This window comes from Petromyzon marinus, chromosome 53 (assembly GCF_048934315.1).
Source record: "Petromyzon marinus isolate PM22_M1 ecotype Great Lakes invasive population chromosome 53, UKy_Petmar_22M1.pri1.0, whole genome shotgun sequence".
Taxonomy (NCBI): Eukaryota; Metazoa; Chordata; class Hyperoartia; order Petromyzontiformes; family Petromyzontidae; genus Petromyzon; species Petromyzon marinus.
In genome coordinates, this window is record NC_133719.1 from 4830215 (window position 1) to 4901970 (window position 71756).

Below are 71756 nucleotides of genomic sequence, written 5' to 3' on the forward strand. Positions count from 1 at the left end.
AAAAAACGCATTGTCCCAACAAAATCAGCGGTAAAAGATTTAACAAAAACCCAGCGATAGAAAGCAGAGGGCGCGATGTCTAAACTTATTGTTGCTAATTAAATTAAATGCTTCCGAGGACAAGCGCGTATTTGGAAAGTTCCTACAACATAGTTTTAGTTAGTTGATGATAATAATGTAACACATGGTTAGACCGTATATAATTGGAGGAGGCGGGGAGGGGGGGGCATCTTAACATGAACACCCGGTTAACCTGCGGACAGAGCGGCTCCCGGCCATGAGAATGTGGAATGTACGCACTGGATGCATGACACCCAAAGACAAAAAATCCACAGTATAGCCATAACAGACTGTTGGGGCAAGTGCTGTTAGCGAGCACCTATGAAGGCCGGCACAGCACACGAGGGGGTGGGTCGCCAACACCACGCCTGGCCGCCTTTGTCTCCCTAGTGGCGATGTTTACACACCGCACCAGTTATTCATTTTAGATTGAGTCGACCTAGGAGAGGCCCAGGACCGGTTCAGATAATCGTCACTGGTGTTGGCCGTGAGCGAGAATCAAACCGCTACACTACCGCTACCCACACCGCATCACACCCCACACCAACACGAGAGGAGAGGATGTGTCTAAGAGGATCACCGTGGCGGAGATGGAGCGATGAGTATCTGGTAACGTCCAGGAAAAGGAGCGCATTTCCTGATCCCCACGATCTCGTTCAGTAACTTTAGTCTAGCGGGACCTTTAGTGCATCGGTCAGTCGATTTAAAATCGAATTATGTTGTTATCGTTAAGCTCACGATGCCGTCATTCAATCGCGCGCGCGTGTGTAGGAATCAATTGGTATGCAATGAATCCAGGTGGATGTACCGTTTGTTAAATTTATTTCGCACCGTGCGCAGTCAACCGTGCTAATCGGAGATGCAGGTGACCCCTGCAGCCGCTAGAGGCCGCTATATTCACCACGTTGTTCAAAGAACATCTAAATATATATAAAAATATAGAGTAATATCCCGGTTCACAGATTTCAAAATCTGACGTCTTCTTTGTTCTGGACCACTGAAAACCTCCAATGACAAACATTCACCGCCCAAGTACATGGTTTTTTTTTTGGGTTATATCTACAACTAGCATCATCAGGTGACAGCCAGATTTGTCTGTTACCTGATGATGCTAGTTGTAATTACTGGCGAAACGTCGTACTCAAGATTGTAAATGTTGTGGCTGGGCTCTCCAACACACAACGGGTGTTGCTGTACTAGTGACGAATTGGCCACGTTCTGTTTACGTGACAACCCTTACTAGCTGGCTGTGTCGGATGGTGGCGGGTTTTAACGACACATTAATATTATTTACGCGATCTAACCCAACAAAAACACCTGTATCACGGATCCCGGTTTACGTCGGGGACGCGATCATGAAAGGTGCGACGACGAATATCGAAGCGACGTTCAATCGAAGCGATCGACAGGGTCGTCGTGGGTGGTGGAGGCGAAGGTATGTGACGCGACGGATAACGAGAATGGACGGACAACGACGACTCTGTCAGCGACGTTAAATGTGAGGTGGGGTGGGGGGGGAGTGGTCGAGGCGACGCAAATCAGCTGGCGGTGGTGTTAATAAAGTGACGACGTATTTGCGAAACGACGCAGAAGGGGGAGACGTATCGCCGTATATGTGTGTGGGTGTGATACGTGTTGGCGGAGCGGTGGCGCAGTAGTTACCGCACTGCGCTACGAGCCCCAGCAATCTTAAGTTGTATCCCCGTCCACGGCTAACGTCAGTGGCGAGTGATGCCCGAACGGCTCCTGCGCTTTCCCACTTCATCGCCCCGCACTGACTATAAGTGGTGAAGTATGGTCAAACAATCCGCTTCACCGACACGGCGTGAAGATATCTAAATCAGTCCTGGTCGGGCCTCCGCTAGGTCGACTCAGCCTTAAAATTAGTATCTGGTGTAGTGTAGATTTTTTTTTTTTTAAACTAATTTCTCTCCCCAAAAAAAAATCTGCACCGGAGTAGCTTTTGCGTCGTCTGGTTTTCTGGTTTCCAGCACTGGGGGAGACAAAGGCAGCTTTGTGCGTGTTCTGGTTTCCCTGCCCACGCCACTCCTGGCCTTCAATAGGTGCTCGCTAACAGCACTTCCAAGCAGCGTTGCTGAAGGCTTAACTGGTCAGAATAAGCTACTGTACCGTGATGGATGTGTCCGTGCTGTGCGAACGCAGGGAGCCCCGCGGGTGTTCTGCGCCTGTGCGAGAGCGTGTGAGCAAATTAAAAGCTGTACAGGTGAGAGGTTGGGGGGGTTAGGATGAGGTGAGAGGGAACAGGTGAGGTGAGAGTGACGGACGGTGAGAGTGAGTGTAGTGACAGGCAAGTTGTAGTGGTGAGGGGGGAGTGAGTGAGGTAGGTGAGTTTGGGTTAGGGAAATTAGGTCGGTGATAGGTCAGCGATATCGGTGCGGCGAATGAGACGGGCACATTTGGGGAGACGGGTGAGATTGGTGTGAGAAAGGTGAGTTTGGGATTGTATGATTACCCAGGTGAGCGTGTGGTGAACCAGGTAAGTTGTGGAAAACTTGCGGTGAGACGGGAGAAGTTTATAGCGTGCCAGGTGAGTTGTGGTGGGACAGGTGAAGTTTATAGCGAGCTAGGTGAGTTGTGGTGAGACAGGTGAAGTGTATAGCAAGGTAGGTGAGTTGTGGTGAGACAGGTGAAGTTTATAGCGAGCTAGGTGAGTTGTGGTGAGACAGGTGAAGTTTATAGCAAGCTAGGTGAGTTGTGGTGAGACAGGTGAAGTTTATAGCGAGCTAGGTGAGTTGTGGTGAGACAGGTGAAGTTTATAGCGAGCTAGGTGAGTTGTGGTGAGACAGGTGAAGTTTATAGCGAGCTAGGTGAGTTGTGGTGAGACAGGTGAAGTTTATAGCGAGCTAGGTGAGTTGTGGAGAGACAGGTGAAGTTTATAGCGAGCCAGGTGAGTTGTGGTGAGACAGGTTAAGTGTATAGCGAGCTAGGTGAGTTGTGGTGAGACAGGTGAAGTGTATAGCGAGCTAGGTGAGTTGTGGTGGGACAGGTGAAGTTTATAGCGAGCTAGGTGAGTTGTGGTGAGACAGGTTAAGTGTATAGCGAGCTAGGTGAGTTGTGGTGAGACAGGTTAAGTGTATAGCGAGCTAGGTGAGTTGTGGTGAGACAGGTGAAGTTTATAGCGAGCTAGGTGAGTTGTGGTGAGACAGGTTAAGTGTATAGCAAGCTAGGTGAGTTGTGGTGGGACAGGTTAAGTGTATAGCGAGCTAGGTGAGTTGTGGTGGGACAGGTGAAGTTTATAGCGAGCTAGGTGAGTTGTGGTGGGACAGGTGAAGTGTATAGCAAGCTAGGTGAGTTGTGGTGAGACAGGTGAAGTTTATAGCGAGCCAGGTGAGTTGTGGTGGGACAGGTGAAGTTTATAGCGAGCTAGGTGAGTTGTAGTGAGACAGGTGAAGTTTATAGCGAGCTAGGTGAGTTGTGGTGAGACAGGTTAAGTGTATAGCGAGCTAGGTGAGTTGTGGTGAGACAGGTGAAGTGTATAGCGAGCTAGGTGAGTTGTGGTGGGACAGGTGAAGTTTATAGCGAGCTAGGTGAGTTGTGGTGGGACAGGTGAAGTTTATAGCGAGCTAGGTGAGTTGTGGTGAGACAGGTTAAGTGTATAGCGAGCTAGGTGAGTTGTGGTGGGACAGGTTAAGTGTATAGCGAGCTAGGTGAGTTGTGGTGGGACAGGTGAAGTTTATAGCGAGCTAGGTGAGTTGTGGTGGGACAGGTTAAGTTTATAGCGAGCTAGGTGAGTTGAGGTGAGACAGGTTAAGTGTATAGCGAGCTAGGTGAGTTGTGGTGGGACAGGTTAAGTGTATAGCGAGCTAGGTGAGTTGTGGTGGGACAGGTGAAGTTTATAGCGAGCTAGGTGAGTTGTGGTGGGACAGGTGAAGTTTATAGCGAGCCAGGTGAGTTCGGGCCGGCAGTCTGAGCCAGGTGAGTGAGTTCGGGGTGGGGACCCCACGCGAGGGTGCGGTTGCGCCCGATCAGCTGACGCGATCCGGTCGGACAGGTGTCACCGTTATCCCACCGACTGCGCGTGCGCTCTGGCGCGCACAGGTGAGCGTGCGCGTGCGTGCGTGCGTGCGCGTGCAGGTATATATAGCGACACGGGTTTGAACAAGAGCTCCCTAACGGAATGGTCGCGAGCAAACCAGCACAGCCAGCTCGACGATAACAGGCTTGTGGAGCAGAGCAAGAAGACTGTTACACCAGAGACTGTTATGAACACACCGACTGAGATACACAGAAAGACAGCCGGTCGTGCGCTCACACACGCGTAGACAGAGAATACGCACGCACGCACGCGCGTTACAATCGACTGAGCGTCTGCGTGTTTAGTTTGAGTACAGTTCTTGTATTATTTTTTTTCTTATCCTCCTTCTACTTTCAATCTACGGCGTTGGAGGTGATAGAGAGAGGTCAGTCATGCCCAGAGCCTTCCTCGTCAAGAAACGCTGCCCCAGCCAGGGCAGCCGACAAGCGTGGAGTCAGCTGCGCGATGACGAGCGAGCAGATCACTACATCCCAGGTAACTCACCTGTCTCACTCGCCTGGCTCACTGTGTCTACTGGTATAACTACAGCACAGGTACGCACCTCACCTGTCCCCCTTTACCTGTCTCACCTGCTTCACCTGTGTCAACTATTTGCGTCAAAAGTAACTCACCTGTCTCACTCCACCTGTCTCAGCACAGGTAAACTTACCGGTATCACTCACCTGTTGCACTGGCATATGCTACACCCCAGGTATACTCACTTGCCTCACTCCAATCGTCTCACCTGCCTTACCTGGTTCAATCATCTTTTGGCAGCAATAGCAGTCACCCCCATTACATTAGTTATTAAAAGTAGGGTACGTCATCTGCGCTAATGTGGGACCATTTTAATTTGCGAACGTACATTGTTGTAGAATGTTATCACCGTTTTATTTTATTATTTCCCTTCTACGCGACTTTACCGAAAGAACCAAGAATGTATAACGAATTAAGGATTTGTGTCGCGCTGGATTACGAAAGCACTGGCTGACGATTTGAATAAGCAATTAATGCGAGCGATCGCGTTTTACTACCAGTGGCCATGCATCCAGATGGTCGCGAATTCGCCTGTTATCACTGCGCGGTGTCAGTGAGCTCCTCCGCCGAGTGTTCCACAACACGGAACGCGCATCGTGTGCTCACGTGCGTGCATCTGCTCCGCGCCCGTTTATTCCACCGCATGGATGCGCAGTTGCTGCTGCTGCTGCTGTTGTCGGTGTTGTATGACACGCAGGGCAATTCTCACCATTGCTTTCGTGATTATTCCGGAAAGCGCAATCGACAATAGTCTTTTCACGAAGACAAACAATCCATTCGGAAATCTCGCAACATTGCGAACGCGACCCCTCGCGTCGAACAATACCTCCGCTCAATTCGGCGAGACGTCACCTGTATTTGTGGCGAGATGTTTCTTTATTTATTTGTGTGACTGAGCTCTCTCTCTCTCTCTACTCCTCAAAACTCGGGTTTAATCACGGCGCGACTGAAACCTCGATTCGAACCCAGGCGCTGAGCTGTGGCGCCCCAGCGCTCAGCGGTTTCACATCTGAGCCACGTGGCCACTGCCATTGTAAAGGTTCGAGTCATTTACTCGTCGCCTTTGCCCAGTCGACATCCGTCTCAATAATTGCCGGACAGCGGGAAAAGAACGACGCGATCAATGTCCGCGGGGTGTCCAGGAGATGGCAGCACAGCTACGGATCCTTGAATCTATCCGTGCGGCGCTTCCAGTGTCGCTCCCCTCGTGTGCGTGGTGGCTTTTCTCCGGGGGTTCCCGGTTTTTCTTTCCACACGGAGCAAATCTGGTCATTCATGGAGTTAGCCAAGCATCCCAATGTAGCAGGGCCCTCTTGATAATAAAATAGCAATGCCTTGAGACTCGGGAATACTCTCATGAGTAAATAAAGGTCGTTGTGACCATTACAACAGCACTAGATTATTCTGTACGGGTTGCGCTGCAGCATTTTATTGGCCAAAGCAATGCAAGGTTTTATTTCGAAGTCCTCTTCTTCTGTCACATCTTAAACGGCAGAGGGCGATAGAATCCGAGCCATCGCTGACTTCGCCCCGAAAGTTTGAGGAAGTTTGTTCGCAGGGCACAGCGCCGTGACTTTGCAGGGTCTGTCAGTGGCGTGGCATTTAATTTAAACCAGGTAACACATTCGCAAAAAAACCTAAACAAAAAAGAAAGAGCATTTTTTTGTTTATCTCGATAAAGTCTCGGCTCTAAAGAAATTCGTGATTTCTTCCCCCCCCCCCCAAAAAAAAAATGCCGCACCTCCGATTAGCACGGTTGGCTACGTACGGTGCGAAAGAAGTTCAACATACGTACATTAAATTATGGAGGTGGTGGGGGTAGGGGGATATAATTATATTGTACAGTTATATTCCAGCAGTTGTCAATCCACTAAGTGACCCCAATTCCACGTCGGTCATGGGTGGGGAGGTGTGCGGAGGTGGGCGCACGGGGGTGGGGGGGGGGTTGACCATACTTCACCGTTTTGGTCAGTGCAGGTTGCTAAATGTGGTGGCGTGGTGTCAGGATCGGTTCTAATGTTAGTGGCGCTAACCACTGCGCCACCGCTCTTCCACTCATTCACCCCCCCCCCCACCTCTACAACGCCCGCTTTGGATCAAATTATTCCACCGACAGCATCACTGACCGGAGCGACGTTAGGAATTTCAATCCTCAATCGCATGCAAATCAGCTGACTTTCAAGCCCACATTCATCACGACTCTCGCCTCTTTCAACGTTACGGATTAGACGCTGTTGACACGCAGCGCTGAGCATCGCCGATTACGAAACACCCCCGGCTGGGAGAGACGGCAGCGCACGTTGGAAGCGACACCTCGTCGCTCCGACTCGCTGCGACGTGGCAGCACGCAGTTGCCACATTTGGTGACGTCTCCCTCTCTCTCTAAATATAAATACCGTGCTGTGGATGAGCATTCACACCCACGCAAGAGCGAAAACAGCCACGACTTCTTCAACAATCTTGGCAAATCGCCTGATGAAGCTGGTTGTTGTTGTTGTTGTAATCACCAGGACTAAAATTGTAAATGTGGGATTTTACTCTCCAACACTCCGGGTCTGCTGAAGTCGTAGCCAATTGCCACGTTTTTATTTTGGTGACAAGCCTTACTAATTGGCTGTGTCGGGTAGGTCGTGGGTTAACAACACATTTATATCCATGCGATCTAATCCAAAATAACCTTGATTGTGGACGCAAGAGGCAGTGGAAACCCTTAACCGTGTCACACACACACACACATTCAGACAAGGTAAAGTAACACGTAAAAAGTGCAGCCCTGAAATTTCCTGCCCACGCCACTGCTGGCGGAAAGGGCCTCCCGCTCGAAATGCATCGAGGGCCATTGGAGAGTTTTACCCCTCTCGCATAGAGCACTTTGGCCTACTCTTCCACACTGGCCGGACGTCGTGGAGGAGATTGGCCACACTGCACCCCCACCACACGTGACCTGCTAAACGACTGTTGGACAGAGGCAGGGAGCGGTGTTAGTTGTGGTGGTGGTGGTGGGGCGTGGCTGTTCAGAAACGTGCACCCTTTGCTTCGGTAATTGGGCTAAGGAGTGCAGGCAACGCTGAATCCGCGTGTGGTTAACGTTGCTGCTGCGGGTCAAGTTCAGACACTGTGGGGAGGAAGGGGGGTGGGGTCACCCAACCGGTAACTCACAATGACAAAGATCTCCCGTACAGCCTGTAACAGGCTGTTGGGGCAAGTGCTGTTAGCAAGCACCTATGAAGGCCGCCACGGTACACGAGGTGGCCAGCACCACGCCCGACCGCCTTTGTCTCCCCAGTGACGATGATTTTGCAACACCGCACCAAGTACTCGTGTGAGTCTGAGTCGACCTAGGAGAGGCCCAGAACCCGGTTCGGGCAATCGTCGCTGGTGTTGGCGGCCGTGAGCGTGAAATCGAACCCCCGGGGCGGCTGGGGGTTCGTATGGCAGCGCGCTAACCGCTGCACCACCGCTCCCCCGCGGCCACCTCGCCCACAACGAACACTCCCTTCGATCTTGGCGCTGTGCGGAACGACGCGCGCTTTGATCGTCGACGGTTTCATTGACGCAGCGAGAGCGGGAGAGGGAGAAAGAGAAAATAGTGAAAAAGTGATTTCCTGCGCAGATGAGCATTTTTATCCTGTTGTTGGTTTCGCTCGTCGGGTTTTGCAACAACAACAACAACGACGCCAACGACAAACAGAGGAGTGTTCAAAATCAATCGAAAGATTTGGAAGGTTCATCTTTAATGATTTGACCTTGTAGCGACACGATCGAACCGAAAAGGAAGCCGATTACGAAGCGAATTGTGATCATCTTTAGCAAATTGTATTTTGTTCAGACAGATGAGTCAGTCAGTCAGTCATCCATTCCCCCGCCCCCTCCCCGCACCGCCGATGAGCGCGCTGGGCTACGTACCATGCGAAAGAAGTTCAACACACACAACACACACATACATCCCAACCACGAATTTACATATTAATTATAATGCTAAAAAATTACATTCACCGCTGCCGTTGTAAATAACCTGTGATTATGAGTTGTGCTCTCATTTCACCAGAATTGTACACGCCTCATAGGCATTGCAAATACAAATCGTACGCGATTCAAGTCAAACGCTGACTGGTAGCACATACCAATGTATGCTGAGCAGGTTTGTATACAAACAAATCTCAACACGGGCATGCATACACCTGGCAGGTGTATGTCTAGTTAGGCAGGTGTATGTCTAGTTAGGCAGGTGTATGTCTAGTTAGGCAGGTGTATGTCTAGTTAGGCAGGTGTATGTCTAGTTAGACATGTGTATGTCTAGTTAGGCAGGTATATGTCTAGTTAGACAGGTGTATGTCTAGTTAGGCAGGTATATGTCTAGTTAGACAGGTGTATGTCTAGTTAGGCAGGTATATGTCTAGTTAGGCAGGTGTATGTCTAGTTAGGCAGGTATATGTCTAGTTAGACAGGTGTATGTCTAGTTAGACAGGTGTATGTCTAGTTAGGCAGGTGTATGTCTAGTTAGACAGGTGTATGTCTAGTTAGGCAGGTATATGTCTAGTTAGACAGGTGTATGCCTAGTTAGGCAGGTGTATGTCTAGTTAGGCAGGTGTATGTCTAGTTAGACAGGTGTATGTCTAGTTAGGCATGTATATGTCTAGTTAGACAGGTGTATGTCTAGTTAGACAGGTGTATGTCTAGTTAGGCAGGTATATGTCTAGTTAGACAGGTGTATGTCTAGTTAGGCAGGTGTATGTCTATTTAGACAGGTGTATGTCTAGTTAGGCAGGTGTATGTCTAGTTAGGCAGGTGTATGTCTAGTTAGGCAGGTGTATGTCTAGTTAGGCAGGTGTATGTCTAGTTAGACAGGTGTGTGTCTAGTTAGACAGGTGTATGTCTAGTTAGGCAGGTGTACATCTAATACTAACTAATTTATCATCCTTTACTTAACAAGCTGAAAGCATCTCATCTCCCGCATCAATAAACACAAATCAAACGCCTCTGGTGCCTAACTGTGAACTGGGTCGCACAGCATGAAGCCAGCGGTGGGAATTCCACATTGCTATGGCAGGGGTTGCATCTGTCCATAGTAGGACAACGACTGTTCCAAAGTGGTACTCACTTAATCGACCTTGTGGGCGGGGAGACGATGAGGGGCCCAATGTGGAGTCAGAGGTGAACAGCCATCGATTTGCATATTTGGATTGAAAAGGAAAAGAAAAATGAAACGAAAAGCGGTGACCACTGAAGCAGACGAGAGTGGGGAGGGATGAACGGTGTTGGAATGGGGGGCGGCGGAGGGGCGGGGTGAAGGGGGGCGGGGTGGAGAGGGGGGGGGGGATGTGTCTTGGTGTCCGTTTTTTCGTTTCTTCTAAATAAATATTTGAGATGTTTTCCGGCGATCAACCTAAAAAAATGTAATAATATTCTCACGACGTTTCGGCCACAACACAAGCGGCCTTCATCAGGTGAAGGGACGAGACTGTCTGGAGGACAGCGCTGGAGTGACAGTCTCGTCCCTTCACCTGATGAAGGCCGCTTGTGTTGTGGCCGAAACGTCGTGAGAATATTATTGCGTTATTTTATTTTATCAATTTATTATTTTATTCTCATTCTACGTGGTAAATTTACCGAAAGAACCAAAGAAGATTAATCCTTGCAGTCACGAAAGCTTTAAATCGAAATCTAAAAAATGTATTTCTGAGTTTTTTAAAAAAGGCACTTGCTCGAAGTGCCAGATACCCGGGCCATTGCGCACCTCCGATTAGCACGCTTGGCAACGTACGGTGCGAAAGAAGTTCAACAAACATACACACGTTTACAGAAAGAGCAAGCAGCATCGGTAGCAGCTGTGGCGGCAACAGCAGCTTGAACGGGCGGAGCGATACAGCGGGTTTGCAGCGGCAAGGAAAGATTGAGAGGGGAGCCATGCCTAAGTGTGGCATGCGCTGGATAACGTAAACAGCCACGGACCCCAAACAATACAGACAAAGTTACACTGAGTAAGACAAACTTTGAACTTCGCGCTGAAGTTCACGAGTCCTGCGCCACCGATAGGTCGACTCGGGCTCAATTGAGTACCTAGTGCGGTGTGCGGTGTGTAGTAAACTTCGCCACTGGGGAGACAAAGACGGCCGGGCGTGGTGATGGCCCACCCACCAAATCCCTCGTGTGCCGTGCCCGGCTCGCTAAACAGCACTTGCCCCAACAGTCTGTTTAAAAGGCCACCCCCGAGGGGGGGCTCTTTGCGTGTCTCTGTGTGTGTGTGCGCGTGTCTCTGTGTGTGCGCGTGTCTCTGTGTGTGCGCGCGTGCGTCACGCACGGCACGTGGCTCGCGTGCGCGCGCCCGTCGCCACGGTCGGGCGCGCGCGCACGCGCGTGCGTGCGTGCCGTGTCAGCGGCATTCGAACCCCCTCCCAAGGCCCGCCCGCCCTTTCCAGGAAACTCCTCTTTCCTTTGTCCCACACGCACACGGCGCGTGTGACGGCTGTGATGTTGAACCACCCCCCCCACCACCCACCCCTATGTGCACCTTCGTCGCATCGGGGGTTGGCTTCTTATATAACGCGCACGATTCCACTCTTGAGCAGCGGCCATTCGTGCCCGTATCTCGCGCTCATGTTGGCAACCCAGCGCTACTTATCTGCCCACTCACTCACTCACTCCGCTCTCCTATCTGTCGCCCTCATACCTGCCCGGTTTAATCTGGTGCATCGCCCGCTCCACTCCCAGGATATACACGAATAATGCTGTTGAGGCATTATCTGTCTGGGAGAGGCTTAATAGAGTTTCATACTGGTTTCGGACGGCCCTGTTCGTGCGTGCGTGCGCGCGTGGTACATAAACAAACAAAACAAATTCCACGGTTGTTGTCAGTTACATTTACAACTCGATATATTTGAACAGTTTACGAACGAATGAAATTGCTGGATTTTTTTGTTGTTGCTTATATTCAGAGCTGTCTTATTATTTTACCCAGCAGTGAAAGGCGGAATCTTAATTGACAATGGGTGTTTTTTTTCTTTCTGAAACACATTGTTGATCCATAAAGATAATATGATTTGCTTTTCCCAGAAGTATGGGTAACAACCACGCTCAGTCGATCGGCAAGCTCGCGTGCGGTGTGGTAAACGGTGGGTACTCCCACCTCTTCGGAGACGCACATGGCCGAAGTTGACAATTAGGCCAAATGCCACAGATAGAGAGAGAGAGCTCCCTCGAGTGAAGGCCATTCCGCCAGCAGTGTCGCGTGTAAAGTCAATTGCAGGGCCGCGCCTTCAGCTACCGAAAAGGTATTAAACCCCGACTCTTGGCTCAGAGTAAAACAAAAAAACCCTAAACTTTATTACCGCTAAAAGAGTTACGTTCCAACGCTGGTTATCTTCAACTAGAAACACATCACCACAGAGCGCAAGATAGCATCACTTCCCGCACTGTGTGTTTTTGTTGTTTATGCAACCCCCCTAAGAACCGTGTGTCACACCGCTAAACGCTGTCATGAAGAGCAGCCGGAGGTTGTTAACACATACCGTGGATATGATGTGGAAAACCCTGAGTGCCGTTGAAGTTGTTGAACTTGCGGGGAATTCACTGCCTCCGATGCTCATCTCAGCGTGAAATCACTTTGACTTTGATTTCCATGCAAATATGGGGGGGGGGGTTATAATATTTTTTTTTAAAGTTGTATTGTTTGATTACCTTTTAAAATCAGCACACCGTGAATGGGGTTTTAAATCGGCTGCCCACCACCTACATCGGATTAGAGTTGCAGATCCAAAAGTTTCGGATTTTCGGATGTTTAAAGATAACTTGGGATTGTTTTCGGATTTTACATATTATTGTCCAGTCGCGAAAGATTACGCAATATTTGTAAACGCTTGTGCTTGCCAACAAAAGTGACGTCACCGGATGCAAACGTGGTGGCTAATTTGTCGGCAAGATGCACGGACGTGGCCTCATATCTTCCAGAATCAATCCGCGAAAATCCCACGACGAAAAACATTCGGACCGTGCCTACATTTCGAATACGTCCAGTTGTGCAGTTACACAATTGTGTTTGGTGTTCATCCGAAGAATGGGGACAGCACACACGATTGTCCCCATCGGAGGGAAATAGTTACCAGAATCCCAAGCGTGTTGCGTGGAAATTAAGTGGACTTTACCTCTTAAGATAAACATTAAAAAAATGATATATTTTTTTTAAGTGATTTTTTTTTGTACCTTTCCTATACTTTGCACTTCTGTCGTGTTTTTTTATATTATTTGTTGTTGCGAGGTTCTGAACTGCCCCTACTGAACATCTGTGGGAAAAAAAAATCTGTATAACTCATCGGATTCCTCCAGCGTAAAATAAATATTCAGATGTTCTGTTTAGTCGTCTTTCTCCCCCCGCCGCACCTCCGAATTAGCACGGTTGGCTACGTACGCCGCGAAAGAAGTTCCACACGAACACAACTCACGCGCTCACGCACTCTCACTAACTGTGATCGTTTCTTCCCCGGGCAGAGGCGATGGTGACGAGCGCTCCGACGCCCGTGGCGTGGGGCGCTCCGAGCGGGGGGTCGCCGTCGCACGCTGGGGAGCACGAGGCGCCGACCGTGGAGAGGCCCGTGGGCTCGCAAACGGCCGAGACGGCGCTGCCCATGCACTACGGCAGCAGCGGCGGGGGCGTAGACGTCTGCAGCGGCAGCAGCAGCAGCTGCGGAGGCAGCGGTGGCGCTGGGTCACCGATGAGCGACATCACCAAGGTGCGCGCGCGCGCGTGCGTGTGTGTCTGTGTGTGAGAGAGCGGTGGCGCTGCGGTTTTAGCGCGCTGTGCAACGGACCCGGCGGCACGAGTTCGAGCCCTCGCTCACGGCCAACGCCGGTGACGATTTGTCTGAACCGGTCATGGGACTCCCCTAGATCGACTCGGCCTCAACTAAGTACCCTGGTGCGGTGCTGTGAAATCGTCGTCGCCGGGGAGGCAAAGGCGGTTGGGCGTGGTGCTGGCCACCTCGTGCACCTTAGGTGCATCATAGGTGCTTGCTAACAGCGCTTGCCCCAACAGTCTGTTCGGGCGACACGGGGGATCTTTGTCTTTGCGTGTGCAATGGTTGAAAACAAAAAAAAATGGTAAACAAAACACATGTACGTTGGACTTCATTCGCACCGTACGTCGACAACCGTGCTAAGCGGAGCTGCGGTGGTGGTTGGCGATGGAGGTGGTGATTTAACCCAGGAAGTGTTGAGAACGTTCGGTCCAATTTGGGCTAACGCTTCCAAACGTACGCCAACGTTGGCGTGTATTGCCTGGGTCTTAGGCCAGCGATGCTCTCTCTCTCTCTGCCCTGTAAATGTGCAACGTTGGGACAACGTTGGAATGTGGCTGGAACCGTTGGACCAACGTTGGCCCGACGTTGAAATGTGGTTGGAATTGCTGGACCAACGTTGGACCAACGTTGGCATGTGGTTGGAACCCTTGGACTAACGTTGGCCCAAAGTTGGCACGTGGTTGTAACCGTTGATCCAACGTTAATCCAACGTTGAAAAGTGATTGGAACCGTTAGACTAACGTTGAACCAACGTTCGACCAATTTTGGCATGTGGTTGGAAACATTTGGCCAGCGTTGGTGCAACGTTACCGGGGCAATTATGAGAAAGGTGCACACCAAAAGTACCTTCATGCAACTTTACATATATTCCAAAATGTTAAAGTAAAACCTTTCATTTGGTGATGCTCCATTGACAGTCGTGCTCAGGTACAATTAACAACACGACACATCATATAATCATATAATAGGCGACGTTTTGGGGCAGTGGCCCTTCACAAGACAATGGTCATTGACCGAAACGTCGCCTATTTATCTACTTCTGTCGCTTTTAGGGCCGCAGTGTTATTTTGACGAATGAGTTGAGTCGTTTTTTTTGTTTTTTATGATATATTGGTTGTAAATGTGAAATAGCATTCTCGGCTGTTAGAGGATCTGAAGGGTAAAGCCTCTGATTTGACAGTTGCTGCGTCATGGCCTTGAGCAAACACGCACAGGAATGGAACACGGAAAACCGCAATGTTGTTTATTTATATATACGTTTTTTAAAACATATATAAGTCTAAAATAAAATATTTTCTTCACCTCTAAACATTTCTCTCTTTTCGTTTTGTTGGGTTTTTTTTCTTTAAATGTATGTTTCATGTTCTACGCTATATACATTTATATGTTTATCCCCATTTTAAATTCTGACGGTGCTTTGGGCTTTTAAAGTCTGTTTAAATTATGTTTCTGTTAAATCCTAATGTACGCTTATTATGGTCATTTGTAATTCTTTTATGTTCGTTACACATTTCCATTTTCTGCTTTCCACTATTTAAGCTCGTTTTTCAATACTTAAAAAAAAATCATTCTCGTGTATAAGAGAAACTATTTTTTACAGTTCTACTGTATAATCAGAGGGAAGTCAAAACCAGAAAGTCAACATTTTTTTAAACATCCATAAATTTTGCACACGCAAACAGGTTTTATTATACATACAGTGCATAAAAATAAAGTGCTCTTCATAAATTGTCATTGCTCCAATTATAATCTGCACAGCTGTTCGTGAATCCACTGCTGGGTGGCCCGGCCACAAAACTACGGGGGTTGTTTGACCATACTTCACCACGCTGGTCAATGCGTCTGATTTTAGCCTTGGCTGGGACTTGAACTCCCATTGCCGGGGTGGACGGTCAAGCAACCACCCACGATCCAGGCGGCATGGGAAGGCCTCCATCCAGCAGTGGGTTTATCAAAAAAGTGATGTGCGATAAGTTGTTTTGAATTACTTTATTATCTTACCTAAAGAGCACAAAATGTGCTATAATCTCAACGTGCAATCATTTATAGCTCGCCGGATTCCTCCAGTATAAATACATATTCTGATTTGAAGGTCGAATTCCTCCTTGAGGCAATATGAGCAAAGAGAGTCTCGCGTAGCCCGATGAGAGATTAAAACTTCACACAAATGACGCTGCTGCTGATGCTGCTGCGTTGGCAGCGATGCACAAGCACAGTTAAGAAGAGACAAAAGAGCCACGACACATTCGTCAATAACGCTGCGTGCTTAAATGGGACATATATAATGGCAATTGCCCTTCATATCACATATGTGTTCAAACTAACACAAATCCCTGACCCATGGCCCACACAGAGCTCTGGCTTTACGTCAACTTTCTGACGGGGTTTCCACATTGGCGATAAGATGTTTACTACCTCGCCTGGTATACAGGAGGTCTTCAGTTCGATCCCGACCCTGATGCTTGCTGTCTATTTGGAGTTTGCATGTTCCACCCCGTGGTCACGTGGATTTTTTTTCTCCGGGTCCTGTTTTTTTTTTCCCCGGAACATTTTGAAACGTGCATTGAGAGTATTTAGCTGCTATAAATTTCCACGCGATAAGCCACTTCGTTGAGCTATCATTTGTGGCCAGGTTGCGTCTGAAAAATAACTATATAATTTAGTCGGCCTTACCTTGTAACATAAAAAAATCACAATACGACAATTATCGCTATGCCAGTTTCCCTTAACTTTGTTTTTCAGCATGTTTATTGTTTTAGTTGTGTGCTTTGCTGTATTTTTTATACTTATTCAGGTTACTCAAATGTTATACAGCTGCAGTTCACTCTAATTCAGGCTGCCGTGAATATTTATAATAACTACAATCTATAACACTTCTAAGGCACATTCAATTACGTAATTATATTCACTGAAAATGATCACGTCATATAACCCCCCATTATGTCGACGAGTCCGCAATGCACTTATTTAATGGTGAATAGCTACTGTAAGAAGAAATGTAATTCAGGAATGAAAATAAAATTTATTTTGTCTTTTAAAGACGAGCGGCAATATTTTTTTCCCGCCAACGGACGACACGGAAATGGTTGTAACCTCACGTCCTCCTGACTCTTACCCCCTTGGTTCGCCACGCGCGGGTTTCCACCCCGTTAGATGGAGGACGGCGGCATGGGTCACCTGTCGTGCCACCTGTGCGGCAAGGCATTCCACCTGGTGCGCATGCTCAACCGCCACATGAAGTGCCACAGTGACATCAAGAAGCACGTGTGTAACTTCTGCGGCAAGGGCTTCAACGACACCTTCGACCTGAAGCGCCACGTGCGCACGCACACAGGTGAGGGCGTAGGAGGTCGTGCCCTTTTTGGCAATGCTCACTCACTCCACTAGCCAGCAACACCTACCAATTTTTTTTTTTAAACCAAATAAGACCTATTGAGCCATATAGCTCTTTTTTTTCCGAAGCGTCCTGGCTCTCGCAAATGATAGCTCAATGAAGTGGCAGTTCACTTGTGAATGATGATTCTAAATATGGAGGGGGGAAACCTCAGGGCCAAGCGATAAATAACACGTGACCACGGGGAGAGACACATGGAAGCTCCAAATATGCAGGCGTCAGGGTCGGGATCGAACCCACAACCTCCGGTATAGCTGGTGAGGGTGAGAACATCTCACCACCACAACCCACGCAATGAAAAGCGAACTGAATTGTGAAAATGTTATACCAATATGCCCAAGAAGGCAGTGTGTTTACCCGCCATGATGTATGGTTCACAAAAGTGGACACTGACAACGTGATTCGAACAAAGAAGCGTGGAGACGTTGCGCGCTTAAAGTTACACTGAGAGAAGAGAGATCATATATGCATACTAGAGACGTACATTTGTAAAAGTATAAGCTAAGTTGGCTTGGGCAGACACGTCGCTGGAAGGGAGAGGAACTATGCAGAGATGGCTTTATCATAGAGATGGAGCGATTAAATAAGCTCGTGCGCAGCAGCTAGATGGTGTGTCGCATTGCAAGACCACGACAGATGCCTACAGCTTGGGGAGACTTTCAGCAAGCAGTGGATAAATCACGGCTGATGATGATGGTGGTTTATGATTGGGAGATACGATCAAGTGAGGGTCCCTTTAAAACTGACTTTTTGTTTACTTTTTCTCTTTACATGCTTCGCTTCTTCATGTGGGTGGAGTGGGCGGTAGGAAGAGACAGAGATTGGGGGGGGGGGGGAGGATTGTTTTATATATAGTTAGGTTTGTTATTGAATTAAAACTGGATATATCAGATGAGCAGGGAGTGGTGGCACAGTTTATAGCACACACCGCCACACTATGAACCTGGCATTTGGAGTTTGATTCCCGGCCGTGGCTGACTTTGGTAGCAAGTGATATCCGAACTGGTGCTGAAAAACCTGAACTGGTCCTGAATTTATTTTTACAGATGCGTGTATTAGTGACAACCCCGACCGAGAATTATATAAGATAACCACACACACACACATATTTAATGCTACACAGTTAAAATTAACCCGTGTATGCTTTCTAATCCACGTGTTCCTCTTTTTCTCTTGCCAAATTCATATGGTACCCTTCCTTTTCAAGTTTGGCTTTCCAAACGCACTCCAACCTGTTCTGGACGATATTTTAATTCCACCATTTGCATTCAAGTCTGCCTTCACTAGGCACCCTCAGTACACACAATCCGCCATGTTTCCCAGATAATTTCTAACGACGGATATCTCCACGTTTCACCTTTCGTCACAATGGAATAAAATGACAGTTTTGGAATCGTACAATGTCTGAATGCAAAAACTATCGATGCCAAAATGGTTTACGCTTTCGCTTCCTCCATCTCCCGCGCATGCACGTGCCAGGGGTGCGTCCGTACAAGTGCGAGGCATGCAGCAAGGCGTTCACCCAGCGCTGCTCGCTCGAGTCGCACCTCAAGAAGATCCACGGCGTGTCGCAGCGCTACGCCTACAAGGAGCGGCGCACCAAGCTGTACGTGTGCGAGGAGTGCGGCTTCACGGCGTCCAGCCAGGAGGCCTTCGTCGTGCACCTCCGCGAAAGTCACCCCGACAGCGCACAGCTGCGCAAAGTGACGCGTCGCCCTGCTTGCATCCAGACGGCACTGCAGCCCAGCAACCATTAAATTTAAAACGTATACATACTTGTATATATATATACACAAAACCAACGACGACAACAACAACAACAACAACAAAAAACTATTTTTGCAAACGGTGCAAAAAAAAACGACAAGAAAGAAAATCTGATTTTTTTAGTTCGTGGAGGAGGCCATTTTGTGCGGTGGCCATTTTGTTTGGTGGCCATTTTGTGGCAGCAAGGATATTTTTATTAAGAAACCAGCGCCCTGTCTTTCTCAGAACGTGGCTTCCATAAATAAGGAAATTGTAAGAAGCGTGCTTATCCATAATGTTTTTTTATTATTTTAAAAATATATATATCTTGTGAAAAACACAAAGCACTTATCTTAGGTGGCGGTACCGTGCCTGCTGATTTTGATACAATTGAGAAACTTGGATTCCTCTGAATGCTTTGAAAAGCTCTGCACTCAAAACTCCCAGTACAGTAATGATGTTCTCGTGCCAGGGCAGAGGAATATTTTACATGAAGAATTGAAGCGATAAAAACTCATATACATAACAATTAAACAAAAATATAATTCCCAAGCAGGGTGTTTCACACTCCAATACTTGGGTGAATACAATAACGTGAATTCAAACAATTTAATATCTTCTGGAGGAAACAAACTGAGCAATATATTTGATGCATTTACTTCAAAGGTATGTTCGAACATAACAGGTTTGATATTACGTTGTGTAACGTTAAATCAGCGAAAAGCGATTCTGCTTTTAAAAACACACAACACAAACTTCCTTGTAAAACAAAAAAAACCCGACCATTCCAGCAACTCATATTTAAACAAATCCTTCACGTGGGTGGGGGAATCTTTACATCCACATTAGCCTGCATTGATACCCAGTATTTCGGGCATTATGCTACTGATAATAGTGGTAACAAAAAATGCACACGCGCACACGCGCGGCTTAAAACTCATTCGGCCAAGAACAGCAACGGGCGGACGCGTGCGATTTGACCTCTTGTCTCTCGCCAGTGGGTGCAGCCACACACTTTTGACCAAACAAAATACTTCACGACTCCTTTTTTTTTTCATTATTACAGAAGCGTATCGGCACGCGCAGCGGTAAGCGCACGGAGATATGAGCCCAGCTGCCAGAGTGTGATCCCTGGCAACAGATAACAATCAGTGGCGAGTGGTGTCTTAACCGGTCCAAGGCGCAACCCCCCCCCCACCGCCTTATCAACCAGCACTGACCAGCGTGGTGAAATATGGTCAAACAACCTTGGGTTGTCACCTTTGAGGTACCAAAAAAACAGGACATTGTGGCAAGAAGACTTTCACAATGCAGAAAGAGGGGATAAGTAGATGTAAGTGAATCGTTTTGATTGAGTGGTGTATGATTATTATTACACAATTGACAAAAAACGGGACTTTTAATGTCACCGGAAGACTTACAGATTTCCCAGGAACAGGAGCTACTACGAAAATAGGATGATCCTATTAAAACCAGGACAGGAGGCAAGGCAATCGTCCAGCTTTTGATTTAAAGAAGGGCGGTAAATAATTTTATTTCTAAAGCGGACTAACAGAGTGATTGATGGATATCTCTGAAGAACATTTATGAGCTATTGCCAACATTTTACAAATGTTTGAGGCCAAAGTTTTCTTCTTCTTTTTTTAAGGGAAAGAAAAATGTGCTTGATCATCACCGCCTAGATGCCTTCGCGTTACTTTGCGGACATAAATCTATTAAACTGACAGCGTCAACTGCATCGCTAATACATCTGAAGGAATGCAGAGTTGCAGACTTGAAAAAATTAAATCGCACCGAGTAAAGAGTTTGACAAAGCTTCAGGCCACAGCCTTCTGGGGGTGACACCACACCCACTGTAGTCATAAAAAAAAAATGTTGCTCAGTTTTTTTTCCTAATTTTTTTTATACCAGGTCTCCAAAGGCAACGGTAAAAAATATTAAGAAACTGGTTTTGGTTCCAGTCAAACGGGGCTCGGGTGCGCGACTGTTGAAAGGCACCTTGAGCTGCGGTTCACGTTGTGTAATGTTCAATTTATTTGACAACCGTTCTGATGAGTTTTATTTTTTTACAAACACTGTAATGGGTGCTTCTGCGCAAAGGTTTATCATCAGCGCACGTCGCTTGTAGATGGCACCGTGACAATAACCGCGGCCTCGGAGTCACAGGGAATGCAGTGGCACGAGGCATGCGTGCAGCGATGCATTTAGAGCGCCTTCGCCTATGTAGTCATCATCAGGCACGGTTTATCTCACTGGGAACTCAACGCCCCGTCTGCACGGTGGTCGCTTCTTGCGGGGCACGTTCTCTCCCTTTGGCAGCCTGCAGAATGGTCAAAAGTGTTACAGTAAAAGCTTGATAAAAAATATATATATATACACACACACACATACTCAGAGTTGATCACATTCAGGTGAGTTCCTCGTAAGATTAGTGCACTTATTCTGCTCTAAGTTGAGCACAAGAAGAGAGGGTCTTAAATATTAGCCGTAACGTTAGATTCACAGCTGTGTGGTATGTAGTGTTCTCAGTTATCATTGGCCACGGCTCGTGTATGTACTTACTTGGTGGTGAGAGAAATTAGACCATTCGTCAAACATATGCGTAGGCATACACGTAACATGCACATGCATTTACATTTCATTTCGTTCATTACTCTACATGAACGAACCCATTTTAAAAACTCACCCCATTGATTATTTTTTCTTATAACGAAATATGTGCACGTATACCACTGTCATTGCAGTCCCTAATTTTCTTGAATAATTTTCAATACAATGTAGGCCTTACATTAGTGTTTATGAGTGTGTGTGTGTATATATATACTTTTTCAATTCTATGCAAAACCAGGGGTACGATATTTGAATGGAACAGTTACTGTTGGGTCAACTTTTCAAAAGGTTTCTCGATTTTCAAGCTGCTTAATTTTTTTCAATTAAATATAGATTGTTATTGAATTGAGAATTTTTTTCCGTGCATGAAAATAAGGACAAGCATAGCCATTTATATATTTTTTTTGGGGGGGGGACCTGTCAGGGTTTTTTTTGTCGTCGTATTTCTTTTTTTACATTTTTATAAAATCGCGAGCGAAGCTGTGAGTCTTCACACAAATAAATACTTCAGTACTGAGGACTTCGTTGGATTCAAACCCAGAATCTGATCCACGACGGATGTTTTTGTCTCCAGATCTTCCAACGAAAATGTGCACGTTGAAAACGGATGCACTCTCGTAGTCTTCCTGTCAACGTAATTCCTTCGGAAATGAGGGTCAAATTTGAAAACAATACGCCGGAACTGTGTGTGTGTGCACTTCGAAGATCTGGATGCAGAGTAGCGATCTGTTGCTGTGAACAGACGGCAACGGATCAGGCTTTAACTTTTTTTTACCGAACATTTTCTGGGTCGCTGGCAGACTGGTGTAGTAGGTGGCACGGCCCAAAGCGAGACGTATACTGGTTGTGGTGTGCCGGGTGAGGAACGAAGCCCTGCGCATGATTGTGTTGTATGGGCAGGCCCATTAAAGGCTATTGTGAGTTTTAATGTGCATGTCACCTCATATGAAAAAATTGTGGTACACGGTCTTTGTGTATATATTTTAGTCTAGAATGTTTCAACTTTTTTACAGGGTGACTTTCAAGCCCCTTCATTTCTCACCCGGATAATCATTGCGGAGACAATGGAATATTTGTTAATGGTATTTGACAAGTGCTGTATATGTTGTATATAGAACGGTAGCTCCGTTCCCACCCATGAATGAATTCAGTTTGGGTTTTCCAGAAAACCTTCATTGGGCACAGCCATACGAGCCAGTGATCAATGGCTACCTGTAACAGCAGCCATTTACAATTCTATCCGAATTCTGGAAGACAATGACTGTATTGATTCGGCATGGAATGGAGTTACAGTGAATTATTGACTTCATTCCTATTATTTGTGTTCATGGGAAACTTGCAATGCTGTTGTTTTTTTATGGAGTTTGCCTGGAGAATGTAAGGATTATAATGAAAACCACATTGGTGTCTGAGATTATTTCTGGGTATCGGTGAATATCGGTTTTTTTATTGTAGAGCCAATGGCCTGTAAGGTTAGCTGTCTACCAGTTACGCCATTAATTGGTGTTGGCTGGGTAATTGTGTATTTGTATTTTTTATACGATTGGGCTGGGTTCAAGGAGGCCATGTGTCATTGTGATAACTATAGAGGTAGGCACGTAAATGTTTTTTTGATGTTTTTTGCTCGAGTATCACCTCAAATGGAACACTAGACTGCCACTAAAATGCACAATAGATAATGCTTAAAACTGGAAGGCGGGCCTTTGACTAAAAACAAGTATCCAGCAATGAGATGTATGTCCTGGTAAGCAAGACTTTGCTTTCCTGGCTCTCTCATGCCTTTGTCGGGTTGTAACCGAGTGTTATTCGGCATGATGCAACACGTTACAGTACGCGGGGCGAAACGTCGGACATCGTGCTAAACGGCACGTGGTACAACCCGAAAACAAAAGTCGGCGAGCTACACAGCACAACCCCTAATGCCTACGTAACACATTACTTGCGGTTTTGTATTACTTGGCACCAGGTGTTCCTAATTGAGATAAACAAAAAGGCTTCAACATCGGAACCTGGGCTCCGGTGTAAACCGTGTCAGACGTCAGGCGTTCCACTACTTAGTCTAGACGTCGGTACACAGGGGCTAGTGGCCCATAACACGAAAAGCAAACTCCGCAAGGGGGCCAAGACTGACACACAAAGGCAGAACGGGAGTCACGTTTGTAGCTTTAGAGGAAACACAGCCCAGAGCCTCTCTCTATAGCAAGTGTTTGGTCACTCCGTGATGGATGAAAGTGAGCGAGGCTTCTGTATTTGTAGAGTTCTCCGTGGCACGTGTAAAGTTTGCACACTGGACCGTACAAGAAACTTCCACTTGTACACTGACATGTCCAGAATGCATGTAAGAACAATGTGTTTGTTATTCGTGGTTCTTTCGGTAAAGTCACGTAGAAGGGAAACAATAAAATAATAAAAATATAAAACAATAAAATTCTCACGACGTTTCGACTGCAACACAAGCAATCATCATCAGGTGTGAAAACCACAACAAGAAAATTTCAAATTTCGAATTTTCTTGTTGTGGTTTTCACACCTGATGATGATTGCTTGTATTGCAGTCGAAACGTGAGAATTGTATTGTTTAATATTTTTATTGTTTCCCTTCTACGTGACTTTACCGAAAGAACCAAGAATATGAATCCTTGCAGTCACGAAAGCTTTAAATAAAAATTTAATGTATTTCTTGTTAAGGCCCCTTTGTCAGAGCTTAACAGTTCCCGCGGTCGCATTGGCAGCTAAACTTTTGCACAGGTTCTGTATTTTTGCCCGAGTACATCAGACGGTTGCAATTGTGTAACGTCGGTGGTCTTGCATGGTCTGCTGAAACTCTGGACGCGCAGAGTGACAATTAAGTTAATATATACACACAATATTGATTGAATGCATTACATTTTCATAAAAGTCCACTGTTTTATCCGGGAGAGCCTCATGAATTCCAAAGACTCGTTTTCGAAGGTTCTTATAATCGGATGCTTAGCCAAATCCGTATTGATTATATAACGTTTAAGGATATTGGAGTACCCCGAAAGAAAAAGAAAAATCCTCGAGCATCGAAGGGGGGGGGACCGGATATCCCTCAGAAATTTGTTTCGGATAGTTCAACAACATTAACCGCACTGCCATCTACGGGCCACGCTTGTAACACAGCATCTTCTCGTGTGATGGAGGACGGTGTTGATTCACAACCCTCGCCTGAGAAATGCTTGATTACAGGCGTTCGTCACCGCGCCTAACATTTTAGTTGAATATAATTTATGCAAACTTATGCCTGCCCAAAACATTTCTGGCACTGAATATATTTTTTTTTTAGTTTAATATTCGCGCCAGGATTGGCGCTCGGGTCCATGTAAAAGAGGCACTCCCCCCCCCCACTCCTCTCTCTTACTTGCGTAAAGTTGCCACCTATCCTGGTTTTCCCAGGATCGTTGTTTTCGGTAGCTTTCCTGGGAAATCTGTCAGTCTTCCCGAGACATTAAAAGTCACAGTTTTTTTTTATCAAAATACACCGCTCAAAACAATGCATTTACATGTAGTTCTCTGTTATGGTATTGTCAGATATTCTAATTCACCTTCCCATGTTATGTACTGGGTTTTTTTTGTACCTCAGAGATGGCAACCCTTATACTTGCTATCTAAGTATTGTGCCTCGTCTGCCACTACATGGATATGAATGTAAATTATATATTTTTGTTTATTTCAAAGATGGCAAAAGTGCCTTTCTGCGGATAATGAGCCATTATTTTTTTCACGTCCCTTTCAAAAGCTTAGATCTTGTGCAACGGAGGAATGAAAAGCCCATCCTGACACAGAAGGCAAAGGTATCCGAGTACCGATTGAGAGCTGCACTAAATTGATGAAACACGAGGTAGTGTTTTCAGGATCGGTGACCTTGAGACTCCTAGGTGATCAGGAGACCGAAACGTTTGCAACTTTTGTGGATCTGAATGAGATTATTTTTTGTTCGCGTGTGACTTCTCGCCAGGATTGGCGCCATTCCAATTACACATTTCAGCTGCCGTCATCAGTTGAGACATTATCATACAAAACTGCATACATCCCCTCATGTGTTTACCCTATTACCCGTGACTCCTATTGTCTGCAGGAGCTGTAGGGTCCGTGAAAATTCCTATAACCTATAGCCCTTTTCTCCTTCTCGATTATCTGCAGTATTCTACTGTGGAAAATCTTCCCGTCATCTAAAAGTTTTTTTTTGTGTGGGAATAAGGGTAACATCGCCAAATTTCACATTTTGTTACCGCAAATCATTGGAGTAACGTCACTGAGAAATGACGTCGCTGGTACAGCAATGGCATCGGCGATGTTCGTCTGCCCCATCACCACGGATGAGAGTTCTATTGCACTTTAGTTGACGTGCGTGCGTAAACATTACCGTCGCAAAAGTGGCGAAATTCTCAAAACCCGGTCTCCTGTAATTTAGCTTCAAAGTAGAACTGTCTTCTTTGTACTTGAGGGCGTTTCCGGTTGACTTTCAGAGCCTAACTCAAGGTACCACCATCGTGTGCTTAGAACCTCGCTAGTCCTGATAAAGTTGACATGAACGATCATGATTTATTCAGCCAGCAGGCCCTCCTGCAACACCGTCCTGTAATTTAAATGCAATTCATAACATGTGTAATTGGCATCTAAATTAAGCGCCCGATTTGCACTGTAATTGTATTTTAGTACGTGCAGTGCAACTATGCGATGCATGTTTCATCCGCTGTTTGTATCTTCGAGAGATCACTCCGGTAATTTGAATGTGCTTTCCCCGTTCCTGTGGCTCCGTCATGAGTACACCACACCACCCGTTGTTCTCGATTCTTCGTGTGACTGTGCACTATGACACTGCTTGTTTAGTTGGTCTGTTGTGGAATTTCTGTCGGTTGATTTTTTTTTTGTACAATAAACAAAAATTGTGATACAAACGTTTAGTCTTGAATCAATGTCTACGTTGCACGGGTTGAAATCCTTCATCAATCCACTGCTGGATGAGGGCCTCCCGCGTGCCGGTGCTGGTCATGGTGTACGTCTGACCGGTTCACGACACTGGTTAGTGCCGGTTGGTGAAGGCAGGGAACATGCAAGTACTGTCCAACACAGGAACTGCACAACAATGGACTTTGCTACACTGCCCTCTGCTGTACGTTAAGTGAACTTCTTTCTCACCGCGCGTAGCCAATCGTTGCGGGGGAAGGGCCAACAAACGAAAAGGAAAAGTCAGTTAAAAAAAAACAAGAGCCCCTGTCAACAATCTTCGCTCCAGTTGGAGGTCGCTCAGCTAGAAGCGTATCATCCCCGTAGACCAGGGGTGGGGAACGTCCGGCCCACGGGCCGTATGAGGCCCCGCGAAATCATTTGGGTCTCTGGCCCTGTCAAGGCAACCGCGGGCGGGACTCGAAATTAAATAAATCTAGGAGCAAAACCTGGAAAAGCAGTTGCGAGTAGCAACATCGTCAATACCGGCTAACATCATCACCACGCCTCGCCAAAGAGAAGCAGTTCCAGCCCATCGCATTAAGGGCGAGTTAATTAAATGTTTGACATAAATATAAGGGACTAATTTATTAAGTTGATAATTTTGTATGGCCCGCGAATGATGTTTTAAATATCCAAATGGCCAGTGGCGGAGCCAGGATTTTCAGCCCGGGGTGACATTCAACAAATTTTAATTTCAGGAATGATTTAGAGAGTCAGGCTTGTTGAACTAGACGCCACCGGTTGGCGACACACTCTTACAATGCAGTTGCACGGAGTACGCCAGACCGAGTGTCGTACACTTATACGCAGAATGTTTCAGATTTTCGATTTTTTTTTCGGGGGTGACAATTGTCTACCCTGTCACCCCCCGCCCCTGGCTCCGGCCCTGCAAATGGCCCTTGGCAGATAAAAGGTTCTCCACCCTTGCCGTAGAAGATGAGGGTGCAAGCCCTGCAAATTTTCGCTCACGCCACAGCTGGGTGGAAAGAGTCTCCACTAGGAGGAGCTCTGAAGCAGTGGTTCTCAACCAAGCGGACCCCGAGGGAGGTAGCGGTGGAGTGAAAATCATTGGTGAATAATCACGCACGAATGTGCCAATATAAAATGAATACGATAAAAGGTCATACCTGTCATCCCATACGGTTTACCCGTAATCTTGTAGAGGGAAATTGAGTTTTCAAGGTGTACAGCCATAGAACCAAAGAGTATAAAAAAATGTCTATTTGTTTGTGTTAGGGGCCGTCCATAAATGACATCACACGATTTAGGACGATTTTTGACCACCCCCCCCCCCCTCGTCACACGGCGTCACGAAAAGTTAGACCCCCCCCCCTCAAATATGACGTCACAAAGCTCTGCCCCCCCCCCCCCTCCGAAATAATAAAAAAATGCTTCAAATCGCTTTAAACTATTGTCATTGTAGTGCGTATTTAATGTGGCGCTACACTCTGATTTTCATAAATGACGTCACGCACCTAGGGTGGGGGGGGGATCAGACATTTGTGACGATGTGACGAGTGGGGGAGGGTTGAGAAATGTGACGTCACATCAAAATGCGCAAACTTTAAATACAGACAACACGTTCTACTTAATTAAATACACTTTTTAATAAATATTTTCTCCTACAACATCAGATTGCAGCGCCACATTAAATATGCACTACAATGACAATAGCTTAAAGCGATTTGAAACATGTTTTATTTTTTTTTTGGGGGGGGGGGGTGGGCAGAGCTTTGTGACGTCATATTTGAGGGGGAGTCTGTCTTTTTGTGACGCCGTGTGACGATGGGGGGGGGGGGAGGTAAAAAATCGTCCAAAATCGCGTGACGTCATTTATGGACGGCCCCTTTGGACGTACCCACACTTTCCCCCGTTAGCGTGCGGCCTTGCTCAATGACGAACTCTCGAGTGCCGATTTTAACTCGAGGTGTTGTGGAGAGCTCTTGAGACAGTTCAGTCATCTGGCCCACGCTGGTGAAATGAAGCAATTGGCGGGACCCCGGGGTCCCATCGCTGCCCCGGGGTGGGAAAACCCGCGTAGCGACACGAGTCTCGTCGCCTTACCGACAACAAAACTCTAGCGGTCAATCGATTGGCCCTCGTCGAGAGCTACTCGGGGGACACTGAGTTTCGTAAAAAAGTTGAAAAATTACACGAACACGTTAAATTCACTGCCCGGGGGGGGGGGCGGTGGGGCTCGCCTTGGCAAAGAAGCCGAGGATCGACGGCTGACCGGAGGGCGTCGTCGCCCCCCGGGGTTTGCGTTTGACCGGTGGGGTGGCGCCCATCGTGGTGATCGCCGCCTGCTGCTGCTGCTGGCGCTTGTTGTTGGCGCGGCGAGTCTGGGCGGGCGGCGCATTGCTGTCGGGATCACAGAGTGGGGCGGACTGAAAAATAATAATCATTATTATTATTATTGACCTGATTTTTGCGGGATCCCGGGGTCCCGCCAAAATGATTTAAATGTCCCCCCGGGGGTGAGGTGGGAGTTCCCACATTTTACCCCGCCAAGTTTTTTTTAATAAGTCGATCTGCAAAATTTGCAATGCAGACTTCTGAGGGATGGAAGGAAACGTTCAGATTTTTTTTTTATTTTTTTAAAATTTTCCACGCCGGGGAAATCGAACCCGCCGTGTGCTCACCGTGACACCGCAGCAATATTTAAACTTAGGACATTTTAATTTCCCGCAATAATAATAATGACGTCATGTGGCCCCTTTGCTTTCGTATGTCGTCTCCTCGCATCCCGGTCCCGTTTCACGAATTTGGATTTCCCGCGCGCCGTGACGTCACCGATTTTTTAATGTTTTGTTAAAATGACGTCATGTCGCACGTCTCCTCCACAGCCCCCGCCCCCTCAGATCTCGGTCCTCTTTTTTTTACGAACTTGAACTTCCCACCGCTAAAATAAATGACGTGAAAGGCGTGCAACTCCGTTCACCACAATCCCGATCCCGTTTAAAGAATTTGAACTTCCCGCCGTTAAAGACGTCACGTCACCGGTCTCTTTCCACCCCACCCCCATCGTCGTTTGACAAATTTTTACTTCCAGGCGCGCCCTGACGTCGGCAATTTGGCTATTGTTAAAATGACGTCATCGCGCCTAATCGCTTCTCCCCCCCCACACCACACGGCCCCTCTTTACGAATGGACGTCATAGATAGTTTTATAGTTAATTGACGTCACGGCACGCGCCTCCGTCTGCTCCCCAATACCAACAGCCGCCGTTCGCCACTAAGTGACGGTGACGTCGCCACGGCTCCTGTGCCAGACTAGGTGCACTTTTGAGGCCACGTGAAGTGTCGAAGGTTTCGCTGACAGCAGCAGGTCTCGGGGGCCGTCCATAAATGACGTCACGCACCTAGGGGGGGGGCAGACATTTGTGACGACGGGGGGGGGGTGAGAAATGTGACGTCACATCAAAACTAGCAACTTTAAATATAGACAACACGTTCTACTTAACTAGACTTTTTAATAAATGTTTTCTCCTACAACATCAGAGTGCAGCGCCACATTAAATACGCACTACAATGACAATAGTTTAAAGCGATTTTTTTTGGGAGGGGGGGGCATAGCTTTATGACGTCATATTTGAGGGGGGGGGTCTGACTTTGTGACGCCATGTGACTAGGGGGGGGGTCAAAAATCGTCCAAAATCGCGTGACGTCATTTATGAACGGCCCCTCGGGACAGACCCAGGTGGATGGCATGGGTTGACTGACTGAGATGAGATGACCGGTAGATGACTGAGATGACCGGTAGATGACTGAGATGACTGGTAGATTACTGAAATGACCGGGAGATGACTGAGATGACTGGTAGATGACTGAAATGACCGGGAGATGACTGGTAGATGACTGAGATGACTGGTAGATGACTGAGATGACTGGTAGATGACTGAAATGACCGGGAGATGACTGGTAGATGACTGAGATGACTGGTAGATGACTGAGATGACTGGTAGATGACTGAGATGACCGGGAGATGACTGAGATGACTGGTAGATGACTGAGATGACTGGTAGATGACTGAAATGACCGGGAGATGACTGAGATGACCGGTAAATGACTGCGATGATTGGTAGATGACTGAGATGACTGGTAGATGACTGAAATGACTGGTAGATGACTGAGATGACTGGTAGATGACTGAGATGATTGGTAGATGACTGAGATGACTGGTAGATGACTGAGATGACCGGTAAATGACTGAGATGATTGGTAGATGACTGAGATGATTGAGATGAATGGTAGATGACTGAAATGACCGGGAGATGACTGAGATGACCGGTAAATGACTGAGATGATTGGTAGATGACTGAGATGACTGGTAGATGACTGAGATGACCGGGAGATGACTGAGATGACTGGTAGATGACTGAGATGACTGGTAGATGACTGAAATGACCAGGAGATGACTGAGATGACCGGTAAACGACTGAGATGATTGGTAGATGACTGAGATGACCGGGAGATGACCGGTAGATGACTGAGATGACTTGCAAATGACTGAGATGACCGGGAGATGACTGAGATGACCGGTAGATGACTGAGATGACTGGTAAATGACTGCGATGACTTGCAAATGACTGAGATGACTGAGGTGACTTATAGATGACTGAGATGAATGGTAGATGACTGAAATGACCGGGAGATGACTGAGATGACCGGGAGATGACTGCGATGACTCGCAAATGACTGAGATGACCGAGATGATGACTGCGATGATGACTGAGATGACTGAGAAGACCGGTAGATGCACCACCAGCTGTACCCCCTTACCGTGCCAACTTGCCGCATTTTATCCGCTCATTGTTGTGAGCGTTGCTCCTCAGCACCTCCGTTGTTTCTTCTAGATTTAAAGTTTTCGTGACTGCAATGATCCAGAAATAAAAAAATAAGTTAATCAAATCACGACGTTTCGGAGGCAGTCATTTTGCTGTGCTAGTTACACCTGATGACGGAAGCTTGTGTTGCCTCCGAAACGTCGTGATTTGATTAACTTATTTTTTTATGTTTACCTACGTGACTTTACCGAAAGAACCACAGTAGTACCTCCGTTGTTGTTGGTAGGGGTCGCGACTGCATCCAACTGCCCAGTAGCAGCAGCGTCCTTCACGAACCTCCTCTGCTCCCTCAACACCACCACCACCCCTCACCACTACCAACCCCTCACCACCACCACCACCCCTCACCACCACCACCACCCCTCACCACCACCAACCCCTCACCACCACCACCCCTCACCACCACCAACCCCTCACCACCACCACCACCCCTCACCACCACCACCAACCCCTCACCACCACCAACCCCTCACCACCACCACCACCCATCACTACCACCCCTCACCACCACCACCACTCCTCACCACCACCAACCCCTCACCACCACCACCCCTCACCACCACCACCCCTCACCACCACCAACCCCTCACCACCACCAACCCCTCACCACCACCACCAACCCCTCACCACCACTACCCCTCACCACCACCACAACCCCTCACCACCACCAACCCCTCACCACCACCAACCCCTCGCCACCACCACCACCCCTCACCACCACCCCTCACCACCACCCCTCACCACCACCCCTCACCACCACCCCTCACCACCACCCCCACCACCACCACCCCTCCCCACCCCCACCCGCAGTGACGTCACCACTGTGTGTGTGTACTGCTGACGTCACGGCGCAACCATGATGGTGGGTCGCTTCGCTTTCGGCTCAGGAAGCAAAGTCCCACCGCTCGCTTCACCACCCCCCTCCCCCTCACGCGAAACAAACACAAAACAACAAACACACAACAACAACATCGCTGATGTAAACTTGCTCTCGTCCTCAGGACGGCGTGGACGATGACCCGGAGTTGGTGGCGGAAGCTCCAGCAGGCCAAGTGAGTCGAGTAGGCGCGGCCCTTTCGAAAGTTTTAACTTTTTATTTTGGCGGGCCGCTTTTGGAGGGAAGTTCCCCGTGTCATAAAGTTAATAAAGTAGCGACAAGTGACTGATTTAACGCGATGGCAGTGAGATATAAGGGGCTTCGAATGTTTGGTGGGGGCGGCGGGGGGGTTGTCCCCAATCGGAAGTTTCCAACGCGCGCTTATAGCGAATATATTTGTTAAATTTCGATTTAAAGCTTTCGTGACTGCAAGGATTCATCTTCTTGGGTTCTTTCGGTAAAGTCACCACGTAGAATGAGAATCAAATAATAAAATAACACGCTAAAATTCTCACGACGTTTCGGCCACAACACAAGCAGCCTTCAGGTGAAAGGAACAGAACTGTCGGGACGACAGAGCTTCAAAATACATTCAATATATTTGTTGTTCTTCTTTGGTTCTTTCGGTAAAGTCACGTAGAATGAGAATAAAATAATAAATTGATAAAATAAAATAACGCAATAATAGTCTCACGACGTTTCGGCCACAACACAAGCGGCCTTCATCAGGTGAAGGGAAGATGAATTCTTGCAGTCACGAAAGCTTTAAATCGAAATATTTGTTGTTGTTAAGTCTCCGTTGCTATTCAGTGGCCTTAAATAAAATAAAAATGCGTCGCTCCGGGTGACCGCTGCAAAGCATTATCTGTATTTTGATTTAGCGTGTTGATCTTAAAGGTGCATTGAAACATGTTGATACGCCTGCGACTGATGCTCCTGATGTTGTGGAGTGACTCATGGCAAGCCCAGCTATGACTACACCAGGTGTCTCAAACTCAACTCACCTGGGGACCGCTCGAGGTAGAGGCTGGGTGAGGCTGGGCCGCATCAAAGTATTCCAAAAAAAAAAGTACAGCCGATCCAATCTGCTCAATCTTTATTAATAACAGTTCAGAACATGAACGGTTCTCCAGAACGTAGGCTTCTCTTACCTACTCCTTGCTCCCAGAGACCTGGCAGCACTTCCTCTTCTTACACAGCTGAGCCACATTTGGCTTTGAGGGAGGAAGCAATTGAGACCCTCAGTATGGCTTGAAGATGCTCATCGGTAAGTTTGGACCTGTGCTTTGACTTATTAAAGTTCATGGTGCAGAAGAGCTTTTCACACAGATATGTGCTCGCAAAAAGGCGCATGGTCCGCTTGAACATCCTGGAAAGCTGGGAAGGTGGGGGGCAATTCTCTCCAAAAATGTCCAAGCTTGTCTGCTTTTGCACTCACCTCCCTGAACTTGGCCTTGAGTTCAGAATTGCACTGCAGGTCAATTAGCTCCATTTGAAGCACAGGAGGGGCATCTTGCACATCGAAGGAGAAGGGGTCAGCAAACATTTGAAAAGTGGCTCTGTGTGTCTTGAAGTCTGCAAACCTGTGATCAAATTCCTCCTGTAGCTTTACAATGGCATCAGCATACTTCTCACCACTGAATGGTGTGCCCGCGTCCATGAGTGCCTTGCATGCTGGGAAATGGCAGAGGTTTGTCTGAGAGAGCTGGGCTTTCCATAACACAAGTTTTGTGGAAAATGTGCTGACTTTGTCATAGGCAGCACTGACAAACTGCCCCTGGCCTTGTAACTTCTTGTTCAGTACATTCAGCTCCTGTGTGATGTCAACAAGAAAAGCTAAGTCCATGAACCATTTGGGATCACTTAGCACAGGAACAGCCATCCCATCCTTCTCCATGAAGGCTTTCACTTCTGCTCTCAACTCAAAAAACCTCTTCAAGACGTTTCCCCTGCTGAGCCAACGTACCTCGGTGAAGTAGAGCACATCCTCATATGCTGACTCTATTTCCTCTAAAAAGGCGCGGAATTGCCGGTGCTTTAAGCCCCTGGATCTGATATGGTTGATGCATTTCACAACGACAGACATCACATTGTCAAACTTCAGGCATTTGCTGCAAAGGGCCTGCTGATGGATAATGCAGTGCAGAGCAATGGCCTCCTCCACACCCTCTTCCAGTTTTCTTTGAACAAGTGCCACCAGTCCATTTTCCCTCCCTGTCATTGATGGCGTTCCGTCGGTTGTTATTCCAGCAAACCTCTTCCATGGTAAACCGGCATCCACAATGGCATCACAGCTGGCGGAATATCTCCTGAGCTGTGGTCTGGCCATGCGTTGGATTCACTGTGAGCAACTCTTCCGTCACTTCAAAATTGTCGTTAACACCACGGACATGCATTGCGAGCTGCGCAGTGTCAGTGATGTCTGTGCTCTCATCAAGAGTGACTGAGTATGCACGGAAATGTTTGGCTTTCTCACGCAGTTGATCGTGTATGTTACCCTGACAGGTCAGAAATGTGCCCTGCCACTGTGTTGGCTGAAAGGCTGATGTTGCTAAACTGACCCTTCTTTTCCGGACAGACTATACTTGCAGCCTGTAACATGCACTTTTTGATGAACTCGCCGTCTTTGAATGGCTTTCCCGCCTTAGAAATCATCTCACTCACCATGTAAGCTAGCTTCGACTGCTGCATCACTCTCTTTGCTTGCTTTCTCGAAAAAATCTTGTTGCCTCAGTAGACATGTTTTAATATTGGCGACCCTGTCCTCTCTCTCATCTCCCTGCTATTTTGCATACTCCTCAGTATGTCTACTTAAGTAATGACGGCTGATGTTGTATTCCTTGTGCACCGCAACTTTCTCTGTGCATATAAGACACGTCGGGGTGCCCCTGTGCTCAACAAAAAAATATTCCGTCTCCCACTTTGACTGAAATTGTCTGTGCTCGTCGCCAACCTTTCTCTTCACGGCAGGTTTAGAGAAAGACATGACTGGGGCTGTGTGACAAAAAAACACATTTAATAATAATAGAAAAAAAGTTAATAAAAAACTACCGTAATTTCCGGACAATAAGCCGCTACTTTTTTTACACGCTTTGAACACTGCGGCTTAAACAATGATGCGGCTAATTTATGTTTTTTTTACACAAGCTTCATGCCGCCAAAACATTTACCGTCACATCAGACCAATTAAATTACCGATCAGGCCACAGTGGACCAATCAAATGCACTCACGCTAAATTCTTCAGATCAGTCATTTTGCGCTTCATGCACACACCGTCATCATGGAAAACACGCAAAGAAACGCAATATGATGCAGCTTTCAAGTTAAAAGGCGATCGATCCGGCTGTCAAAGAAGGAAATAGAGCTGCTTGCACGTAAGCTTGGCATCGATGAATCAATGGTGAGACGTTGGAGGCGGCAGCGTGAAGAACTGACTCAATGAAAAAAGACGACAAAAGCTTTCAGAGGTGTCAAAAAAAAAGCAGATGGGATCGGCTGCAGCCCCCCCCTCCCCCCGCCGCGACCCTGATTAGGACAAAGCGGGGATAGAAAATGGATGGACTGTTCCTGGTTGGCTACTGTTTGGGGAAAAAAGCATTTACAGTACGTATTTGTGTATGTTACCGGTACTTTTTTTATTAAAAGTTTAAAAAATCTTTCCGTGTAAATATCTCATGTTACAACGTGGACGCCTGCGGCTTATAGACAAATGCAGGCCTATATATGTACAACTTTCTTTTTAAAGTTAGTGGGTGCGGCTTATAATCAGGTGCGCTCAATAGTCCGGAAATTACGGTACTGTCAATGCTTTGGCTTCTGCCTACCATACACTTTTACAGCGCTTTGGTCACCCTTAAGGCGGGCTTTCCATTGCGATATGTTTACATGTTTTTATCCCAATACCTGAGTATTTGGGATCTTATCTAGTATGCCCTTTCTATATATTCTGAGAGGTATTTGAAAACTTTATCATTGTTCATAGTTTTTTTTTAGCACTTCGTTTTTCTTATTATTAACTTTATCAATCGTGTTCTCTCTCAGGTGTTTATACTTTTCACATTCATAAATAAAATGATCTAGATTTTCTTATTTTTGTTTACATCCTACATATCCTTCTGGTCTACCAAATCTCTCTGGATGCTTGCTATTGAGCTAACTCTGGTGTCCATGTTACTCCACCTGTCTTAATTCTTAACATCAAGTGCATTGTCTCATATTTTATATCTTTAAATTTCTTGCTCTTTTTTGATTAAATTATTCTTGGTAAATTCGTTGTCTTTTGCGATTGCACATATCTGTCCTTTTTCCTTGTCTTTGTTTCTCTTGTAATAATAATCTATAACTTATTTATATAAAGTCACGTAGAATGAGAATAAAATAATAAATTGCTAAAATAAAATAACACAATAATATTCTCACGACGTTTCGGCCACAACACAAGCGGCCTTCATCAGGTGAAGGGAGCAAGACTGTCTGGTAGGACAGCGCTGGAGTGAGAGAGCCACGTTCAGATCACGGCTTTTAAGCTGTGTGAGAGGAACAAAGAGCCTTGACGAAGGAATTAGCATAAAATTTAGCATTGAAAAGGCTGAATGATTAGCTTGTGACTGGTCACAGAAATAGCTATGTTAAAAGTTAAAGCATACACATCCGCAGAGGCACCCATTGTTAAAAGGAATTAGCATAGAATTTAGCATTGAAATAGCTAAATTAAGGCATTCGCTTGTAACTGCTACAGAAATAGTTACGTTGAAGTCAGAGCATACACATTCACCGAGGCACTTAGTACAAATCAAAACAGGAGAATTTAGCATTGAAATAACTAGGCGAATTTAGCATTGAAATAACTGGGTGATTTGCTGGTGACTGGTCACAGAAATGACTACACATCTGAGCTATTCACAGTACTATATAGTGAACCAATAAAAACTAAAATATAAATTACCTCTATATTCTCCAATCAGCTTAGCTGATTGGAGAATATAGAGTTTATTGATAACATGAAGGTAATTTATATTTTAGTTTTTATTGGTTCACTATATAGTACTGTGAATAGCTCAGATGTGTAGTCATTTCTGTGACCAGTCACCAGCAAATCACCCAGTTATTTCAATGCTAAATTCGCCTAGTTATTTCAATGCTAAATTCTCCTGTTTTGATTTGTACTAAGTGCCTCGGTGAATGTGTATGCTCTGACTTCAACGTAACTATTTCTGTAGCAGTTACAAGCGAATGCCTTAATTTAGCTATTTCAATGCTAAATTCTATGCTAATTCCTTTTAACAATGGGTGCCTCTGCGGATGTGTATGCTTTAACTTTTAACATAGCTATTTCTGTGACCAGTCACAAGCTAATCATTCAGCCTTTTCAATGCAAAATTTTATGCTAATTCCTTCGTCAAGGCTCTTTGTTCCTCTCACACAGCTTAAAAGCCGTGATCTGAACGTGGCTCTCTCACTCCAGCGCTGTCCTACCAGACAGTCTCGCTCCCTTCACCTGATGAAGGCCGCTTGTGTTGTGGCCGAAACGTCGTGAGAATATTATTGTGTTATTTTATTTTAGCAATTTATTATTTTATTCTCATTCTACGTGACTTTACCGAAAGAACCAAAGAAGATGAATCATTGCAGTCACGAAAGCTTTAAATCGAAATTTAACTTCTTTATAATATTCAGGTTCTAACCACCATTTGGCTTTTGTTCTTGCCACCCATCTCATGCTATTTGCTATCCATGTAATTATTTTCCCTTTCCTATTGCAACACTCTGTTGTCTTTATTAGGTCACTGATTACTCTTGTTGAGTCCGCCCACTTCCTAAGTCCTCTGTACCTTGCACTGGGTGACAGGATATATTTTCCTTCCACTTGGTGTCACTCCGGAATCACGTTTCAACCAAGTGACTAACGTTGCTAATTCGCGTTGGCTAACTTGTCAACAAACACCAGAAGCTGTCACGAGCCTGAGCTATAGTAAAAAAAAAATAAAAAAAAAAAAAAAATTGATGTCAAGTAGGGGGCCACAAAATATCGTTCCGCGGGCCGCTAGTTTGAGACCCCTGGGCAACAGGGTTTTGGTGGTACATGTTATTTATGTAGTTTATTGTAAAAAATTCGGTCACAGTCCCAATGATCACTGTTACGTTGCATTTAGGGCTTTATTTTGGTGATTTCGAAAAGTTTTTTTGGTTTGGCCATGTTTTGTTTTGTTGTAGTACGGAGTTAGACTGATGGCCTTAATCTAAAGTTGTCTTGTGGTTGTTGTTGTTGTTTGACTTACATCCCACTGGGTTGGTGGTGTATGGTGCTTTTTCTGGAATATTTTGCTGTTTTTTTTCCTGGATTTTCAGGTTGCACAGTCACATAGTCACTTTAAGATGTTTTCTTGTTCGTGTTTTTTGTTTGTTGCGGTTGCACCCGATTCAAGAGCCGAATGGCTCACAGGGCTATACCAAAATAAATGAAACTGAAATTCCGTTGTCCTCACGGTGCACCTAGCCTGGCACGGGCGGGGCGTAGTGACGAATGTCGGCTTCTTGTACAAGTTGTAATCCGGATTGGCAGCCCCCTTCTTCTGAGCTTTCTTTCGCTTCGCAAGGCGGTGAATATGCACGCACAGATAACAGCTTATCTCTATCACAGCGTTAGTCTCTGGAGTCTCTGTGCAAGTCTGTGGTTGTTATGCGAATTTAGAACTTGATTACACAGTACCTTTGAGTATAGATAAAGTGTATACTAAACATGTCCATTATAAGTACCTGTATAATTATACTGTGTACAGCGGTCCATATGTGATCACATATCAAGACGCTGTGGATAAACTTGGAATGTGTATTATACTGTATAGTCATATGCAGAGATAAGTTATGTATGAGTCACCATGTAAGTAAGTCTTGAGTCGGGTTCTGAAATTCTGTGGCTCAATGCTGTTGGTCTTGATGTGAGTTGGTTGGTCTCTGAGCCTTCAGACCTCTGAGTCGATATCTCTGTACAAGTCTGTGGTTCTATGAGGGTCTATAGATCTCTATTTAAGTCTTTCGGTCTCTGCAAGTCTGTGGTTCTATGAGGGTCTATAGATCTCTATTTAAGTCTTTCGGTCTCTGCAATTCTGTGGTTCTATGCGAGTCTATAGATCTCTATTAAGTCTTTGTTTCTCTGCAAGTCTGTGGTACTATGTGAGTCTATAGATTTCTATTTGAGTATTTGTGTCTCTGCAAGTCTGTGGTACTATGTGAGTCTATAGATCTCTATTAAGTCTTTGTTTCTCTGCAAGTCTGTGGTACTATGTGAGTCTATAGATTTCTATTTGAGTATTTGTGTCTCTGCAAGTTTGTGGTTCTATGTGAGTATAGATCTCTATTTAAGTCTTTGTGTCTCTGCTAGTCTGTGGTACTATGTGAGTCTATAGATCTCTATTTAAGTCTTTGTGTCTCTGCAAGTTTGTGGTTCTATGAGAGTCTATATATTTCTATTTAAGTCTTTGTGTATCTGCAATTCTGCGGTTCTATGCGAGTCTATAGATCTTTATTTAAGTCTTTGTGTCCCTGCAAGTCTGTGGTTCTATGTGAGTCTATAGATTTCTATTTAATTCTTTGTGTCTCTGCAAGTTTGTGGTTCTATGAGAGTTTATAGATCTCTTTTTAAGTCTTTGGGTCTCTGCAAGTCTGTGGTTCTATGTGAGTCTATAGATCTCTATTTAAGTCTTTGTGTCTCTGCAATTCTGTGGTACTATGTGAGTCTAAATATCTATATTTAAGTCTTTGGGTCTCTGCAATTCTGTGGTACTATGTGAGACTATAGATCTCTATTTAAGTCTTTGGGTCTCTGTAATTCTGTGGTTCTATGCGAGTCTATAGATCTCTATTTAAGTCTTTGGGTCTCTGCAATTCTGTGGTACTATGTGAGTCTACAGATCTCTATTTAAGTCTTTGGGTCTCTGCAAGTCTGTGGTTCTTTGTCAGTGTGGGTCTCCGAAAACACCACACTCTTGTGTGAGTATGGCTGTATGTGAAGTTACGTATCTGCGAGTCTGGATCTCAGTGTCTGGTTCTGTGTGACTGATATCCGTCAGTACAGTATACACATAACGAGTACTGTATACAGTGAGTTTCTTTTTTTTATAGCATATCAGTGCGACCCCAACTCAAGAAGCCATGGGCATTGGTCACGATTATTTTGCAGAAAGCGGCAGTGAGTCATAAACAGGAAAGACAAATAATGAAACCCAATACTTGATCCTAACATTTATATTTTGAGGTTGTAATATAATGACAAATATACGGTACAATGGTATGCGTACATCGGAAAGTGAATGCAGATAGGTCACGTTACACATTGTGGTGTATTCTACACCAGGGCTTTCATATTTATACATTATTCATAAACCGGCTTGGCAAGTTAAATATCAAAGTTAAACAACCATGAATTGCTGCATGTTCATGCCACTGTTGGTGAAAGAGCCTTCATTCCGAGGGAGTTCTAGAGGGCCCGTCTGGTGAGTATATTGGTCTACTCTTCCATGCTGGAAAGACAACCTGGAAGAGGTGGGAGTTAGCCTCGCTTTGCCCCATCAACACGCGAACTGATGATCGGCTTGACTGTGGTGTACACATGTATACTGCCGGGTGTACACGTGAGTCTTGATTATCCGTGTCTCTGATAGGTGGCTTTTTTTAATTTCCGTTGCACGGTTGGCTCCTAGGCAGAGGACGAGGACTCCTCAGATTCCCCGCTGCAGGTGGAGATCTCCGATGCGCTGAGCGAAAAAGATAAAGTGAAGTTCACGGTGCAAACCACGGTGAGGGTGGCTTCTGCTCGGCCACGCTGGCCCAGTGCACGTACACAAGTACCAAAGACAAAGACCCCCCCGTATACTCTTTGGTTCTTTCGGTAAAGTCACGTAGGTATAAAATAAATCACAACGTTTCGGGCGCAACACAAGCGTCCGTCATCAGGTGGGAAAGCGTGGTTTCTGCAGTCACGAAAACTTCAAATCAAGACCCCCTGTATAGCCTTAAAATACTTTTGGTGCAAGTGCTGTTAGCGAGCAGCATCTACGAAGGCCAGCACGGCACACGAGGGGTTGGGTGGCCAGCACCATGCCTGGCTGCTTTTGTCTCCATAGTGGTGATGTTTATACATTGCACCAGGTTCTCATTTGAGGCTGAGTCGACCTAGAGGAGGCCCAGGACTGATTCATATACTTCGTCACTGGTGTTGGTCATGAGCGAAAATCGAACTCGGGTCGCCGGGTTCGTAGCGCAGTTCGCTAACCGCTACACTACCGTTCCTCACAAATACTACGCGCACAAGCACATACACGTGTGCACATAGGTGCAAAGGTGTCATCAACCGTGGTTAGTCCACTGCTAAATGAATGACTCCCCTTGTCGCCATTTCACACGGTTTTGTGATGCTTCGACTGATTTAAGACTGCGTTTCACACTGCACTACCACCGGAGAAATATATTTCACTACTTCACCATGCTGGTGAGTGTGGGTTGAAGGTGGAGTACAAAGAAATGGAATCCCAGAAGTAAAGTACAAGTGATTTTGCTACATTTCCCTCTGCCGCCCACCAATAACTGTTTAAGCTTCAGTTCCTTATCACCTCCAGCGGTGCACAGTTATTATTGCATATGCCTTTGTATAGCGACGTATTGCAACTCATAAGTCAATGTCTAGGTCCGATTCCCAAGTAGATGGCCATGGAGGAGGCTAAATGGGTATAAGCGGTGCGCAGTAACGGTCGTGTGTCATCACACCCAACCTCCAACCCTCCCCCCGTCCGCCCATACAGACGTCTCTGCCGACGTTCAAGAAGGGGAAGCTGTCGGTGTCGCGGCAGCACGAGGAGTTCATCTGGCTGCACGACTCGTACGTGGAGAACGAGGACTATGGAGGCATCGTCGTGAGTGCCTGCCGAACGAGCACCTGGGAGCGACACGCGCGGTGCTTTTTGTGTTTAGTTCAAGGGGAGGTCGGCACCCTGCTGCTCCAGAGCCGCGTGCGGCTCCTTAAAGGAGTGCTTCGTGACGTAATTCACATGCAATGCGGCTCTTGAAATGTAGAAAAAAAAAAATTACCGGATAAAAAAAAATGGCTTGTTATTTTGGTTGCCAACCCGTGGTTTAGCTTGTCCTTCCTTCGCACCTCCAATTAGAACGGTTGGCTACATATGGTGCGAAAGAAGTTCAACATACATACAGCACACGCGTCTCTGCCACACTGCACATGTGGGATTGTCAATTATAAGTCAACGTGTTGTGCAGCATGATCAGATCGACATATGCAATTTTAACTAATTTATGCATACATTTTTTGAGGTGGCCAGGTAGCTCAACAGTTCAGTATCTTGTAGGTTGGGTTGGTAGACCATATATCGATTCTAGAATACGGCCTGACGTGTTTCTCACATGTCTTGACTTTTTCCAGAGTTGACGGTCTGGTGGCTGAGGTCAATACTGAGCTGACACCGTTGACATCCTTGGTTCAATTGGAGACAGTTGCCTTTAATTAAAACAAGTTATCAGGTGTAGCCCTTGAACCAATGACTACAATAATCCTTCACGTAAAAATTGTTCTATATTTAATTTGGATAAATTCAAGATTTTACAATGACAATTATCAGTCGGAACTGTCCTTATTTAATACGTACCCCCAATTTTTACTTCGTGGGTTATGGGAGTAGTAGTGTAGCGGTGTTGGCACGCTGTGCTCCCCTCATGGCCAACACCAGTGACGATTATCTGAGCCGGTCCTGGGCCTCCCCTCGATCGACTCAGCCTCAAATGGGTACCTGGTGGAGCGTCTAAACATCGCCACTGGGGAGACAAAGGCGGCCAGGCATGGTGCTGGCCACCCACCCCCTCGTGTGCCGTGCAGGCCTTCATAGGTGCTGCTCGCTAACGGCACTTTCGCCAACAGTCTATTAAAGCTTTGTCCTGTGTACGCGTGTCCTGTTTCCCGTGCCACCAGATCCCGCCGGCGCCTCCGCGGCCCGACTTCGACTCGTCTCGCGAGAAGCTGCAGCGTCTGGGCGAGGGCGAGGCCACCATGACCAAGGAGGAGTTCTCCAAGATGAAGCAGGAGCTGGAGGCGTGAGTTGCAAATGAGCGAGCGATCCTCATTCTCGCATACGCGCTATCCATTATACGAGCGGTTGCCGCTCAAGCTTAATCAGAATGTTTATACTGGAGGAATTTCGATGAGCTATATAGCTCTTTTTCACAGATGTCCAGTATGTGTGTTGTACTTCTTTTGCACCGTACGTAGGCGACCGTGCAAATCGAAGGTCAAAATGTTACAACAACAAACAATACGAGAAAAATGATGAGTGCAAAGTATAGGAAAGGTAAACAAACCACTTAAGAAAATATAACAATTTAAATAAGTTATTTTTTTCTTAACAGGTAAGGCCCACTGAGCTTATTTTTATAAGCGACTTGGCTACAAATGGTAGCTCAACGAAGTTGCTTATCACGTGGAAATTTGGAGTCGAAAAATAATGTAAATCATTGAAAATGTATTCAAAATAAAGGTTTTTGTGTGAGATCGCTTGAGTATAAATGCGTCACAACCCTCCACCACCCGACACGGCCAATCAGTAAAAAATGTGTCACGTTAACAAAACGCCAATTAGTTACTTCTTCAGCCCACCCGTTTGTTTGAAGAGTGAATCCGCAACATTTAGAATTTGAGTACTCTGACGTTTCGCTGGTAATTACATCCAGCATCTTGGGGCGATTTGGGGGGGGGGGGGTATTGTAATTATATAATTGATTAGTAATCAGTTAATTAGTATGTGATTCCTCTATAAGGAATTGTAATATGTATTGTGTATTACTTAATAATACGCTTCCAGGCTGCACTAAGTCTGTAGCTATCAGAGTGGTTAAAATTATTGCTATTTCTTTCATTTTTTTACTGATTGGCCGTGTCGGGTGGTGGAGGGTCGCGACACATGCTCACGCGATCTAACCCAAAAACCTTTATTATGAATAATACTGATCGCGAAAGCCTACGTCTTAAAAACATGGATATGTATGTTTCTAAATGTGGAGTTGCACAGCCACAGCTGTATTGATCAGCACTCGAGATGATGATTTGGATATTTTGTGTAATTTACCTTGCAGTTTTGTGACCGAGTTAAATGCATCATCGCGGTAACATGCAAGATTGTACACGTACGGCTCTTGAGTACCTTATTTTCCCGCATATAACCCGCGGAGTATACCACTTTTTACAAACAAAACAAGACCCTGCGGGGTATATGGAGGTGCGGGCTCTCCCAAAAATATTTTACAAGTGTGACTCGTTTAATTTTTTCATGGTAGGACTATCCACTATGCAACACTTGCCTTTGCCTAAAGCACTGCTGAATAAACCACTCACACTAAAATTGCACATGTTATCACGTTTTAAATTATTCGAATTGTTTGTACAATGAAACGACAGCACTTTGTTTACCTGTTGACGAGAGAGCTGGGTGGAGAGAGAGGTTGGGGGCGGGGCAACGGCGTTACCGTAGTGCCGCTATTGTCTGCGCAGTGCGCAATCTACCAATGCTAAAACTGTACTTGCTTATCTACCAGTTATGTGTTACTTATTTAATGGATATTTACTTTTGTTACTTATTTACTTTTGTTACTTATTTACTGTTTTAAGTTCACTCGTTTCCGGTTAGTTTGTTTTCTTTATGCACGTTATGATTTTAATGTTAACAATTGATAGTGGAATGTATTACAAATGTAAACTTCGTATTAATATGATGGAATTAAGCTGTGGTAACGACGTTAAAGATATGAATGCATGCGGGGTATATGGAGGTGCGGGCTTTCTGAAATTTGTTTGACACAAAACGCTATTTTTGCGGGGTATATGCGTATCCGGGCTATATGCGGGAAAATACGGTAAATCCAACAGGGTCAGTCAACACGGGTCACGTTTACTCGGACAGTCCCGCGTTTGAGTAAACACGACTTCACAGGACTTCGTTGTTTTTGTCCTCTAAAAATTTGGGAGTTACCTGACGGAATAGCTAACCCTCCCACCAAGGTACGAACATCAGAAACAACTCTGTTATGTTCTTGTGTACGGTGCGACCATCCCACTGCAGAGAATACTTGGCGATCTTTAAGAAGACGGTGGCCATGCACGAGGTGTTCCTTTGCCGACTTGCTGCGCACCCCATCCTGAGCCAAGACCGCAACTTCCACATTTTCCTGGAGTATGACCAAGAGGTAGTCACGTTTAAGCTCTTTGCAAGTATAACAGTTTGGGTGTCTTATCAACCCTCTCACGTTCCAGTGAGGTTCGTATACGTCATCAGCTTGTCTTCCGATTCCGTTCCGATGACATACGTGTACATCATCAAAACGAAACCAGAAGATAAAATAACTTTATCGGTACCGAGGCTCCCACAAGGCCATGCGCGGGACGGCTTGTGGCACAGTTTGGCGTGAGCTATCATAGAGTGTGGTCATGTTGCTACAGTTATGTGCGGTCAGTATGTAATGTTTTTAAAAACAATGGCGCTATGCCTCTCTCAATAAAATTAACTCTGAGCCGCTTGCGTGCAACTTGCAGACGTCTAGGAACGGGAAATTGTTAAGTGGTGAATTGGTCTGATCTCGTTGAGATGTTTGACTGTTTTCGCAGCTCAGTGTGCGTGGCAAAAACACCAAAGAGATCTTGGGAGGGTTCTTGAAGAGCATGATGAAGTCAGCTGATGAAGTCCTGGTTTCAGGAGCAAAGGTATTTTTTTAAGCCCTCTCATTCCACATGGGTGGCTGCATAGCCTGGTAGCCAATTTTACCTCTGTGCTTATTTTACAATGTTGTTATTGCAGCTGTCTGTTAATTTGTACGAGACATTTTTACCAAAGCACACTGATGTTAAATCGATCCAAACTACGTTTTTTGAGACACTGTAATATTATATTTTAAATCCCCTCTTTTAAAACATAGCCAGATGAAAATCTTCCCACAGACTGTCTATCGGTCATGAGGGTTTAAACATATTTCACCATGCTGGTCAATGTGGATTCCTGAAGAGGGGTTCAGGAAAGGTTTGGGTCACTTCCCGCTGATGTTTGCCATGATCGGGAATGAAATTCAGGTCGTTGGGTTCATAGTACAGTGTGAAAAACCGCTAGTGTCACCTTTTCTTCCGTTCACACAAAAACTCACAATAATAGACCGTTTTATGTTGCAGCGCAAATGTTAAACCAATGTTCAAAAAAAAAAACATCAGTAACCATATCATTGCGTCTTGGTGAATGTATATACCCTTAATTATTTTGGAAACCAACATTTCAAGCACCTGTGCCTGAATCACATACGTGTAAGCCATTGTGTGTTTTTTCTTAAACAAGCAGATATGCTCGGACACTTCTTTGTGGCTGCCCAACATGCCTCTTTATAGTCGTATGTCTGCGAGGCATGAAGGAAAGGGTTGTTTTACGAAGCCCTTGTATGTTCATGGCAATACATTCATGAAAACGTGTCCTATCTAGTGCTCTCTTAAGTCGGGTTATGAGCACCGCTGTGAGATTCTAACACACTTTAAAACGCCGAGTGCTAGCGCTGGATTGACATGAAATGTGCGTGGGTCTGTGCAGGACTCGGATGAGTTCTTTGAGCACGAGAAGATTTTTCTGCTGGAGTATCACATGCGCGTGAAGGAGAGTGCACTCAAGGCCGACAAGATGACACGGGCGCACAAAAGTAGGCGGCGACACTTTTAAAACTCGCTAACAGTTTTGTTTGGGTAAGACCCCGAGGGGTTACGTAGGTAAAAAATATAAAACAATAAAATTCTCACGATGTTTCGGCCACAATCACAAGCGGCCTTCGTCAGGTGAAGGGACCAGACTGTCTCGAAGACTGCGCTGGAGTGAAACAGAGCCAAGCTCGGACCGCGGCCTTTAAGCTTGTGTGAGAGGGATTGAGGTGCCTTGACAAAGGAATTCGCATAAAAAAATTAGCATTTAATTGGCGGACTTAGCATGATGAAAGGTGTAGAGAGGGTGAACATGCGGGTGCACATGCACCCGCATGTGCTGCGAAAGTTTGGGGTACCACTACTTGAAAAATTTTAATTGGCGGACTTATGATGAAAATATACTGTACCATTGAAAATTAGTTTAATGTTTGGTTCGATTTAGAACATCTTTCCAATGGTTGCTTAATTTGAAACCATCTTCTAGAAACGAGAAGAGATGTTTTTTTTTCTTCGAATTAATAAATAACGTCACGGAAGCAGCCTTAAAGAGCTGCATGGGGCTCCGGGTTTACTAACCCCTGGGTAAGATCATCATGTAGGTATAATGCCAATCTTTAACTTTAACCCTCCACCGCCCAGCAATAGAGCCAAACAAATAAAGTTGTCACATGGGCAAATATGCATATTAGTTTTGTTTCTAAGAAAAACTGGAATGTTTAGTCAGCAACATTTTGCCAATTAATTGAGTGATTGATTTGATTTGATTACAAAGGTAATAAACATTCAGCCTTGAGTTTTAAAATTATTCTTGTTACAAGTATCACAATAAAATATATTTACAGTAAAACCTCGTTATTTCGGTATTTGATCATTCATAATTGGGGATATTTCGGCACGCCTGCGTTTTCGGCATAGATACAGTATTCGTAATTCGCCACGAGCCAAATTGCCGTACTGAATGGTACAATTTCGGCATACACGTGGAGCGACGCCGTCGCCACGACCAAAAAAATGACGTAGTCTGGTGGCGGCATACGTGGTAAGCGTCAGTGCAGACCCGTTGCTTTGCACTTTACATTGTTGATGCACTGTGCAAGCCAACCCTCTCAGAAATGTCGTCTACACCTACATCAAGAAGTAGTAGAAAGGGACTAGTATAAATCCCTCAGTCTGTGAGACAAATCCAAAGATTTGGATATAATTGATGCAGAGTGTGTCACTGCATCTGGTGTGCGAAGATTTTTTTGGGGGCAGGAGGCACTGGGGAGTACCGTTGTATATAATTCGGAATATTGGATAATTCGGCAAGGCCAGAGCCCCATTTGTGTAAAATTAACAAGGGTTTGCTGTATACATTATCAAAATGTTGCTTGCCTTTCAGCATTGTCATTTTACTAATAAACCAAATAATTTCGCATATTTGCCCACGTGACATTTTGCTGGGTGGTGAACAGGTTCTAGTTATTGAATGGCAATATACCGACATGGTCCGACACAAAAGAAACAACGTAACATTGGTCATGAAAGCCCACATACAAGACACTTTAAACATTCGCTGCTCTATGCCTGCCGTTGTGCATTACTCACTGTATGTACACTTGCATGTTTTACTGCTGTGCGGTGCATCGCATGATTGCTACCTTATTCGCCGATGCTCTGGAAAGTAAGACATCCCAAACTTGCGTCCAGTGTCAGAAAAGTTACAAAAGCCTGGTCACATGCACACCACCTTCTACTGGAGTAGGATGCAACCCCTAACTTTTACTTTAAAATGTGGGGCGGATGCATCTTATAATTCGGAGAATGTGGAACATATTTGACATCGTAGAATTTCATTACGGCAATGTCAGGGCACATATATACACACTGGTCGTGGTATCAGGTTTTTGTATAATCCCTAATAATATTTATAGCCATCTGTCGGTCCACTGTTGGTTGAAGCCCTGTCGGGCATCGAGGTTGACCTTACTGCAGCTCACTGGTTAGTGTGCGTTCATTAAATGGCAGGGTTGGTCCCAGGAGGGGTTCAGATATAACTCCCCCACTGATGTTAACTGTGGGCGGGAATCAAACTCAGGCCCCTCTGGGTTTACAGCACAACGGGCTAATGTTTGCGGCACCACTTGGAATTTTGAGTGTATACATTTGTTTCCTTTAGTATGGTTACCATTGTCTAATTTTACAAATGTACCATTTGTTCGATAGATGTTTCTGAAGATTACATTGGCATCTCCACGTGGCTCTACAACATTGGGGAGCAGGAGTATTCCAAGCTAAGCAGGTGAATATTGAGTGAATTTACCTCGCCTTCATTACTGCGCGTAAATGCTGGGCGTGAAAGTAATCGCGTTGATTTATTTCTCTTAAGAGTGTTACAACGCTGACTTTATTTCCACTTTCTGTTTCTTTAACAAATAGATTTTTACAGCTGTCGTCAGACATGTTTGAGAAGTACCGCGTAAGTAACGCCATTATTTTTTTTGTTTAATTCGTACGTCTTTGATTTTCATTCAACAGTACATATATTTTCTCCTGCAGTTTTTTTGGACTTATTATTTATGATTGTGGTGGGTTTGATGTGAATTGTGATTGTTGATAACAATGTATGATAGTGGTGGTGGTGATAAAATAGTTCATGTCATATTGCTAAGATGGCATTGTGGTCAATTTAAACTGCATTGTGTGCGATGATGCCATCAAAATAAGTTCTCTTCCCAGCCATAGCCATTTACAGGTACATGTGCAGCCCATTTGTCAATCCACTGTTTGATGAGGGGGGCATTCCCTTACCATGGGGGTTATTTGATTATACTTCGTCACACTGGTCAGTGCATAATACAGGTTTTTTTTGGGTTAGATTGCGTTAATATATAAATGTCGTTCAACCTGCCACCACCCGACACAGCCAATTAGTAAGGTTTGTCACTTAAACAGAACATACCAATTCGTTACAAGTACAGCACACCGGTGTGTTGCCTGATGAAGCTAGTTGTAATTACTGGCGAGACGTCGAACTCAGATTGTAAATGTTGTGGCTTTGCTCTCCAAGACACCAATGTGCTGTACTAGTAACGAATTGGCACGTTCTGTTTCACGTGACAAACCTTACTCATTGGCTGTGTCGGGTGGTGGTGGGTTTAACGACACATTTATATATTTATGCCACATAGCCCAAAAAACCTGTTTTATGGATATTGGTCGGGGAAGCCGACATGTTGAACTCGTCAGTGCAGATTTGTGAAGGCGGAGAGCAGAGATAAAAGTATGGTCCAGTACACAAATATATTTGTGTACTGCCCTCTGCTTACAGTGTAGCCCTGCAGCAGCCTAATGTAATTGTGCATGGTGGTCATTCATCCCAGAACTGTCCAGGCTCAATTCTTCTAAATTTCTCACAGCTGATGAGATCGGCACATTCTGGGTGATTTGGTCATAGGGCCAATGCCATTTTTAATAATTAATTTCTGAAACCTCGTGTAAACCTGTTCTCTGGGTCAGCTCAGCCTAAATCATCTCAAAACTGGCATCAACCAATGATCCAGATCAAGGTGACCAAGTGTAACAATAAAGATGGCCCCATAATCTGCTCATGGCTGGTTTGGAGTGTTTCCCACAATAGGTTAACGATTACAGTAAGAGAGGGAGCTGCTTTTGTCTACTTGCAGAAGCAGCAGGGCAGGGTGGCGTCAGACCAAGACCTCAAGCTCACCGATCTCCTGCGATACTACGTCCGGGAAACCCAAGCAGCCAAGGTAAGCAGTGGTGTCACATTTAACCAACCCTTCATTAGCGAAATGCATAAGCCAAGCATTTCTCCTTAGTACATTGCGATTGGTTTTACTATTAAGTGGATCTCCAAGACCCTGGTGACAGTTTTTTTGCAAGGGCAGGCTATTTGACTTCCAATGTTTTTAACGATTTTATATAACACCTCTGCAGACACCTGCATGTCAAAGTTTTTTGGAAACTTTTTTCGGCAGTCACATCATCAGTGACTCTCGCTGGCACATTAAAAAACAGGTACATAAACTCAAACACAGCAAATAGATATTCGCTAACAGTACTTGCCCCAACATTTTGTATTGCTGAATACTGTGTGAACACAGTCAAGAGGGCATCTGCCAGTCATCTCAATCTGTTGACCCAGAACACCCTGATCTGTGTGTCCCATCGCCTGCCAGCAAGCGATGGTTCGCTGGCATACAGGTGACGCATGTATTTGTCTACAATACATTTCCACGTGGTAAGCCACTTCGTTGAGCTGTCATTTGTGGCCGGGTCGCTTCTGAAAAGAGCTATATAGCTCAGTGGGCCTTACCTGGTAAAATAAAAAAAGTTTTATAGTTTTCAGTTTATTCAACACTTTCACATGGCCTCAAAGTGCACCTAGCCTGCCACGAACGCTGTGGTGAGGTCACCAAACGACCGTTGTTAACGTCTTTGCCAGGACCTGCTGTACCGGCGCGCGCGCTCGCTCGTGGACGCTGAGAATACCGGCAGGGCCCTGGACAAGGCGCGTGCCAAGGGCAAGGACGTGCAGCAGGCGGAGATGCAGCAGAAGCTCGCCATGCACAAGTTCGACAGCCTCTCCACGTCGGCGCGACAGGGTACACGCCTGGCGAGATGTTAGCTCCCTCGCCTGATGTGCGGGAGGTCGTGGGTTCGATCCCAATCCTGACGCCGCTTGTTGTGTATTTGTAGTTTGCATGTCCTCTCTCCCCATGATCGCGTGGATTTTTCTCCGGGTCCTCCTGTTTTCCCCTCGGCGTGGGTTTAGAGTATTTGGCTACTATAAATTCTCACGTGATAAGCCACTCCCTTGAGCTACTAATTGTGGCCTGGTCGCTTCTGTAAAATAGCTGTATAGCTCAATAAAAATAGTGGTCGTAGTATCTGCAGCACTTGGATCGTTGCCATTTGGTTTCCCATCGCACAACGGGAAGACACAGCAACATAGTTTCACATAGGACAGCTGTTGGAGGTGGACTGGAATCAAAATTTAAAAAAATAAAGTATGTTAGTGTGATTTTTGGAATGCTAAATATGATATTGAACAGTCATGGCAATTTTCCTTATGAATAATGTTTTTTTTAATTCCTGCACATGGCCTACCATGGAAGCATGGTGCAATGCATGCTGAGAATTACACTGAGAGACAGAGGAACATGAGATTAAACAATTGGCATACGTTAGAGCAATCGTATTCACTGTTAAAAAAAAAAAGTAAATGGGCTTGTGCAGGATAAGTTCTCTAAGCGGAATAATGGCTGGTGGTTCAAACTAACAATGGTATGGGGGGCCCAAAGGAAAAAAAATATGCCCGAGTGGGTATACACTGCTCAGAAGGATCGATTAAATGTATTTAAATTTTTTACTATTTTTATTTTACCAGGATAAGGCCCACTGAGCTATATAGCTATTGTTCAGAAGCAACCTGGCCACAGATTAAAGTTTAACCAAGTGGCTTATGCGGAAATTTACTTCAGCCAAATTCTCTTTAACATGTGCCACCATTCTTTAAATTGCACAACTTTTGTTGTCTTATTCTTAGCTCTTTCGGTAAAGTCTTTACCGAAAGAGCTAAGAATATGAATTACTGCAGTCACGAAAGCTTTAAATCAAAATTCTTGTTGTCTTGTTGGCAAAGTTTGCAACTATTACACCCTTGCAAATGAGAAGCCCTCCCCCCCCCCCCCAAAGGGATTAATTTTAACTAAATCCGGTTTAATCGGCAGCGTCTAGATGGATCGTTGCATTGCAGGATGGGAAATGTTGGCCATGGTTTGGTGAGAACTTCATTCAGAGATGGGCACGTTTGACCTGCATTTTATTACGGTGTTTCAGAACTGATGGACTTCAAGATGAGGCGAGTGGCAGCGTTCCGCAAAAACCTCGTGGAGATGGCCGAGCTGGAGCTGAAGCACGCCAAGGTATGGCGACGACATCAGACGATAGAAACATGGGCAGACGATAGAAACATGGGCAGACGATACAAACACTGGCAGACTTTACCCAGACGGGTGTTGTCTTATGGTGGTCACCACCTGGGGTCCCCTAAGCCAGTCTTTCTGCAGGGCCTTGGCATGGTTGAGATGAGATTATGATGCAAGGCACTCTTGAGATGATGAAGTGTTTTAAGCACCCTGTAAATGCAAGTCAGAAGCAGAATCTTTATTTTATCCTAGAGAAATCCGATGTGCTTTGAAGATATTTTTCTCAGATGTGCAGTAATCATTCTTTTGAGAATTTCCTGTTCCGTGGGATGGAACTTATGACGGGAGACATGACAGAAGCGTGATGGCCGTAATACCTAAACAAAATGACGGTCACACGTGACGGCAGTCTGACCTCACGTGGCATGGTCAGTGCACCTTACCCACTGTTGAAAGGCCATGAGATAAATTCAACTCGCCCGATCACTTTTTCTTGGGTCAACAAAATTGACTCTCACTTTGTTGGAAGTTAACGGTGGTCATCCTTGTGGATTATCTGGCCCCCTACGTAGGAATGTGGAATATCCAACAATGGCCTCAGGGCCACCAGTGGAGATGAGCTGCTACCCACTGCTCTCGTGAACACGCCGACTTGATTTTTGAATGGGGCTCCTCACGTGCCATGCTGTTCCAATTGCTGAAGTGGATAAACCAAATTATCAGGTCATACATAGGTATTTATTTTGTTAATCTCGCCCTCTTCTGCATAAACTACATATAAGCTTTCAAATGACTCCCCATTCATTATAATTGCTGCAGCGGTCTGGGAGAAGTTATCTGGACAAAGATACATGCATACAGAATATCCACCGATTATATGGATATTCAGTGCTGTATATACACTGAACAGAAGCAGCAATCTTAACTACCTCGCCTGGTACGCAAGAGGTCGCGGGTTTGATCCCTACCCTGACGCCTGTATATTTGGAGTTTGCATGTTCTCCCTGGGTCATCCGGTTTTTCCCTCCAAACTCAGAAACATGCGTTCAGACTATTTGGCTGCTATACATTTCGACGCGATGATAAGCCGCTTTGTTGAGCTATCATTTGTGGCCAGGTCGCTTCTGCAAAAGAGCTGTATAGCTCAAGTGGGCCTTGCATGGTAAGATAAAACATGCTTTAGTTTTTTTATGTTAGTACAGTGTGCGTGAACTACCGAATTTTAATGCCGTGTGCTGTGTCGAACAGGCCAGTTTGCAGATGCTGAACAACAGTCTGACAGCGCTTCAGAACTGTTAGGGGACCAATGGATGGATGTATGCTCGAAGCCACCAAGTAGTAACGAATATTTGTTTGTATCTTCCGCAAGCGTTGTGTGTCACAACATGAGGGCACGTTGTACGTTTATAAATCCTGACGAGCATCACTGAAAAGAGTGTTAAAAAAAAGTTTTGTTTACTGTATTTTCCCAATGTAAATGCAATAAAATACAGAAAAATTCTTCCATTTCTGGGTCATGCCAACTGATTTTCGTATAGGGTCTCATTGTAATTGATGGAACAATGTGATATTTTTGCCAGTTGTGTTAAATTGATATGTAATTAACTTTAAAGATTGGCACACCTCGGTCATATTTATCGATTTTGAAGTCGTATTATGATAGCATTCATATATTAGAATTGTGTACGGTGGAAATGCAAGAGAGTAAAAATTATAAGCGCACAGGAGTTCAACAAATGTCCTAATCTGCGTCCCCCTTTTTCTGTGGCTTAAATTAAACCACACAACCAACAGCGCAGGCAACCAATTTTACTTGTTCAGGCACTGAATTCCTTTCAGTTCCTGAGGAAGCTTCCAGCCCATGGATGGACACATATGACATGGCAAACAACACGCAATGCAACCCAAAACACATACCAGAGAGCTGTACAGTACAACCATGAAAGCATACACAGCACACACGCCACTATAATTTGCAGTGTCTGTGCCATGTCCCTTCTCAAAGACATCAGCGATTGTGTCCTTCCAATCAACTCAGCCCATGATATTTACTCAAGAACGCAGCGGCCAGTTAAAATTGCTTATGTACTTGATTTGCTGCCATCTGTACATATGTGGTTATTGGTTTCCTTGAAAGGGTGGATAGAAATGATTAAGTTGATCTTGTATGCACCTTCTTACTGGAAGTCAAAAAGATGCAACGCTATGTACAAGGATTACCTGGAATGGTTTATGCAAATGTATTTTTTGTTTGTTAAAAAATGATCTATGCACAATTGGAATAATTACAACATGAAATGTAGAAATCACATTAGGTAACTTAGCACAGAAATAACAGAGAGTTACTGAGAGTAAGGGTTATATCGATGTACCATTTTATTACATTCACGCGAGCAGTGGATTTTAACCGCAAGGCTTGTGGCCCAAACGTATCCCAACTTAAAGGTCAATGACTGCCCTAAAAGGAAACATGGTATGCAAGGTTTTGAGCAATAGCACTTCACTGTAACGGATGAGGGTCATTGTCTGAAACGTTGCTTGTTTATATTTTCCCTTTTAGGGCAGAGTTATTTACAAATGCGAGTTTTTTGTTATTTGTGCGCGTATGCACTGGTGCCAACGCAGCATCACAACATATATATTTAATCCAACTTAAAAGAGTGAGTACATCTCTTCAGCAATTCCTCTTCACAAGGACGAGTGGATCGGTAGTTCCGAAGTGAATCGGACATGACTACCATAAATTTTGATTTAAAGCTTTCGTGACTGCAGGGATTCATATTCTTGGTTCTTTCGGTAAAGTCACGTAGAAGGGAAACAATAAAATAAAAAATATAAAACAATAAAATTATCACGACGTTTCGACTGCAACACAAGCAACCTATCATCAGGTGTGAAAACCACATAAAATTAGAAAAAAGTGGTGGTTATTTTTATTTTATATTTTTATTATTTGATGGTTTCCCTTCTACGTGACTTTACCGAAAGAACCAAGAATATTAGTAGAGTGTTCGAAAACCCGTAGGGAAGGCCCTCATCTAACAGTGGGTTTACAAAAAGGGCTGTACATGTAAATACATCCCAAATGCATCCAAGTCTGCACAGTGAACCCACTATTTTTGTTATCATTTCTAGTAAAAAATATTTTCCCACCTCTTGAGTGTGCAGAACGGACAGCAAAGTCTCCCCAAAGAGAACTTAAATGTCACGCAATTGGCTGTGAGAATCTGAAATTGCACTTGAAACGCCCCAATAGTTGTGCATACAGCAGCTGCCGCCACAAGCACTCTTGTTATCATTGCTGTGCAGACGACAGCCCCTGAACATGGACCACTATACATACAAAGTGGGTGAAGCATACATGCTCATTAGGTCATGATTAATTAACTGTTGTGTATGGCTTCTTTAGAGCCCACCAGATTTATGCTTGCCTTTTTTTTACGTGTTAAGTGTTTAATTGCCAAGTTGTAGTAAGGTGGTTGTTACGTATGCTAACATGGCATTCTCGTTAGTTATTCAAAGATGAGTCATAAAATGACTCATCAGTGTCTCGTCCTGAAATCACGAAATAAACACGAGAGCTGCTGAAATATTAAAATAAGCTACACTGGTTCATTTTACGGTACCTGATGCTCTTTGCCAATAGTTTATAATGACCATGCATTATTGTTACACTGTTAATGATAAAGCATATTGGAGGGAACGACCTTTCAAGCTATACTCCGTAGGATACGATGAACTCTGCATGTTATTTCGAGGTATTGTCTTCAACCAAATGAGTAATGAACCGATGGGAAGTCCTCCACAGTAAACGTTAATGCCCATTGGTCGTTTTTTTTTCCCTTGTAGACCTTGATGGGCACTATATCTTAAATGTATGATTGTTGCCAGTAACGTCTGGTCATTTGCTTGACAGGGCTGACTACTGATGAGACCCAAAATGTCGATACCGGTCGAGCATTTGCCTGCTGGGACAATGCCGCTGGAAATGTTTCCTTCAAAGGACCAATGGGCAGATTGACGAAAATAAATGTTATTTAAAGTGGAGAGATGGACTTTCCTGCCTGGTCATTATTCGTGACCCACCCTTCTCCAATGGTGTGCAGCTATCCTTCAACCAAACCTTTCGTTGGTGGGGCAGTAACACCAGTAGAAAATTAGTAATGCAGTGTCTCTTGTTGCAAAAAAAGCACACTTGTTAAAACTATTTTGAAATGCAAAACTATATTTCCTTTCAAGAGGCAATGGTAGGTTGAAAAAATGTAGACGTACAAGTATTTCAGTTAAATAAGTCTTTTTAAAATGAGCTACTGCTCTTCAAACTTACTCATGTAGTTTAGTTATATAAGTAAATGTAAATATGTATGACAGTAACCTATGTTAGAATACGTATAAGTAACTGTTTTGGATATATACAATACGGGCTGAAATGTATTTTCAATATAGACCTGTGATTATTAATGCCTTCACCTGCAACATTTACAGATCGATTTTTGCAACCCACAATTCTGTCGTGGGCTTAAAAAGGGAACATTCAGTATTGAAACACCTTTTTTTGTCATCAGTCCAGCCGAGTTCTATGCAAGTGTGTGGCACTTACACTCAGAAGCGACTTAACAATGTGTGCATAAGTGTCGGTCATAATACCAAATATCTGTGGACATGCCTGCAATGTGCGGTGCGTTTCTGCTTTCCAGACAGTCTGATCCAGTTTTGGGTACTGGCTGTTCTTTTGCATCTTAGAGCATTACTGTAATGTTTTTGTTATGTTTTAAATGACAATAAAAAAGAAAGTAACTTGGTGTAGCATTAGTCATGTTGCTGTGTTGTGAGTTTTGAATCAGTCTTGGTTTATGATTTGGCAAATTAGTAACACTTTTGTAGATGGCTATTCTCTATTTGGCAATACGGTCGTGTTGGAAACTTGAGTTACACTCCTTTAATGTATTGTTTCGCTGTGGACAACGCAGCGATGTGTGGTTATTGCCTCAAGTTTACCACTTATGGGACACCTGTAAATGTATAAAACTGCAGTGCGCTTAGTATCGAGTAATGTTTCAAGCAATGGAGCATTGATCGCGCATACATTGCGCTCATCAACATTTAAAATGACTGATACCAAATCATAGCAGTTTTGACTATTAGTTATATATTGTTGTATATAACATACACGCATACGGGTTTTGCTGCCCATGCCAAAATCGCAGGGAATGTTCAAGGTCCCAGAAGCTGAGCAGATATTTCACCTGTACAGTATAATGAACGCCACGCATGCCAGCTCATCGTAGGCGGCTGCAGCGCTGTGATGGGTGGTTGGGAGTAGAGGGCTCTGCACCAAATCTTTACTCCGATGCTGCCATGTCTGTGCTCTGCCCTCAGCAACCCGGACTGACCAGCGTGACAAAGCGTGTTCAAAATTACCCACAGGACCTGCGTGACGTGGTGCGGCCCTCATCCAGCAGTGGATTGACACAAAAAAAAAGGCTGTGGAGCAGGTCAAGTGCTCTTGGGAATGTGCGTGATGGAACATTTTCCATCCTTGAGTAGAGCAGACAAAACTTGGCACATCCGTCAATAATACTGCCGACATTATGGTCAATGACCCTTATAGCGGAGAAATGGTTACGTTATAAAGAGGGGTGATTGCCCGAAACGTCACCTGTTTTTGTCCCCACCCCCCCTCTCCACCCCTTTGTGAGCAGTGTTGACGAACGACTTGAGTTTTTGTGCTTTTGCACCAATGCAGTAATGGCAACATGTTTTTGTTTGGGGGGGTGGGGTGGGGTGGGTGTTTGCATCGTTGAGTTTGGGTCCATTGTGTGGGCGTGCTGGCACGCAGCACTTCGACGTTGACAGCCTCACCTCCCGTCACCCACTGGCAGCTGAAAACCCGTGACTAGTGTTGTTCGCTGAGTCTTCATGCAGCAAGGCGTGGTGGTGGGTGGGTGGTGGTGGGTGGGTGGTGGTGGGTGGGTGGTGGTGGTGGGTGGGTGGTGGTGGGTGGGTGGTGGTGGTGGGTGGGTGGTGGTGGTGGGTGGGTGGTGGTGGGTGCTCAGCACAGTCCGTGCCGAGTGCCGTGCTCTTGATTTGTTGGGACGGCGTGAAGAGAGCGAGGGGGAATTTTCACCCAGCGTGACGCCTCCGGCAGAAGCGCACTCGCTGCGTTGACCCCAGGTCGAAACCACTTGTAGATAGCAAAGCCGCCCGCAGAGTGATAGGCATCTCCAGGTGCCTTGCAGGCGGTGTTGCGCGTTAGTATTATTGTCTTTTTGCCTCCCCGGTGAGACATTTGAAAACAAATGAGACATATATGCATGTTGAACTTCTTTCGCATTGCACGTGGCCAACCGAGCTGATCGGAGGTGCCGGAGAAAGGACAACAAACTAAACACGACAAGCAGTTAGAAATAAATTAGTTTCCGATGCAGATTTATAAGTGAATAGGTCCAGTGGCTTCCTAATATCGCAAGAAAGAGCGTTCCAGACGGCCGCAGTAGCGCGTCTGAAAGCGCCACGCGATGTGGTGACCGTCTTTGTTCGATTGTCAGCCAAAAAAACATAACAATAATAAGGAAACGATCCAGCTTCATGTGGGTTTTGTAAATACATTGAAAAGCGCACAAAGAAGCGTTGAGAGATGCGTAATTGTAACTAACATTGACACCGCAGAGGAACACCTCCGATTAGCACGGTTGGCTACGTAGGTTCAACATACGGCGCATAGACGCATTCCAGAACATTCCAATGCGGACATATATTTTTTTTTATTTCTCACTTAAGACAAGGAAGTGAGCTTGGGCAGGACACGTCGCTTAGAAGGAATGATGTCCGGTGACCCCGAATTACGAGTGGCAGCCCAGGAAAGGAACACCACACCGAGAGTAGTGGTTCTAAACTTTTATTCCGTTGGTTTTAAATCGTACAAATTTTTTTTTATCTTGTTAATGAATACACAGGTTTGATGAAACAAAGCAGTTGTTACTAACGTGCTTAATTTGTGTTTCGATTATTTACATTCTAAAATAATCTGGCCTGGTCTCTTCATCCCCAGAAAGGGGATCTCGCACCCCCAGGGGGTGCACGCTGCACCCCCAGGTTAAGAAGAAGAACCACTGCTCTAGGGCAGCGGCCCCCAACTTTTTTGGCACCAGGGACCGGTTTCGTGGAAGACCAATTTTTTCACGGACCGGGGGGGGGGGGGGGTTCATCATTGGGTCTTTCCCCCTTTTCAACGAAGCTTTCCAGCGACGTTTGTTTTTTTACCAGGGGCGGAGCCAGGATTTTGACTTTGGGGGGGCTGACTTCAATATTCTGAGATATCCAGTGTAATGTTTTCCAATGGGCGCCACAAATGTATAAAACACATTTTATTGGATTTGAACGCGGAGTTTATTAATAGGTCGGAGCCGCTGATGTGGCTAAGTTCGATAAGTTCGAAAGGCTGCCGCTCAAGGAGCCTACAGGGCAGCACACAAGGTGGCAGCACAAGGTGGCAGCCTGCAGGGCAGCACGAGGTGGCAGCAGCCTGCAGGGCAGCACACAATGTGGCAGCACAAGGTGGCAGCCTGCAGGGCAGCACGAGGTGGCAGCAGCCTGCAGGGCAGCACACAATGTGGCAGCACAAGGTGGCAGCCTGCAGGGCAGCACAAGGTGGCAGCCTGCAGGGAAGCACAAGGTGGCAGCCTGCAGGGCAGCACAAGGTGGCAGCCTGCAGGGCAGCACAAGGTGGCAGCCTGCAGCATTTTGCAGCAGCCGGATATCCGGTTATCCCGATTACCGACTTTCCAAAAACTTTATGGGGGGCTAAGCCCCCTCCAGCCCCCCCCCCCCCTGTGGCTCCGCCCCTGTCAACGGGGAGCCGAGGAATCGGCGCTTCCTGTTGACCCTTACGATCCGCTTCCGGTCGCGGGCGTCGTCACGTGGCGACGCGCGGTGTATTGTGGGCGCTTTACCCAACCCCCACCCAGCGCAAAGTGGACGCCTCTGTTGATGTAAGTTGAACGAGCTTCTTAAAGTGACCGTCGAGACAAACACGTTCGTCGCTTCAGTCGTCGTTCCGATGACCTTCGAGCAATCGTGAACGTCGTGCGGGAATCTCTATGAACGAAATGTCGGGTGGGGGGGTAGGGGGGGGGGGCTGTGCGAGGGCTCGCGCACTGCGGGGTCGTCTCGTGGGGGGGCTGAGCGATGCCCGTTCGCCCCAGGCCTCGGTGGTCACCGCTCGCTACGACTCCCGCCTCCTCACGCGCGTGAGGAGACGGGAGTCGTAGCGAGACTCACCGTGGCGAGCCCCCGCTCACACGTTCACCCGAGCCCCCCTCACACGTTCACCCGAACCCCGCTCACACATTCACCCGAGTCTCACACACACACGTTCACCCGAGCCCCCCTCACACGTTCACCCGAGCCCCCCTCACATGTTCACCCGAGCCCCGCTCACACGTTCACCCGAGCCCCCCCCACACACGTTCACCCGAACCCCCGCTCACACGTTCACCCGAGCCCCCCCCACACACGTTCACCCGAGCCCGCTCACACGTTCACCCGAGTCTCACACACGAGTGAGACTTTTGCGCATTCATCAGAGTCTCAGACTCGCGCATTTCTCCGTGAGACTCGAGCGCATTCAATGTGCATCTCCCACGCATTCAGTGTGCATCTCCCACGCATTCAATGTGCATCTCCCACGCATTCAATGTGCATCTCCCACGCATTCAATGTGCATCTCCCACGCATTCAGTGTGCATCTCCCACGCATTCAATGTGCATCTCCCACGCATTCAGTGTGCATCTCCCACGCATTCAATGTGCATCTCCCACGCATTCAATGTGCATCTCCCACGCATTCAATGTGCATCTCCCACGCATTCAGTGTGCGTCTCCCACGCATTCAATGTGCATCTCCCACGCATTCAGTGTGCATCTCCCACGCATTCAATGTGCATCTCCCACGCATTCAATGTGCATCTCCCACGCATTCAATGTGCATCTCCCACGCATTCAATGTGCATCTCCCACGCATTCAATGTGCATCTCCCACGCATTCAATGTGCATCTCCCACGCATTCAGTGTGCGTCTCCCATGCATTCAATGTGCGTCTCCCACGCATTCAATGTGCGTCTCCCACGCATTCAATGCGCATCTCCCACGCATTCAATGTGCATCTCCCACGCATTCAATGTGCATCTCCCACGCATTCAATGTGCATCTCCCACGCATTCAATGTGCATCTCCCACGCATTCAGTGTGCGTCTCCCACGCATTCAATGTGTATCTCCCTCCTGCACTGGCTGTCACGGAGGTAGTGTCAGTCCTCAGCCAGCTATAGTGCACAGAACGAGCCTCTCTCTCTCTTCTCCCTGCTGGATGGTCTCTCAAATTGGCCACTCCCCACGGTTTTCCTTATTTCAACTTGAGAGGTCCGCTTCACTCTGGATTGTGATTTTTTTTTCAAAACCCGTAATTTCACGTATTTAATTCAAATACAGTTTGATGTATTTATGGATACAGTGAGGGAAAAAAATATTTGATCCCCTGCTGATTTTGTACGTTTGCCCACTGACAAAGAAATGATCAGTCTATAATTTTAATGGTAGGTTTATTTGAACAGTGAGAGACATAATAACAACAAAATCCAGAAAAACGCATGTCAAAAATTTTATAAATTGTTTTGCATTTTAATGAGGGAAATAAGTATTTGACCCCTCTGCAAAATATGACTTAGTACTTGGTGGCAAAACCCTTGTTGGCAATCACAGAGGTCAGACGTTTCTTGTAGTTGGCCACCAGGTTTGCACACATCTCAGGAGGGATTTTGTCCCACTCCTCTTTGCAGATCTTCTCCAAGTCATTAAGGTTTCGAGACTGACGTTTGGCAACTCGAACCTTCAGCTCCCTCCACAGATTTTCTATGGGATTAAGGTCTGGAGACTGGCTAGGCCACTCCAGGACCTTAATGTGCTTCTTCTTGAGCCACTCCTTTGTTGCCTTGGCCGATTTGTCCCATAGAAAATCTGTGGAGGGAGCTGAAGGTTCAAGTTGCCAAACGTCAGCCTCGAAATCTTAATGACTTGGAGAAGATCTGCAAAGAGGAGTGGGACAAAATCCCTCCTGAGATGTGTGCAAACCTGGTGGCCGACTACAAGAAACGTCTGACCTCTGTGATTGCCAACAAGGGTTTTGCCACCAAGTACTAAGTCATGTTTTGCAGAGGGGTCAAATACTTATTTCCCTCATTAAAATGCAAATCAATTTATAACATTTCTGACATGCGTTTTTCTGGATTTTTTTGTTGCTATTGTCTCTCACTGTTCAAATAAACGTACCATTAAAATTATAGACTGATCATTTCTTTTCAGTGGGCAAACGTACAAAATCAGCAAGGGATCAAATACTTTTTTCCCTCACTGTACCTTACTAGTTTTTATTATCTTGAGAATAGGTTTCCCCCTTTTTTCTGGCAACAAAACACGTGTTAAGATGTTAATACACCAAACTGAAACCTTTTACAAGGAATCAATGTCTGCATTAACCACAATACTTGTGGTCAGAATGCAAACAAAAAAACACACTGATAATATGATGCATTGTCTTTGAAACTGATTGGTCTACACCAGAGACAGCTTTCTTTTTATTATCTTCTTTGCAACACATGGTGAATAAATACTCCATCTTGCACAGGAAAGTATTAAACGATTTAATACGTCCATTGAGATTGGTGGGAGACGTGTAGCGGGCTTTGCAATACAATGTTTTTTTCTCCAAAGTTTCTCGTTGTGATTTTAGTGGAGTATCTATGCATGGATCGCCCTCTGCTACTTATCACATGTTACTGTAGTCTAATTATAATTATTTACTTTTATCGCCGAAACAGTGACGACACCGGCCTCACCATGAGTCTGTGGGATCACAACGACTACCTGGAGGAGCCCAGCGATGACGAGGAAAACCAGCTGAGGTGACGAGGACGTGATTGTCGCGAACGAACGATGCCGATGACTTCCCCTCGTTCTGTGTTACATGTTTAGTGTCCTCCTTTATCTCGGTGTGTGTGTGTGCGTGTGGTGTGCGTCGCACACGCTCACTCGGAGACGAGGTAGTTGCAGCAGGCACCGTCTCTCTTTATTATCCCGTCACACCAACTCCGGCCTCCTCTCTCTCGACCACGCTGCCGTACAGCCCGACATAGACACGACCCTGTCCGCGTTGCACCGATGGCATCGACAGAGACGGCCAGCTACTCTCCGGCCGCGCAATTATCGGCCGAAGGCGACAGCGACGACGAGACGAGTCCACTCCCAGAACCGGCAGCCCGGGGCTATCGCTCTCCGCTGCTTATATTCTACTCGGCGCGACCTGTCTCCGCTCTAGCCACGCCTCCCTTCTCGAACCCACCAGAGGGTTTCAGGGGCCTCCCCATGAGTTCTTCCGTGAACCTTGCCCCAGTTCCTCCGCCCTACCAGCACACCCGTGTCCGTGCTCGACGGCGTGTGCGCTAACTGTCCACCGCAGTTACCGCTGCTGGACAGCAGTTGGTTTGCACTGTATCACTACACATGTTAAATAAATTAAGCGGGATTGGGGCAGGACGCATCGCTAGAAGGTATGTTGGCCGATAAAAACCAGGTTCTCAATTGTAGCCGGTTGATGGTCTCAGCGTGGTCACCAGTAACTGAAAAAAACCCGTAATTCAGCCCTTAATATTGATTCATTTTATCGCTGAGTATTAAAATAATAGTTTTTCGTGTTATTTGAAAGGGCTGCCCCATAGCGCATGGCCCACATGTCACTTGAAAGAATCTCATAGGTAGCTCTGTGGTATCTGCTTCCTTGCATCACAATCTTAACATGAAGGGGGTTGCCCTGCTTTACAAGAGTCCTGAATGGATACTAATAGCACTGTCGGCATAATATTTAGGCAAAATCTAACTCCAAGTGCTGGGACCAAAGCGGTACTCGGCAGGATTTGATCATAGGCATATCGACCATAATGCACTGTGGGCTTGCATCGAATTAACATTGACCACAATTTGCTATGGTATTTAAATGTAGCCGTTGCCCACAATTTTCCGTGCGCCCCCCCCCCCCGTCAACCGCCCGCCCCCCCACCGCAGTAGCTCGGAGGACGAGGTGGACGTCCTGCTGAACGGTCCGGCCAAGCGGAAGCGCCGCCTCATTCGCGAGGTGCTCACGGGCGAGAGCGAGTCGTCCAGCGACGATGATTTCGTCAAGGAGATGGCAAAGGAGTTGGACTCGACCGTGCGCGAGATCACGGCCGTCTGGGCGCCTCCACGTATGTGCTCGCACACGCTGCCGGTGGTGATGGTACGGTGATAGTTCTGCCGCATTGGTGCTATTGGTGTAAGGATTTTTTCTTCAAATGAGGATACCGGCGATGGGAATTAAAGCAAAGCGATCCGCATCGTTGAATGGACCATCCTCTGACTATTGATCAATCACACAGCCTTTTAATGGACCATCCTCTGACTATTCATCAATCACACAGCCTTTTAAAGAAACTAAATGTGGGATGTGTTTTGGACAACAGCCCTTCTTCCATGCACAACTTTTCTGATGATAGATGTTGCCTCAGCAAAGGCACTGCCGATACAACACAATGTGGATTTATATATTGTACAAATGCAACTATTTCTGCGGCGAGCGTTTTGTCTGAGCGCGACTGCCTGTTTGAGCTCCTATTGCAGGGCATTGAACACACACGGAGAGATAACAATATAATAACAGTACTTCTAGATTTGAAGCTTTCGTGACTACGTGACTTTACCGGAAAAAAACCAGAGTCATAACAGTACTGCTGCATAGCTTTTCATAGTTGTGCTGTATAGTTAGTTATCTTAAGTATATTATGGTTGTACTGCGTGGAGCGATATGTTGGGCGTCATGCTGAACAACCCGAGGTACAACCCAAAAACAACATTGGAAAATTTTGAGTTGTCTCTTTTGTTTGCATTTTGACTGCTTGTGTTGTGGTTATTGCAAACATGATGCCTTGAATATAGGTGTCCGTTTTTGTGCCAGTTAAAAGGGTAAAACCTATTGCTATATCTTGTTACTGGCAAAGGAGGTCTCATAATGTAAATGCTCACCCCGAGCCCTCAATACTCTGATAGTGCGCTGTTTTTGAGTTGTACGCCTTTTGGCATCTTCTGGTCCAACACCAGTGGAGACTAGGCTCTAAGAAAAGCCGTCTCGGGTGTGGACCAATCAAATTCACGGACAGTGCATATTATCAGAGTTGTCTCTTTTGTTTGCATTTTGACTGCTTGTGTTGTGGTTATTGCAAACATGATGCTTTGAATAAAGGTGCCAGTTTTTGTGCCAGTTCAAAGGGTAAAACCTATTACTATAAACATTGGAAAACTGTACAATTACACTACAGTTTGGAATTCATTAACAGTTTAAACGCAACCGCGTCTCAAGGCACTGTGGATGTGTTTGGCAATGGAAACAAGGAAGGTCTTCAGCTTGGACTTGAAGAAACAAAAAAATAAAATGCAATGGTGATATTTTCGATCTGTTTTGAAGAAGAATAATAATATATCACGACGTTTCGATCGCAACGCAAGCAATCGTCATCAGGTGCGACAACCACAGCAAGAAAAAACTGCTGAAGTAGGCTGTGGTTGTCCCACCTGACAAAGAATAATAATATTCTTAGTTCTTTTGGTAAAGTCACGTTGTTTCCCTTCAAAGTGACTTTACCGAAAGAACTAAGAATATGAATTACTGCAGTCACGAAAGCTTTAAATCAAAATTTAAAGAATAATAATGTTCAATATTCAGAATGTAATGGTATGAGCACAGTGTGTGGGCCTTCAATTTCTTTAACACCCTTAGCGCCATCTCTGTATCTTGATTCTTGATTCACGGTACTCTTCATTTGTTTATTACATCGACACGCAGCGGTGCCGGCGATAAATGGAGACGGCAATCAAGCGGGAGCCTCGGCCGGGACGGGCGACGCCACCAGCGCCACGAACCCCGAGTTCTACGACGACATTTACTTTGAGACGAGCTCGGAGGAAGAGTCCACTGAGGGTGAGAGGGCACGCGACCGGCGGTGACGGAGCAGCAGCTGCACACACCCAAGCGTGCGTTTGATTCTCTCGCTAGGGTAAGCGTTGATGATGGTGGGTGGCGGTGCTTGTGGTGGTGACTGGCAGTAGGAGGTGTGAGCACCCGCAAGAAGAAAAAGCTGAAGAAGCGCAAGGAAGCGTCGCGCCGTGTGCTTACCAACGATGAGCTCATGTACGACCCGGGCATGGACGACGCAGACCAGGAGTGGGTGGACAAGCAGCGTCGCCGGTCAGAGAAACTTGCCCATCGCTCGCCCCACACAATCATCGCTCGCTCCCACCCTTAACTCGGCACTGCATTGTAGAGATGTGAATTCCCCCGTCTGATATGTAGGAGGTGGTCGGTTTGATCTCGACCCTGATCCCTGTTGTATATTAGGAGTTTGCATGTTCCCCCCGTCGTTGCGTGGATTTTTCTCCAGGTCATCCGGTTTTTCTCTCAACATTTATCATCAACGTGCATTGAGAGGATTTGGCTGCTATACATTTCCACGTGATAAGCCACTTCGTTGCGCTATCATTTGTGGCCAGGTCGCTTACAAAAATAGCTCAGTGGGCCTCTCCCGTTAAAATAAAAAAAATACTTCAGTTCATTATTTCAATGCTGGTTGTTTTTGTCGAGAGAGAGAGAGAGCGACAGCAGGGGGTGCTGGTGCGCATCGTGTGCGTTCCGTGCGATGATCCACAACATTTACAACGCGCTCGCAGCCGCCAGGGCGACATCCTCACACTCGGCTCTCACAGAGCACACCCCAGAGCCTGTTTACCGCAGCCAGACGGCGAGCTTTACGAGATCCTCCGCTCCTTATAGGATTACGCCAAAGCCTGCGACTCCGCGGCCGCGAAAGACTTGCCTGTGCAAAATTGTTAACGACCTTTTGGGAATTTTTTTTCACGGTGACCCATGTAGTCTGCTTACGCACGCGTGTGTCCCGCCCCCCCCCGCCCCCCCACCGTCTCGTACCGTTGTGTTCGTTGTCCGTATGGAGCCACCTATGAGCTCGTGCGTGACGTTTGGTGGAATGTGTACCATGCACAAGTCTTTACCCTCGTGACAGTCACGTAACTTGCAATGATTCCCACATTGGCGGCGTGGCGCTTTTCCTTATCGACAATGCACGATTGGAAGCGCATCTCGTGAATATAAACAAATCACTGGCCTGGCTTGGTGACAAAATGAACAAACCATATTGTGTAACGCTTTATGACGCAATTTTATTTTACTAAGCTTCCCCAAAATGTCTCTTTGAGGAGCATACCGTCAGCACGGCAGGCAAGAGTTTGTGCAATTGGTTAGCCCACTATGCTATGAACCTCAGGACCTGAGTTTGATTCGTCACCACGCAGCTAATATCAGTAGCAAGCAATATCTGAACCAGTTGTAGGCCTCTCCCTACCTCAGTCCGCACTGACCAGCATGCTAAAGCGCTGTCAAATTACCCACGCCACCTTCGTCTAGCAGAGCATTGACAAAGGACTGAAAATTATTGTTAAATCCACAACGCTAAAATGTAATGATCATACAAATTAAGTAAATTGGACTCGAAGGTCATTATCGTGTTACATTTTGCAAGATTGAGATGTTTGGCCTTGGTGTATCCTCTTGCTGGTGATTAGGCTTATACGCACCATGTCATGTAATCTATATGACTGCATTACCCCCTCCCCCCTCTGGACTTCGTACCTGATAGGTTCACAGTGATAGCGTCACCTTTACTCTATTTAACACCAAAACAGGAAGACGACTTCACAATTTTGGCTAATCGCCTGATGACGCTGGTTGCAATCGCCAGCGACATGTCACAGTATTCGGAATTGTAAATGTTGTAGGTCTACTCTCCAACACACCTGTGGTGCTGAAGTTGTAACTAATTGGCACTTTAAGTGACAAACCTTACTAATTGGCTGCGCCGGGTAGTGGCGGGTTTAACGACATTTATATTTACGCGATCTAACCCAAAAAAAAACCCCTTTATTATGGATCATGTCATGGGCCGCAGGTACCGCGGGCTGCAGAGCGGGAGGGCGGACGGGAAAGCGGATGAGGAGACTCCCTCCAGCGATGCTGTGCTCAACTGCCCCGCGTGCATGACCACGCTGTGCCTCGACTGCCAGCGGTGAGTGCACCAACTCGCAGAGTTCGCTGACAACGGTCGTCCTGCACTTGCACCCTGCACGCATGCACGGCATGCGCGCGCGAGCACAGCACATACTGCACGCACGCACAGCACACACTGCAGACACACTGCACGGACGCACGCAGTGCACGCACGCACTGCACAGACGCACAACACGGATGCACAGCACGCACACACAGCACGCACACAATGCACGCACTGCACGCACACACAGCACAGACTGCCCACACAGCACGCGCGTAGAAAGCACGCATACAATGTATGGACACACAGCACGCACACACGTCACGCACACGGTACACTACACACACACAGCACGCAATCTGCACACTACACACATCCTGCACATTTACACCGTGTCCTGCAGTACAGGTTGGTGGCTAAAGATACTGATCGTTGTTTAGTTATTGGTTGCGGGTTGGAGATGGGTGCATCTGCTCATAACAGTATTTTTGGCAATATCTCACAATCATGTGAAATGCAGAGTATCCTTACATCTCCTATTATTTGGATAAAAGGATTGCAATCTTAATAATTTCCTGACAAATACAAGGCTCCCTTAATCGACTGGCTTTTGTCAGCTTGTTCCAATTTGTCACGCACTATGAATTTTGATTGTTTCCAACAGCGGTCAAAGGCCACTGAGCATGGTGTAGGCTTGCTGGTGAACGGGTCACAGAACAAACGTGGATCTGTGACGGGTGGCGTGGTGAATTCCCGCTAATAACAGAAAACAGTACAGACCCATTTGCCATGAGTGGGAATGCTGATGGCTTGCTGGTAAGACTAATTTATGGGCAGACCCATGTTGTGAGTTGAGTCAGCTCAGAAACCAAACAATATAAAACTAAACTTAACTATATTATTTTACCAGGTAAGGCCCAATTAGCTATATAGCTCTTTTTCAGATGCGACCTGGCCACAAATGATAGCTCAACCAAGTGGCTTATCATGTGGAAAGTTATAGCAGTCATGTTTCTAAACGTGGAGGTTAAAACCGGAGGACCCGGAGAAAAATCATCCACGCGACCACAGGGAGAGACATGCAAACTCCAAATATACAGCAGCTGTCAGGGTTGGAATCGAAGCAACGACCTCCTGCATACCAGGCGAGATAGTGAACATCTCTCCACCGTGGCGCCCGGCCGTTGTGTTCCCCCACCCGCCACACCAGGCATGAGCTGTACAGTCACCAGTACCGCGCGATGTTTGTCCTGAACTGCACGGTGAACCGCTCTGAGGTGCTGCGCTACCGCATGGCGCGGCCGCGCGGGAAGGGCAAGCAGAGGCGGCGGAAGGAGACCACCGGCACTGAGGAGGTGCGGCTCATTCACTCATTCTCTCCATTAATTCATTCCTTCATGCTGTCACCTTGGCCATTGATGATGGCTTCACTTGAAAATGCATTGTTGTGCATGGCCTTCATCCAGCAGAGAACAAGAGTGATCGTTTCTCTTACATGAAGATGGCCCGTTGTCTGAAATGTCACCTATTATATACTAGCCTGTTGCCCATCCAAGGACGGGTGTATTGCAGTAAATACGAAACTTTCAAGCGAAAAGCGGACCGCGACGTGATATCCATTGCATCAATTTGTGTGCAATTTGTAAGGACGCGGTGATACAGACCTATTTCATCATGACGTCCTTTTTACTTTGATGTCTCAATAGCGTCACGGCGATCGCGTGACGTGAGGGTTCTGCCTTTGTAGTGAGGGTTGTAAGTTGACGCCGAGGAGGGGGGAGGAGGCACCTCGGCCCCCCATGTGGAGTGACGTCAGCCGCTAATTAATATTAATGAGGGGTGTCCAATAGGAAGACGTCACCTCTTCATGATTATTAATGAGGGGGGGCTGTTCGATGTGGAGTGACGTCACCTGCTCATGATTATTAATGAGGGGGGAGGGTGCTCCATGTGGGAGACGTAACCTGTTCATGATTATTAATGAGGGGGGCTGGTCTTATGTGGAGTGACGTCACGAGCATTAAGGACAGACATTGCTGGGTGATTATAGTAGGTATATTTTTTTATCGCAGTTCTATTTATTAATGTTTTGATTTTCATTTTTTTCGTTAAATATTTATTTTTACCATAGCGTTCTTGTTTCCAATTTGGTATTCGTAACGTGTGCCGGTGTCATGGTCCAACGTAGGCTTCTTTTATAAGTTACTTACAAATGACCCGGGTTAAAATTACACGGCAACATCACCACCCCCCCCCCACCCCCCGACTGTGAAAACAACTCATAGACTGCACTCGTCTGTGACACATTGCACCTTAGCGATGACCTCGCGCTATAAAAAATACGATCTCTCGAAAAACCAAACATGCCAGTGATACCCTTGGATTTTCCTCAACCCCTTTGAAAAACATGCATCTCAAATGCTACCACGGTCCTCTCGTCACCCTCTTCAGTTCACGGCCGTACGTATCGGCCGATCGTGTCGCCTGTTCTGATTCCGCGCAACGGCCTCGCCGTTGTTTCGCTAGGCCGCCGCCAACGCCGGGACCTTCCACGCAGTGGCGGGAGGCACGGGGAAGGAGGCGGAGGAAGAGGAGTACTACCCGGTGACGTGCAACGAGTGCCAGACGGAAGTGGCCGTCTTCGACAAGGAAGAGGTCTACCACTTCTTCAACATCATCGCCAGCCACTCGTAGGGCCCCCCCCCCCCGGTGGCTGCCCCTCTCACTGCGTGGATGGGAGAAAAGTCAAAATTTCAGTCGCAAATTCCACAAGACTCAGGACATAGGTCACCTCGTACCTCTGTTATAATCACACATTTATTCTTACTTCGATAACCTTAATTGATTTAGTTTCTTTCACGTAGATTATCCCATGTGGTGCTTTGTTGGTGTTGCAGACAACAGAGGCTGAATGGCCTTGGGTAAAGACTCATGTGTGAGGCCTTAGCAGCAAAAGCCATTGTTATATCGTATTGTACTGTACTCTGCCGTCTATGTCCCCACATTCACCAACCTGCACTGACAAGTGT

The 71756-nt window shown here is 46.1% G+C and overlaps 3 protein-coding genes and 1 long non-coding RNA gene across 6 annotated transcripts in view; 3 read left to right on the forward strand and 1 right to left on the reverse strand.

The window, feature by feature from the left end:
• Positions 1-3969: 3969 nt before the first annotated feature.
• LOC116953895 (putative transcription factor ovo-like protein 3) lies at positions 3970-26086 on the forward strand. The gene is made up of 4 exons (XM_032974199.2): positions 3970-4591; positions 13118-13359; positions 16579-16759; positions 18299-26086. Exons 1-4 carry the CDS (start codon positions 4489-4491, stop codon positions 18574-18576), a joined length of 804 nt encoding a protein of 267 aa, XP_032830090.1. The 5' UTR covers positions 3970-4488; the 3' UTR covers positions 18577-26086.
• A 1843-nt stretch (positions 26087-27929) lies between these two features.
• Positions 27930-31302, reverse strand: LOC116953969 (uncharacterized). The gene is made up of 3 exons (XR_004404670.2): positions 31204-31302; positions 30931-31021; positions 27930-29510 (listed from the first exon to the last, which is right to left on the reverse strand). It is a non-coding gene; the product is annotated as an uncharacterized LOC116953969 (long non-coding RNA).
• Positions 31303-31798: 496 nt separating this feature from the next.
• On the forward strand, positions 31799-54034 carry LOC116954026 (sorting nexin-6-like). Its single transcript, XM_032974419.2, has 14 exons — positions 31799-31857; positions 31997-32047; positions 40573-40668; positions 41671-41781; positions 42849-42970; positions 44989-45112; positions 45531-45626; positions 46492-46597; positions 48801-48876; positions 49014-49053; positions 50261-50347; positions 51043-51202; positions 52440-52525; positions 53777-54034. The coding sequence occupies exons 1-14, from the start codon at positions 31852-31854 to the stop codon at positions 53825-53827; spliced, it is 1212 nt and encodes a 403-aa protein (XP_032830310.1). The 5' UTR covers positions 31799-31851; the 3' UTR covers positions 53828-54034.
• Positions 54035-60369: 6335 nt separating this feature from the next.
• Positions 60370-71756, forward strand: part of EAPP (E2F associated phosphoprotein) — a 15604-nt gene continuing 4217 nt past the window's right edge. The window contains exons 1-8 of one of the 3 annotated variants that reach the window (XM_076051931.1): positions 60370-60519; positions 63403-63486; positions 64643-64821; positions 66453-66587; positions 66713-66854; positions 68626-68742; positions 69938-70082; positions 71254-71756. The exon at positions 71254-71756 is cut by the window's right edge and continues 4217 nt beyond it. In XM_076051931.1, coding sequence (XP_075908046.1) covers positions 63422-63486; positions 64643-64821; positions 66453-66587; positions 66713-66854; positions 68626-68742; positions 69938-70082; positions 71254-71421 — 951 coding nt within the window. In that variant the 5' untranslated portion in view covers positions 60370-60519; positions 63403-63421 and the 3' untranslated portion in view covers positions 71422-71756. The remainder of the gene's footprint in view (positions 60520-63402; positions 63487-64642; positions 64822-66452; positions 66588-66712; positions 66855-68625; positions 68743-69937; positions 70083-71253) is intronic. The other 2 variants (XM_032974114.2, XM_076051932.1) reach the window with 2 other exon arrangements.

Bases quoted from the DNA above. Each gene is read 5' to 3' on its own strand.
- LOC116953895 (XM_032974199.2), top strand. From the start codon at position 4,489: ATGCCCAGAGCCTTCCTCGTCAAGAAACGCTGCCCCAGCCAGGGCAGC. The intron at 4,592-13,117 runs GTAACTCACCTG...TTCCCCGGGCAG, and splicing joins AGCAGATCACTACATCCCAG to AGGCGATGGTGACGAGCGCT. The intron at 16,760-18,298 runs GTGAGGGCGTAG...TGCACGTGCCAG, and splicing joins CCACGTGCGCACGCACACAG to GGGTGCGTCCGTACAAGTGC.
- LOC116954026 (XM_032974419.2), top strand. The intron at 41,782-42,848 runs GTGAGTGCCTGC...CCGTGCCACCAG, and splicing joins AGGACTATGGAGGCATCGTC to ATCCCGCCGGCGCCTCCGCG. The intron at 46,598-48,800 runs GTAGGCGGCGAC...TTTGTTCGATAG, and splicing joins GATGACACGGGCGCACAAAA to ATGTTTCTGAAGATTACATT.